We start from the raw sequence: 72,089 nt of genomic DNA on the forward strand, positions 1-72,089 counted from the left end.
ACACACAAACACTTGTCCTTTGTTCTGAAATCAAGTCCTCATGTGTTAAACAAATTGGAACTCACTTTCCTGTTCCAGGAACAATTGTAGGGGCCATGAAGGAACAGCCATGCTATGCCAGGGTTTAGGTACCTCTGTCTACCATCCTAACTTATCTTCTTGGCAGCGGCCCGGAGGTGGCGAGTGGCAGCAAGGGGGAGTGAGAGAAGCAAACTAAGCGTTTGCCCAATTTGCTGCCCCCTGCCTCTTGGCGCCCTAGGGAACTGCCTAGTTTGCCTAGTTGCCGAGCCGGCCCTGCTGGAGGAACATTTCCGCCTTACGGGTCCTGCAAAATTGCGAAAGATTCTGCAGGGCCCTGATGTCAGCTGGTAGAGAGTTCCACCAGGTTAGGGCCAGGACTAAAAAAGCCCTGACTTTTGTCGAGGACAGACGGACCTCTTTAGGGCCAAGGATCACCAATAAGCTATTATCCACAGAATGTAACACTCTTCTGGGGATATAGCAGAGGAGGTGGTCCTGTAGATACACTGCTCCCAGACTGTTCAAGGCCTTGACGGTCATAACCAATACCTTGAACCTGACTTGGTACTCAACCAGAAGCCAGTGTAGCTGTCCATGACATTCCCATCAGGACTTGTGCTGCTGCATTATGGACCGGTTGGAGCTTCAGGGTCAGACTCAGGGGCAGGTGTCGTAATTCAGAAGCTGGGACCAAGTGCGCAGGATCCAGCCCACGCACTGGTGATAAGAGAAAGATTTACACCAAAAGAAAAACACACACATGCACACAAGGAGGCGCCTGGAAAAAGTTATCTAGTGTTGCGCAAATCAGTCAGAAGCTTCTTCATATCTCAAAAACTCTTTATTATCTTCTTGGTACATTCTTAGTTCCTACAAAAAGCCCTACAAAAGACAAAAAACGCTACAAAAGAAGAACCCCTCCCAATACCGAGGGCTGCCTTTTATATCTTTCATAACCTCATAACATGCCACTTGCTCCAGCCAATTAATCATCAGTGTCTATTCTCCCTAACAGCAGCTCACACATGCGTATATGAAAGAAACAATAAGTTTTCTCTAACAGCAAAATCAAGGTTGTATGCAAAACATCCCGTCCAAGTTCTTATCTCTCTCTGTTCCTCAAGCCTGCATTCCAGCACGTCTTCTCTGTACTTAAACTGAATGAATCCCCACATCTCCTCTCTTTTTATTTATTTTGTCAACTATTAAAACTAAAGGAAAACATTAACTACATAATCTAAATACATTGATTAATGAAGGAATACATTGAATATAAAACAAGCTATTAATAATATGAATATCATAATCACTGCCATTACAAAATTTCCCAACTACTCCCAATTTGGAAACCAGGATCATATTTTAACCATGGCTTCCTCTATAACCCTTGAGTCACTTATATAAAAACAACAAGATTGATTTAAAAAGATATAAAATCTCATTCTATAAAAATAAAAAATCTAAACCAAGACAATTCTAAAAAACAGTATTCATTACAAAATGCATTTCAATTAACAAAGCAGCAATAGCTATTTTTAAAGCATTACTAAATAATTCTATATCTTTAAAAATGGTTAACAATATCAAATCATTACTAACAAAAATCATGGTAAGAATAAAAACTTGCAATATCCAATAATACTATCTGTAACTTATTCAGTGCTTATTTATATATGTGTGTGTGAAAGTGAGGATTATATGATACCATAATATCAGAATGTTTAACAGTATACATGTCATAAGGACTAAGAGCAATTAGAGTACATTTGCTTCTCTAATAAGAAAACAAAAACTTATAAGCACTATGTTTACAAACAAAAATATACCATCTTTCAAACCATAACTATAATTTTCAGTTGTTTCCACATTTGTCTTTCATTTCAGATTTACATTTCCATCTCCAACTGTTACTCTTAACATTGAAATTACAAAAACAATCCAAATTCTTTACGCCATGGTTTGACACATCGAGCAGGGATCCATAGAACACCCTGCCACGTTGGGGGAATCCATAGAAGTGCTTTCTTTAATGCTACTGCAATATATTCTCTTCCCCAGGTGATCAGGAGGACAGGACCTTTCCATTCAGGCTAAGGAAACTTCTGATATGTGACAAGTGGTCTAGGCAGTTGTTCTTCTGACCTAAAATGAAGCTCAACAGGAATATGAGACCCTGTTATGGGGAATAAACAAAATTTTAAAGCATAAAGCACTCTAGCCATGACTGTGGGGATAGCTGCTGTTGGAATCCCTTTCCCCTCCGTCTGGCAATACAATAGCGATTTAAAGTCAAATGAGCTCTCTTCACAATAGCTTGACCTGTTGAATTGAAAGGAATACCATGAGTTAATTTTATTCCCCACAATTGACAAAAATCTGCAAATGCTATAGAAACATAGCCAGGTGCATTGTCCATTTTTAAACATCCTGGCCTCCATAACTGCAAAAGCTCAAATACAATGTTGAATAACATGACATGATGTTTCTTCTTTCATGGGTGTAGTCCAGATAAAACCCAAAGATGTGTTTATGGTGAGATGTAACTTGTTGAGAGGAGCTAATGTTGACACATGAATCACTTCCAATTGCCAAACCTGGTTGGCCTGAGCTTCTCGAAAATTCACTGCATCAAAAGAAAGGCTAATAGAAGTCTTATAATAAAAAAGAACACACAGATACAATGTCTTTTGCTTGTAACATCTGTATGGAGAACATTCTATGCAAGGTCTTTGCAGACTGATGGAATGCAGCATGTGACTGAATAGGATTGTCAAATAAGGAAAAAACATTATTCCAAAGAGCTGCATCTGCATGTGCATTTTCTTTCACCAACATCCCTGGTAGGCCAGAGCGGGAACGAATGTGACAAAACAGAAAGCTCTTCTTTCCTGTAATAAAAACTGCAACTGACAAAACATTTCATACAACTCTTTGTCAATAGATGGAACCAAATAAAACAAAAGTAAATGCATCATTAATCAGAACACATATTAAGTATCTATTACAAGAGTAAAATCATTATTTTTAAACAACTGAAATGCTAAAATTACAGCAGCCAATTTTGACCACTGGGCTGATAACTGTGAATTAGTAAATTTCACTTCCCACACCCTGGAGATCCATCTGTAAAAAGAGTTAACACATTTTGCAAAGGGTGTGGAAAAAACAAGTTGTTAGTTTTAAGGCATTTGGAAAAACAACAACAAACATTTATCTTGGGGGGGTGTTACAAAGGATTGTTCCTAGAAAACCCTCAAAAGCTATTTGGAACTTTGAAGTGGTCTGCAACAACCTGTGAAAAGGGAAAATAAACAAGATTAATATCTTTTTCTGTTAACTGGATTGGATTACTTCTGGATTTAAAAAACAAGTCAGAGATTGCTATAATCTTTGAGTACAAGTTCTTTGAAAAAGTATGTGGTAGATGAATCCATTCCACGACAGCAATTTCTTAACTGGTAGACGTCATCTATTGGGTCACTTCAATCTTTTCTGCAGGAGATGAATGTCCAGCAAGTGTTAAAAATAAAGGTGAGATTTCCATGGTTGTAAACGCTAGGAAGGCCTAGCCCAATTAATGTTTCCCAATGTACTTTGTAATTGTATAAATGTCAAATGTCTTTTGGAAGCTGTAATTGTGGAAAAACTGGAATTAATGAAGCTGTGGAAAATTTGTGCTTTAAATACATATAAGGACTTTGACGTTGAATTTTTTCTGGTGCAATCATAAGGCCATATTCTTAAAACACTTGTTACTAAAAAAAATCCATATGATGACTTAATGTCCACTTCCAGCCAGCAGAATGTCATCCATATTTCCAGTGTATAGGCAGGGCATGTAATGACACTGCTGGATTTAATGATCCTTGAGCAGCTTGAACTGCAGCCGCCAGGAGGCGGGCAGCATGTGATTGAGACCCCACATTTTGGCACACTTTGAGCATAGATTGAATATCAGTGGTGGGATTGTTGTAGATAGGTGTCAAGGCTGCCTTGCAATCCTCATTAGCATTTTCAAAAGCCAGCTGTTTTCCAGCCCCAGCACTGTCAATCTGCCTCTGCACTGCCCTCATAAGTCCATTAACAGATTCAGCATAGGGTTCTGTGGCACCTTGGCATGTGTTAGCAAAAGTAACCAAGGAATTGTTACCAGCCTCTGGGATTTCTTTATAGGCCTTTGTGACAAGTGAGGACAATTGAGAGAGTGCTCCATCCGTCAGCGCCACCTGCTGTACGGCTGTGGTATAAGGTACTGATTTTTGCAGCTCATTCAGAGTTTGGAATGTATCAAATCTGCCACAAACAGCTAGCTCTCCTCCCCCACTTGAGCCTTCTGGAAAAACAACTTGAGTTTGGCCTTGATGTTCTGTATCTGGGCCTCCTCGGATATTTGCATCCCCCTCCTCCAGCACAGCAGCTTGGAGATCTGTAGTTAATTGTGCTGGCCTCTGCATTTTTGGAACAAGAGCAATGCTGTTGAGTAGTTCCTTATTTGATTCTGAGCCATCTGGTGATTTAGGGGGTAGATGAATTTCATCATAGCCAGAAGATGTAACAGAAAACCCTGAAGGCAATGGTAGCAGAATCTGAGGTAAGACACCAGAAAGCATTGCTTCAGCCTCTGTCTGCTGATTAAATAGAATGTTGGTGGGCTTAAGTCCTTCTAAACAAGCCTTCACTTTGCCCCAGGTGCACAGAATTTTGGCTGTGATTTTTGGATGATCCTGAAAGGCATTTCCTATTTTATGCCAGTCTTGTATTGTTAAAGTTCTACTCTCAGGAACCCACAGACAAACATCTGTAATAGCTGTAACTAAATCAAAAACATCAGACTTTTTAACAACAAGTCCTTCTTTGCAAAGAAGACAGTGTAAATATTTTCTGAGGCTGGCTGGGCCAGCTGATAAGGAACAACCCATTTTCTTAGGGTCTGTGTGCTCTTTACTTGACAAATCACTCTCACTGTGGGGATCCTTGTCCGGATGAATAAAATGTCTTTGGAGCCCTTCCTCGGGCGGATTGGAGTGATTTTCAAGCAATAAATCAGCCTGAGCAGCACTTAACGTAGACCCCATCTTCACTACAGTGTGTGTGTGGTCTAACTTGACAAGCCAACTCACCCCTGGAACCTTGAGCAGGTAAAATTCGACGTCGTAGCCCTTGCCGGGCGGGGGGGGGGGGTGAATGATGATCAATAAATCAGGTTATCTTGTCTTGCTATCTCTTCTGAGCCTCAGAGAGGGCACCAAATGTCGTAATTCAGAAGCTGGGACCAAGTGCGCAGGATCCAGTCCACGCACTGGTGATAAGAGAAAGATTTACACCAAAAGAAAAACACACACATGCACACAAGGAGGCGCCTGGAAAAAGTTATCTAGTGTTGCGCAAATCAGTCAGAAGCTTCTTCATAACTCAAAAACTCTTTATTATCTTCTTGGTACATTCTTAGTCCCTACAAAAAGCCCTACAAAAGACAAAAAACGCTACAAAAGAAGAACCCCTCCCAATACCGAGGGCTGCCTTTTATATCTTTCATAACCTCATAACATGCCACTTGCTCCAGCCAATTAATCATCAGTGTCTATTCTCCCTAACAGCAGCTCACACATGCGTATATGAAAGAAACAATAAGTTTTCTCTAACAGCAAAATCAAGGTTGTATGCAAAACATCCCGTCCAAGTTCTTATCTCTCTCTGTTCCTCAAGCCTGCATTCCAACACGTCTTCTCTGTACTTAAACTGAATGAATCCCCACAGGCAGGCCCAAGTAGAGTGCTTTAAAAACCTTGGGAAGGCACGGTGGAATAGCGCCTGCAGGTCAGAGCAGTACTGTTCCTCTATATCTTGGTGAGTCTCAATTGGTTTCCCTTGGGTGGAGGAAGAAAGGAGGCTGTACTTTAGCAAGAAGGAGAAGGTTGTAGCTAATGCTTTACAAAAGGCTGCAAAAGACCATGGAGAGAATGGCCTATTGAATTCAGGCCACATAGACCAGTAGTTTGACTGAAGTCCTTCTGGCAGTTGTTGCTTTTCTGTCACAAGGGAATGAACTAGTGTAAAGAGTTTTGGCTGGCCCAGCTGCTTTATTCTCATTCATTTCCTCCCTTGATTGCTTTTATGCAGATCTCCAGTGTTAATTGCCTGAGATATGAAAGATGTTTCCTGAATCGTAAAACTGATACCATGCATAAGCCTTAAGAAATCATAGATTGTCCCAAAGGAGGTGAAAATGGCATTATATCACTTCCATAAAGAGTCAAAACTGTTTTTATGCAAAGTAGAAAAGGAAAAAAGCCTCTTGAAGGCTTTTACTGCCATGTTTTTTCTTAAACACTAATAAAATCTAGAGGTGTTTATTTGCATACTGTATGATTTGGAACCAACATAAACAAAGAACTCCCTTATTAATCCATTCAGCCATACAGTTATCTTCTGAGACCCTGCTTTGGGTGCCCCTGCCTTCTGAGATTAGGCAGGTGGCAACCTGGGAGAGGATCTTCTTGATTGTGGCACCCAAACTCTGGAACGCTCTCATCTGTCCCCTTCCAGTACCATCTAGGGCTGCCAGGTCTCCCTTGGCCCCTAGTGGGATATGGGGTTGGGAAATTCCTGGAGATCTGGGGATGGAGCCTGGGGAGGACAGGGACCTCAGCAGGCTACAGTGCCATACAGTCCAGCCTTCAGAGCATTCATTTTCTCCAGGGGAACTGATCTCTGTACTCTGGAGATGAGCTGTAATTCAGGAGATTCCCAGATAGGCTTCCCTAGACTGCCATCTGTTTTTCCCCCAAATTTGATGTTTCCTTAGTGATCCATCATCCTGACCAATGTTTTAATTGCATTTATGTATTTGTATGTATTTTAGCTGTTTTCTCTGTTTCTGGGCTGTTTATTGGAGGGAGGTTGGTTTTAATTGTTTTACAGTGTGATTCTGTTATGTAAATTTTGGCTTACTAGCTGCCTTGGTGGCCTTTCTGAGTGTGCAGAAAGGAAGTATATATATATCTAAAACTCTAAAAAACCTAACATTAACACAAATATCCTTTTTATGAATACTCAGTTGAAACAGGGGAAATATTTGGTGGTCCATTATGCTGGCAAGTGGTTGATGGGTTTATTGTTTACAAAGGTCAAGGAGAGGACTGGAGAGGGAAAGGAGTGATTCAGCAGATAATGTAACTGAGAGGAATGTTTTCCAATCAGCAGAGCAATCCAGACCCTTCACACCAAAAAAGATTCTGCTGATAGGTTTGCATTTCCACAGTATTTACACCATGGGCTGCCAACATTTTGAGCCTGTGGGCACCTTTGGAATTTTGAGGCAGAGTGGCATGTGCCATTACAAAATGCCTGCCAGAGGACTAGGCTTACCAGGATGCTCACCACAGTAAGTCACCTCTTGCCTCCATGCTCCTGCTGTCACTCAATAGAACAGTAGGAGGAAAAATGGGGGGGGGGGGAGACACCAGCATAAATGTTGTGACATCACTTCTGGTTGATCACCCAAAAGTGATGTTACAGCAATTGCAAAGCTCTCTGCAAGTGAGATTTTTTTTTTTTTTGGGGGGGGGGGGAGGCATAGAAGGAAAAGGCCTTCTTGGTTGTTGTGCCAAACCCTTGGAGCTTCCTCTCCAAGGAGATTTATTTTCCCTTTGTTGTTGTCTCCTGCCAGCTGACAAAGACTTTTAGTTTGTTTGGGATACCCCCAACACTGTTATTTGCCCACTTCCCTGGTTGTGTTATGTGTGTTTCTATGTTTTTACTGGAATAGTTTAATAATTTTATATATATCTTATTTAAAATGCAGTTTTAATGTTAGCCGCTTTGGGGACCCTATGTGAGAGGAAGGGTCACACAGAATTTTAATTAAAAAAAATATTAAGACCAAGCAAACACAAATCAATGCAAAAGCTTTTAAGTTCTGTGGTGTTTTGGAGTATGCTGCAACAGGTTCCTTTATGTTTGATTGAAGACCTAATTCTGTGGCATTAATTCTTATAAGATTCTACAGTCTTTAGATAATATTTGTGACTTGCAAATAAATACATGTGAAAAGCTAATTTTGTTGCCAAATATCTGTTTGAGTCAAGTCATCAAAAAGTATGATTAACATTGTGCTAAGGACATAACACTGCAATAGTAGAGAAGAAAAAATTGAGAATGGATTTTCTGTCTATTTCTGTCTATTTATTGTGTGTGTGAGTTAAGTGTGGTCAGTTCACTTCCATCATATGGTGACCCCATAAATTAATAACCTCCAAAACATCTTATCATTAATATCCTTGCTCAAATCTTGCAAATTGAAGGCTATGGGTTCCTTAATTGAGTTAATCCATCTAATGTTGTGTCTTCCTTTTTCCCTGCTGCCCTCAACCTTCTTCTGGCATTATTGTCTTTTCCAGTGAGTCTTGCCCTCTCATAATAAGTAGTCATTTTAGCTCCTACACAGACTTCAGGCTTGATTTGATATAGAATCCATATATCTGTTTTTTTGGTGGTACAGTTTGGTGTAGTGGTTAGGAGAGCCAGTTTGGTGCAGTGGTTAGGTGCATGGACTCTTATCTGGGAGAACCGGGTTTGATTCCGCACTCCTCCACTTGCACCTGCTGGAATGGCCTTGGGTTAGCCATAGCTCTGGCAGAGGTTGTCCTTGAAAGGGCAGCTGCTGTGAAAGCCCTCTCAGCCCCACCCACCTCACAGGGTGTCTGTTGTGGAGGGAGAAGATATGGGAGACTGTAAGCTGCTCCGAGTCTCTGATTCAGAGAGGGGGGGGGGGGTATAAATCTGCAATTCTTTTTCTTCTACATGGTATACGTAAAACTTTCCTCTAACACCACATTTCAAAGGAATAAACCTTCTTCCTGTCAGTTTTCTTCATAGTCCAACTTTTGCACCCATTTACAGTCAGGGGAAATACTGGGGTATGAATTATCTTGATCACCACCAACATATCCTTACATTTAAGGATCTTTTCTAGCTCCTTTAGGGCTGCCCTTCCCAGTCTCAGTCTCTTGATTTTCGGGGGGCAGTCTCCCCTTTGGCTGATGACTGAGCCAAGGAATGGAAATTTTAAAAACTATTTCAATTTCTTCATCATATTTCTTAAAGTTGTGTAATTCCACAGTAGTCATTACTTTTGTTTTTCTTGATATTGAGCTGTAATCCTGCTCTGGCACTTTCTGCTTCAACCTTCATCAGTACTCTTTTCAAGACTTGATAAGTCTTCACTGTTTTCAACCAGTAATGTGTGTTATCTGCATATCTCAAATAGTTAATGTGCCTTCCACCAATTTTCACTCCATCTTCAACTAAATCTAATTCAGCTTTCAGTGTATCTTCTGCATGCAATTTGAAGAGGCAGGGAGGTAAAATGCATTCTTGTCTGACACATTTGCCAACTGGAAATCATTGTTTTTCCATATTCTGCCCTAATAGTAGCCTCTTGTCCAGAGTATAGGTGTGCAAAAACCCTCCAAGGGTTGGACAATTGACAGTATTCAGGCGGGACGTTTTCTGCTTCAGAATCTCAACGTTGAGGTTCCAATGGATCTCGGGCAGCAATGCAACAAACACAAGTGGGATCTCACCTCGCCACAGACAGGCAACAAGCAGCCTGCTTTGGATTCTCCACAGCCATAACTTTCTTTTTCCTTCTGGAACTCTTTTTCTTGTGCTTTCAGTTTTGCTCATATGGTTGGGCAACAAAATTTGCAGGCAATGACCTTTGTGTTGTTTATATTTTTTCTATTTTATATATGAGGGGGAGGGAGGATTTTTTTTATACATATGAAGTGTTTAAAGACATGGGGCACTGCCTATGTTCTTTACATTTTAAAGTTTCTTAGTACTTGGATGGGTGGGGTACATGAACATATTTCTTTCTTTTTTTCTCACAAGGTTTGCTTCTCGTTTCCTTGGTGAAAGGGAGTAGGTTTTGGTTGTAATGACATTTATTCAGATAGGGTTTAATTTTTATGATTGTTCATTCTTGTTCAAATGTTTTACAACATATGCTTTTGGGGCATGGGGAACACTCTGTTCTTGTCCTGCTGAGGGAGGGATGGTGTGGCATAGATGCCATAGTGGCAGCTGTTCTGTGGGTTTTTTTCATTTTTGGCTTTTCTTATGTTCCTTGTGGGGAGGGGGGTGGGATGGCCACACTGGGACTCAAATGTCTGGGTTTGTTAAGGTACATGTACTTCAGACCTCTGTGTTGTATTCTGAACTGTTGCATGATTCTGGTGGGTGGGTTGCTGAAAGGGGGAGGGAAGAGGATTGCAAATATGGCACTGTATGATTTTTGTAGGAATTGGGAAAGGGAGGAAGATGAGAGTGTTTGAAACTTTAAACTTTCAGGTATTTTGCTATTCTGTTGATATGTTGTTTCATTCTGTACCTGAAGGTGCAGTTTGGATCTTCTACCAGCTATTCATAGTTATTCAACCACTGAGGTGGATGGTATTTTTTCTGGGTGTCTTCTGGAAAATTGGGTGCTATGGGTTTTGTTCTCTTAGTTTTATTGATATTCATTGGTGTTGGGAGTGTTGCTAATCCTTTATTTTTTCTTATTGTTATTTTCTTGAGCTTAGTTCATATTTTTCTTTTTAATTTGGCAAATTTGAGGGGTTTTTTGTTTATTCTCCTTTTCCCCATATCCTTTGCCCAATTTCGCCTTTCCCTTGTTTCCTCACAGGGGGATCAGTGCTGCTAGATCTTCAAGCTACCATAAATCAGCGATGCTTGCTATAGATTGGATGGTGCAGTATTCTTTTTTTTGCTTAGATCCTGAAGTATCATCTCTTGATTTTATATATTTATGGCATTGGTGAAAGCTATGACTTTGAATTGTTGTGGCTTAAATCATGTTATCAAATCTAACGCATTCTTCAGTATTTAAAGCATTCTGGGGCTAATCTAATTTTTTTACAGGAAACACATTTTAGGAATGACTCTAATCCTGTACTGCAATCTAATTATTTTTCGCAATGTTTCTCAGCTTCTGGTTCCTCTCATTCAAGGGATGTAGCTATCCTAATCTCAAGATCTCTTCAACTCTCTGAATTTGAGGTATTAACAGATCCTCATGGGAGGTATGTTTTTGTGAAAGGCATGATGTCTGGAATTAAATTTACCTTAGCATATGTACCTAATTCAGGCCAATTGAGCTATATTAGTGATCTCCTTCTCAAATTACAAGAATTTCAGGAAGATCCTCTTATTTTAGGTGCAGATTTAAATTATTTAATAGACCTTTGCATGGATAAGAAGTCAGGCATAAGCAAAAGAAAACCAGCTGAACTTAATTCAAACCTAACTGGTCTACATAAGATCCTTAAGGACTTTGATCTTGTTGATGCTTGGAGGCATTTGCATCCCAGTGATCGGGATTATACATATTTTTCTAAGCGCATACAAGGATTGACTATATTTTATCATCATCATTTTTTTTTATATCCCGCCCTCCCCACCGAAGCAGGCTCAGGCTTATGTTCTCATTCTCATATTGACTCTTTAACACTGGCTGATATTGATCCTCAGTGCTGGTCAGATCACGCAGCCGTGCTCTGCACATTTAATTTCGGGAAACCTAAGAATAGAGCATTTTCATGGAAGTTTGATAATTTCTTGCTGCAAGATGAAAATGTAGTTAAGCAATTGGAGCACATCACTGCAGATTATTTCAGACTGAATATGACATCTGATGTTTCCCTCCGTTATATGGGATGCTTACAAGGCAGTCTTAAGGGGCCATGTCATATCTGTTGCAGCTGCTTATAACAAATCCCACACTAAACTGCATAATGAACTCTAGAATAATATTAAACTACTTGAGGTACAACATAAAGCAACTTGTTCTAAGAAAATTTATAGACAACTTTTACAAGAAAGGCAGAAGTTAGAAGCTTTAGATGTGACCAAAATTAAGCATTCAATTTTACATCTAAAGCAGGCTTGTTGGTATAAGGGTCCTAGATCTGCATGTATCTTGGCTTGAAGGGTTAAAAAAGTCAGCTTAATTCTACAGTACAAGGTCTTCATGATAAATATGGTTGTTTACAGGTAACTGATAACTCTATCCTTCGTATCTTTAAATCCTTCTACTCTACTCTGTATACTCCTACTGAGCCTTCATTAGATTCGATTAATGAATTTTTAAATTCTTCTACTGTTTTGAAACACCTAACAGATTCTCATCGTTCCATCTTGGAACAATCGATTGGTGAAGAAGAACTATCTTTAACTATTAGATCTATGAAGAATAATAAGTCACCAGGCTTAGATAGTCTCACCTCAGAATTCTATAAGGTAATGCAATCTTCATTAACTCTGCATTTACTTCAAATTTTTAATCACGCCTTTGATACTAGCTCTATTCCCCAATCTTGGCTTACAGCTAAAATTGTTGTTTTACCCAAACCTGACCGAGATCCAACTGACCCCAAATCTCATCGTCCCATCTCCTTGACAAATCATGATTATGAAATATATACAACCATTTTAGCTCAAAGGCTCAATAGAACCAAACAAACTGCATCATGGTACAACTTTAAATCCGGCAATTGGAAGCCTCCCCTTTCTTTTGCATTGGTCAGAATTTTCATTTTCATTTTTGGTTTCTTTCCAGCCCATACAAATTCTGAAAATTTCCTTTGCCATCTATTAAATTGTTTATTGTCCTTCATTATTGAAATTGTTTGAAACAAGAACATAATTCTTGGTAAAACATTCATTTTAAGTGCAGAGATTCTGCCCAGTATAGACAGGTTCAGCTTATTCCATTTTAATAAATCTCCCTCAATTTTTTCCCAAAGTTTCTCATAATTGTTTTTGTACAAGTCAATGTTTTTGTTGTAATTTCTGCCCCTAGATATTTTACTTTGTGAGTCACTTCACTCTGTTAAACTTTGTAGTTCTTTCTGTTTATTCTTTGACATATTTTTGCACAAAATGTTTGATTTCTCTTTATTTATATAGAAGCCTGCCAAATCTCCATATTCTTGTATCTTACGTAGCAACAATGGTGTCACATGAGTGGGATTTTTATTTATAAACATTACATCATCTGCAAATGCTCTGTATTTATAAAAAAAACCTTTCAATTTCAGTCCCTCTATCTCTTTATCTTCTTGGATTTGCAAAAGCAATACCTCTAAAGTCATTATAAATATCAATGGAGATAGAGGGCAACCTTGTCTTGTTCCTTTACTAATTATCATTTTTTCTGTCAAATCTACATTTATACAGAGTCTTGCTTGTTGTTCAGTATATATCGCCTTCACCATTCTTACAACAAAATCTTCTCCCAGTCTCAATTTCTCCATCACTGCAAATGTAAAATCCCAATGCACATTATCAAATGCTTTCTCTGCATCTGCAAAAAACAATGCTACCTCTTTTTCAGGATGTTTTTCATAATATTCAATAATGTCTATAACCGTTCTAATATTATCTCTGCCTCCTGGGAAGAAATCCTGCTTGCTCTTCTTTAATAAAGTTATTCAAATGCTGTTTAAGACGTTCGGCTAATATTCTAGCATATATTTTGTAGTCATTAATAAGTAAAGAAATTGGTATCAACGAAATTACTGCTTCTTTCGGTATCAACGAAATTACTGCTTCTTTCGGTATCAACGAAATTACTGCTTCTTTCCAAGTATTGGGTATTTTCCCATCTGTTCTTATAGTATTCATCAACTTCTGAAGTTTTGGTAGTAGGGCCTCCATGAGGACTTTATAAAATTTTGCTGTAAAACCATCTGCACTGGGTGCCTTCCCTAATTTCATTGAATTAATTGCTACCTCTATTTCTTCTTTTCCAATTGGTTCATTTAATACCTTCTACATATTTTCAGTTAAGGGATTTACCTTAATTTTCCATAAGTATGTGTCAATCTTTTCCTTGTCCACCTCTTGACGTTTAAACAACTTAGCATAGTATTTATAAAATTCTCTTTTGATTCCTTCCTGGTCAACAATTTCCTTGCCTCCCAATATAATTTTATTAATAACTTTGTTCCCCCTTTTTTTTTTTCATTTGCCAAGCCAAATATTTTCCAGACTTATTTGCTTCTTCAAAAGATTTCTGTTGAAGTCTTTTTAAATTCCATTCCACTTCTTTGTTTAACATATGTCTCATTTGACTTTGTAGTATTGTAATCTCACTTATAATTTTCTTTTTCCCAGGCCTCTTTTTAAGCTCCTTCTTCTTCTTTCCAATCTCTTTTTGTATGTCCATCATTTGTTTCAAAGCTCTTTTATCTTTATTATTCAATTTAATTAGGATGCCCCCATTACCGCTTTATATGCATCCCACACTGTTTGAAATTTAATGTCCTCATTTTCATTTATTTGAAAGAAAGATTTGGTCTCCTTTTCCAGAGAATCTACTACTTCCTTTTTCTGCAGCAAATCTTCATTTATCCGCCATCTTAAAATCTTTTTCATGGGTTTGGCAGACCACATTAATGGATTATGGTCTGCCCCTATTTTAGGAAGAATGTCTATTTTTTTCATTATAAATCCCAAATTTTTTGTAATCCATAACGTATCAATTCTTGAGAAAGAATTATGTCTTGCTGAGAAGTGTAGTCACGTTCTTTGGGGTTAAATTCCCTCCATATATCTTCCAGACTTTCTTGTTTCACTAGTTCAAAAAATGACTTTGGTAGTTTACCTTCATTATTTTTTTCCCCAGATCTGTCCAAAATATTTTTAACTGTTCCATTAAAATCCCCCATTACCGTAATTTGCTCATATGTCACTTGATCTAATTGTTGCATAATGTCTTTAAAGAAAGAGTCTTTTGCTCCATTTGGGGCATACAGTACCAATACCAAAGTTCTTTTATAATTCAACATCACTTCCACCACAATAAATCTACCATCATTGTCCTTAATCATTTTTGGGTCTAATTCTTGTTTCACATAAAAAAACCACGCCTTTTTTTCACCTTAGCCAATGAACAAAATTCCACACCAAGTTGTTTATTCCATAAAAATTTGTAAGCCATTTGTTTGTGTACTTCTTGTAGGCAAATTATATTACATGTTTGTTTCCCAATCCAATGAAAAGTTGCCCTTTTTTGTGGGGAATTTAGTCCATTTACATTCCAAGATATTAATTTGTAATCCATCATGATTTTTTATTTTTAATCTGTACCCCCAAATTCCTTATGTTCCTCCAAAAACTTAGACATTCCTTGAGTGCTTGTAATTGTAAATCTCTTTCCTTTGTATTCAAAATTTAGACCCTCTGGAAGTATCCATCTGTATCTCATTTCATTTTCTCTCAGCTTGTCAGTCAGTTTTTTATACAATCTTCTGCCATTTATAACTTTTCTTGGCAGTTCTTTCATGATTCTTACACTACTGCCATCCACCTCCAATGTATTTTTGAATTGTTTACTTAGAATCCTTCCCACCATATCTCTTGCCACCAATCTCACTACCACATCCCTTGGTAGTTTATTTTTCCTGGCACAGTCTGAGTTAACCCTGTAAATATAATCATAAAAATAACTAGTTTCATCAGGGTCATCTCCCAAAAATTCAGCAATGATTTTTATTATATATGTCGTTAAATCAGTCTCAACAGATTCAGGCACCCCTCTCAGACGTATCTGATTTTCCATTAGTTTACAGTCTTGTAGTACTGCTTTCTCCTGTATTTTTATAATAGTGGAGTCCACTGTTTCCATTCTTTCACCTTTTCTTCTACCTCCTGCACTTTCTTTAACACTGCTTGTGAGTCTTTTCTGAGATCTTCAGTGTCTTTTTAAAAAATTTTCTTACACTCAGTTACTGAATCTTTTATCACTTTAGCCAGTCTTGCCTCCATGGCTTCTATTTGTTCCTGCAGTTTAGACATTTTTACTTCCTCAAGTGACCTAGCCTCATATGAATCTGTTTTGCTCCTGATTTATAGATAGACATCACTGCCTACCCATTATAAAAATAGGCTTCAATGTTGACCTCACCAAATCGATTTTTAAATGTACAGTCTTAAAGGTTTAAGCATGCCCTTTCAGATGAGCCCAAAATCACCGTTCCCAGAAGCTCCTAGGTTGAGATGTTATTTTTTTAAAATTTTATTTTCTTCAAAATGGCATCCGCAGCTTTTCTGCCCCTTTTTAAAAAAATTTCCTTTTTCTTCTAGAGTGCTCCAAAATTGATTCAAAGTATATAGTCTAATAAATCCTGCCCTCTAATGATGATATTTGCTGGCTCTGCTAATTTTTAAAGTCCCGTTGTCTTTTAAAAATTTTTTAAACTTTTTACCTTCTTGCAATGGCCGCTAGTGTTACTCTATGATTATAATCCTAGAGAGGGCTAGGAGGCTTGAAGTTTTCCCTTCCCTTAATGGCCACTTCCTTCCTTTCATGCCACGAAGTCTCGTTTTCTATGGTTAAGAAGTCTCAAGTTGTTTCTATGATTCCACTTCCTGTGACGCCCTTCTGGTCAGCAGTTCTGTTTCGGAGGAGGTTGTCTAGCCTGACCACAGGTATGCATAACAATAGTTGTTTTTCCTCTTTTAACCTTGTTTCTCTGATTTCATTAGTCCCAAATTTACCCCCTCTTATCTTCTTTATTTTAAACTAATATAGATGAATCCAGACCTTTATTTTTACTTCAAATAAGTCTTGTTTTAGTCCCGGAGTGATAGATAAAGATCTTTACCTTTAAAATCACAATCCTTTCAAGCACCGTTTTCTTCAAAAGTAGATGTTAAATAGTTCCAAAGAAGCTTTGAATCATGATAAATTTAAGTCGAATTAACGACCCCAAAAGTCCTCTGTAGATGTTGGAATGCAGTCCTTCTCCGGGGACTCTTCAAAGCCAAAAAGGAACCCCACTGGGATCCCTCGTCAGCCAAAGTAAATGCCTCAGAATTTAATAAGCATGTCTTGGCCTTCTCTTTGCCTAGGAGAAGTAGGCAGCAGGCGTTAGGATAATCTTCTCTGCCCAGAACAGAGGCTCTGGTCTGCTCCTCTTGTGAGAAGCAGTTCAATCCTCCATGACTCAACCCCGGAAGTCTAAAAAAAAAAAAATCTCACATCTTTTCAAAATGAAAAAAAAAAATCACATTTTCCCCTAGTGCTAGGAACCAGCAAATAGGAAATGTATGTATTAAGCCAGGGGTGTTAAACTCATTTATTATGAGGGCCAGGCCATGTGTGTCATAAAATGTAATGCCAGGTAGCACAGCTATAAACTTTATAAAGGGCACAGAAAAACACAGTTAAAGATTTTTTACTTAAAATATGACTTGCTTAAAACATTAGCACACTTGCAATATTTTGTTTAACAGTCTCTGATAACTGACATCGCTTGCTCTGAATTATTGCATCAAAAATTGGAGACAATGTCTTAGCTGAAGCAATCTTGAGTATGTTGTTCAGGTGTGCATCTGTAAGTTGCAAACCTACTTTTGATGTATTGACATTCATCACAGAAATATCATGGTCAATGCTTTGAGCCTAAGACCCAGAGGAAAACATGAAATGGCTGGGGATTGTGAGCTTTTGTACATAAGCTGCTTCATGTGCTGGTCAAGAACATGTTAAGGCACCATGGCATATACTGAGGGCCATGTGTTTATCTACAAAGCTGTAGTCTTCCCTAGAAAAATAACTGCAGCTCCTATGAGGCAGTGCAGGAACAGAGAGAAAGCCATGTATAGTGGTCAATACCAGCCACTGGTTCAAGATCCCCAATCAATCAAAGGAAATCAAAGGAAAATGTGAAAAAAATAAAAGAAAATGTGCTGGTTAAATTTGGTCTGGACACACACTCAGTCTAATCCTGGCACTGCATCATGACAGCATGAATAAAGGGGGAGGCAAACTCAGTTGCACCCATAACAAGCCCAACACAACACATGCAGCGTCTGTCTCTCCAAGGCAAAAACTCATACCTTGACTAACATGTTGCTAGTCTTAAAGCTGCTTTCTTTGTATCTCTCCAGTGGGATCAAGGGAACTGGGCAAAGGAAGCTCTCTCTCTCTCTTTCCCTCCTTCCCCAGGAGATGAGGGGGAGGAGCCTCATCTACAAGAAGGAAGCTCTGCAGTGTGATTGATCGAGCCTGGCAAACTTAATCACACAGCAGAGCTACAGAGCCAAGCTCCTCCACTGGCTGAGGCTCCTCCTCCCTCAGAGCGGCTTACAATCTCCTTTACCTTCCTCCCCCACAACAGACACCCTGTGAGGTGGGTGGGGCTGGAGAGGGCTCTCACAGCAGCTGCCCTTTCAAGGACAACCTCTGCCAGAGCTATGGCTGACCCAAGGCCATTCCAGCAGGTGCAAGTGGAGGAGTGGGGAATCAAACCCGGTTCTCCCAGATAAGAGTCCGCACACTTAACCACTACACCAAACTGGAAAGAGCAGGAGGCTGCTTTGCTCGGCTGCTTCATTGCAGGGAAAAATACAAAAGTGGTGACAAGAAGCAGGAGAGAGGGAGAAGGAAGCAGATTATGGCTACTTGCCGGTGAGCCTAATTGGAGCCCTTTGGGGGATAGATTAGGCCCATGGGCCGTATGTTTGACACCCCTATACTAAACAGTGCCAGTTTAACTGTATTCCTGATTTCAGTGATTCTCAGCTCTGAGACTCTTCGGAGTGGAGGGCGGGATATAAATCCAATATCTTCTTACAGCAGGACTGTTGCTCTTGGCATTGTGCTTGAAGCAATCATGGGAGGTGCCACTTTCTTATTTGTACTCTGCATCTCCCTACAAAGCTAATGGTTAACAATAAATAAACTTATTTTTATTAGTATCACTTGCAAATTATGCAGATTATTCCATTTGCCTCCAAACCTTCCAGACCTTTGTGTCTCAGCTCACACTGTTCCTCCTCCTGTTCCCTCCTGGCCTCACAACCCATGTGCTAGTCTTGGTTTGAGAACATCTGTCTTGGCTCTATTGAGTGCATGTGTGTGTGGTGATTCCCACCTGCTTTGGCAACTTAAGGGTATGGGTCCAGGCTATGGTATCCATTCATAATTGAATAAAGTAGCAGGCACAAAGTGCTGGGCGCTGTCCCCTTGTGCCTTCAGCACCTGATAAATAGGAGCGAAAAATCAGCAGGTGAAGTGTTACCGTTTGCTGAACGTTCATGGTTAGGCGTTTCATCTGCTGGTTTCTGCCTGTCATGAATATGAGTATCTGACTGAGGGAAGCTTATGCTGCAATCAATGAAAGTCTTGCAGGGGCCACTGGACTCCTGCTTTATTCTGTATAGTATCTGAAGAAACTTTTTCAGCGAGACATGGGTGGGGCACGCTGGCTGGCAAATGTATGTGAAGCCTGTAGGCTGCTACCTTCTTTCCTGACCAAATCCCTAGTACACCCTTCTACCGGTGGCGCAATTCAACAGGCGTCGTCGCCCCACCCCGGGACATCGACTGCACTTCGCCTTGCTGCGCACCAGCGGCAATTCGGCACCTTCGTCCCCGTCGAGTGTGCTGGGACTCCCTCCCAAGGAAGCGCGCAAAGCCACACGGCAATGAAGCCGCTCCCTCCTTTCTACCCACCAGCCTCGCTGTGCCGCTCGGAGCCGGAAGATCCGGGTTGTCAGGAGAGAGCAGGAAGTCGAGACGTGGCCGCCCAGCTGAGCAGCAGGGGGCGAGGCAGGTGATGGCGGCCGCGACGGCGCTGAGCTCGGAGCGGCTGGAGGTCTCCATTGACGGCCTGACCCTGAGCCCGGACTCGGAGGACGCCAGGCCGGGCCAGCCAGATGTTAGGCCGGTCCCTGCTGGGGTCGGTCGCGTCAGTCGGGCAGGGACTGGGGTTCAGCCTGGGCAGGAGGCCAACGATGACGAGGATGCCGGTGGGGACAGCGGCGACGGAGCGCTGAGCCTGGAGCGTCGTTGGGGTTTCGGCCTGGAGGAGCTGTATGGCCTGGCGCTGCGCTTCTTCAAAGGTGACCAGATAGGAGTTCTCTTTCCCCCTCCCTCTGGCGGGAAGGTTCTTGGGTTTCTCCTCGCAGCCCCCTCCTTCAAGGGATGGGAGAGGAGGCTTGAGGCCCCCTTTTCTCGGTAGCGCTTTCCCGTTGGCTTCCAAAGCCGCTCTCTGTGTCATCTTGCGGCTACTTGACTAATACTAAAACCGTTTCTAGAACCTGCGGATCAGTTATCTGCCTCCCTCAAAGGGCTGTTTTGAAGATATCACGGAGATGGTGAAAGGATGAAGGAGGGGAGGCATTTTACAGCCAATGGCAGCGAATTAGAGAATAAGGCAGGCAGTTGAATTTAAAAATAATAATAATGTAAGGCACAAGTTGTTCAAAAACGTATTGTTATCTTTTCTTGGAAGAGATAGCCTATGTAGATGACTCTACTGATAGCCTATAGAGATGGCATCTGAAATGTAGATTGAATATCACTTCTCTCAAAATAAGACGCCTGTAACCTTATTGAGCGATAGTGTAACTTTAATAGCGTTCTGGTTCCTGCTTTATCATCTCCTAGTCAGTATTGCTATTTATGTGTTTAAAATAGCCTGTTATAAGAGTATCTAGTTTCCCCCCCCCCCCCCTGGCTTGAACAGATCAGTCTCTGCAGGTTGATTTGGCGACTAGATGTGTCCTTAAGTAAAGCTGGAGGAAACCACAGGAAGTTGCAGTGGATAAAATACAGCAAGATGAGCTTGATAATAGATCACTTTCTTATTGATTCTGTGCTTAATTTAGGTTTTTTTGAAATCACTAATAGCATCATTGCAGTTATTTCATGTAAAAGCACTCAAGATTCTTATATAAAATAAACATCTTTATGTTCATGAACAGGAGGAAAGGGGCTGCAGTTCTGTTAATAAAAGCACTTGCTCAGAATCTGTTATTTGTATTAGATAATTACTATTAAGTAACTTCCTCCACATACACACTTTTCATGTTGACTTCTCTGTAGCAAGAATATAAACTAAATTCCTTGTATTCTGTTTTTCATGGAAAAGGGGGCACCTACTGAACCAGTGATTGCACTATCTCTCTACTGTCTCCCATTATACAATTCATTACGGGAGAGGTGCTTTTCTATGCTATTCATGTTCTTTGTGGATCCCTTTTTAGTAAGATTTCTCATGTTACATTTTGCAGGCAGCATCAGTGTTTCCTACATGTGTTCCATTACAGTTATGTACTGCATTGTGGTATTCGGTTGCAGTGGTTGTCATCAGGATGCATGGTTTGCAAAACCCTCAAGTAAATTCAAGAAGTAACCTAGATAATGAACCTTTGGGGTGGGTGGTCCTTGAAATCATGTGTTGTTAGAGAAAGTTACCAGAGTGCAGAGTACACAGAGATCACCCTATTAGATACACAAGTATTAGACCTCTCCCCCCCCCCCCCAAATAACCTTTTTCCATGGCTGCTGTTTATCTTGGTCTGTTATTGAGCTCAGTCCTATGTTTGTATGTTTGGAAGTAAGTCAGGCTTAATTAAGTGAAGGTTAAAGAAGAACATGTCTTCAAGTTGCAACCGATTCATGGCCATTCCCTCCACAGGGCACTCTGGGAAAGATATAGAGGTGGTTTTCTGTTGCCTTTCTCCCTGTAACAACCTCAGGCTTCCTTGATGGTCTCTCATCCACATCCTGGCCATTGCCATGCTTAGCTTCCAAGTTCTGGCAAGCTCAGGCTAGGCAGGGCTATTCATGCTGCTGTCAAGTAAGCATATACTAAAGTCAAGTCTTTGGGATCCTATTTGTGATCTTATCACAGTTGTATAACAATGAAGTTTCATAAATGTTTTGATTTAACCATTTGCAGGCATAGTAATATTTATAGGTACTTAATTAAGCAGCTAATGCTGCTTGGTATCTAGAAGTATTTTGTCCTTATAAATTCAGGTGGTTTTTCATAAATTAGTATTAGTACTATAATAGAATCTTATCATAGTCTTGCATATAGTGTGAGAGGCTGTTGCTTTTGAAGTTTCCTCAATCAGTTTGTATTGGGGTTGTTTGATCACTATAGAAACTAACACATGTACTTTTCTGAGATGCATAAATACTTTATTTGGAAAGAACAAAACTCTTTAAGATCCACTTTTGATGTCTTACGTATTTTCTTTTTTGTTGGAAATGAAAAAAGCCAGTTTTCATTTTTGTTGGCTATCATGGGTTCAGGTCAGAGATTAACTACCATGTGGGTAGATCCAGGTGGGCAGCTATATGTGCGCAAAGTTTACCAGGTTTCTTTCATAGTAATTTGATGCTTCAGAGCTGAGGCTTAGTGAAAGCTGGGAAGTCCATGCAACTGTTGTCCCCAGACCATTTTTAAAAAATATGTTATTGTTGTGAAAACAAAATGCTCCTGGCTGTCAGCCTTCAACATAAAGTGTTAAATTTCTATTAAAATGCCTAAATTGGTTTGATTCATTGCATGCATTTCCATCCTGGTGTTTAATAACTGTTAGACTTTAGAGAACAAAATTATATGTACTTATAACATCACAAATAGTTTATTCTAGTTGATACGTACATTGAAGTTTATGGCAAACACACAAGTAGAGTCCAGGAGACAAAACAGTAATGAATTAGTTATCCAATCTTCCCTCAATTACAGCTATTCGTTTGTCACTGGCAGAGCATGATCCTGCAGGCTATTCTTGTTATTGAAATTTGCTAATTTTGGGCTCCTGTCCTTGAGACTTAATAAACTTCTTCAGAGATTCCTACTGGTATGTTTAATTGAAAATATTTTGTTCTTCATATTATAGATACTACTTCAACTGAACTTGAATCTGAGTAGTGTTTCAGAACCCAGGGCACACCTATGGGCAAACAAATCAGCAAACACATGTTCATATGTAGATCAGCATGTGCAAGGGGGTATGTATAGGATTTGGCATTGGGACAGGAGCTCAATTTTACAGACAGGTAATGGAGAAATCAAAGTTTGCTAGCTTGCCAGGAGGACTGAAAAAGACTGGGAAGGTTAGAATTAACAATTTCTGATTGGTGCAGGAGGGTGGGCAAGGCAGACTGGAGGCCTGCTGCTCCTCCAATCAGAAAAGGAGGGAAGGGATTAGAGCTGATGTGAAGAAATCTTTGATATAAAGAGAATAGAGGCTGCTGTTGCCTAGTTAACAAATCTGAAATCTAAAATTAAAATAAATATGGAGGTTAAACTCCCCCCCTCTTAAAATAAGCAGAGAATGTACCTTTCAAGAATTGAATGCCTTCTGCAGTAGCCATTGTGGGGTATGCTAGGCAACCATAGCGGTATTGCCAATATTCAAACTGTAGTTTATGTCACTAAAAGGAGGGTGTGTGTGTACAGGATACATTTGTGTGTGTGTGTGTTCAGGGCTGTTTTGAACTTTGAGAGTGGACTCATCAAGCCCAGGCAAGCAACCACCAAGCAATTTAGTACCATGTGACTTGCATGACTTGCTAGTACTGCCTGCTTTCTACAGTTCAACAGTAGGTATCTGTTAAAGCGAGTGTGATGGTGTGGTAAGAGTTTCAGAGCGGGATTTGGGACACCCAGGTTCGAATCATCACTCTGCTGTGGAAGCTGACTGAGTGACCTTGGGCCAGTTACACATTCTCAGCTTAACTTACCTCACAGAGTTGTTGTGAAAATAAAATGAAAGAGAGAAGGATGGTGCATGCTTCATTGCATCCCCATTGTGGAGAAAAGCAGGGTATAGATGAAATAGTAAATATAGCCGAAATTGGGAGAGGGGCAGATAAAAGGTGGGAAGGAGAGAAGAAAGCATGGAAAGGTTGTCAGGAGGAGAAAATGAGGCGCCCCCTTTACTTTATATTCTACTTTTCTTACTGAGGCTGAATGTGGATTATGTGTGATTGCAGTCAATAGAGTGAGACATCTAATAAGCAGTGCAATAGGACTAGGATTACATCAGTATGAAACAAAACATAACAGTGATACACAGTGCTTGGGAGCCATAAGTCTTTGACATGTCCCCTGTGGCTCTTCTGAGCACTGTTTCCCAATGTGACACTTGCCTCATGTTTCAGAAAGTGAGCAAGGCTTTTGGCTAGTGGAGCTTGTGGTTAATAGATGGTTCTCAGCTGAAACAATTGCTGGTAGATGAATGGGAAAACTGGATGCAAGCAGGTGGCTATGCTTGGTTGAGTGGGCAAAGGTAAGAGACTTTATTCCCAGGGGTGGGAGGGGGGGACAGAGAAACTGGCCTAGAGAGAAAGTAACAAGTCTTTCAGGCTTAAAGCTGACTTTCAGTGGTACTGGAATCATTTAGAGCACAAACAAGAGAGTACATTGTGAGTATATTCAGGCTTAGTTTACTAATTATTTACACAGGATTATGATCCAGATTTACTTAATCATTGAAATGAGGCTTCTGTTTGAAATCTGTTCACCCATTTACACCCCCGGCCCAAAGACTCCATTCGTGAGCTGAAAAGAGAATAATTCATGGGTGTTTTTCTTCCTTCACTTCTGTTCTAGTTAGTTTTAGCAGTATAGCTGTGTTGGTCTGCAGAAGAAGAGCTAGATTCAAGTTCAGTAGCACTTTAGAGTTGAATAAGATTTCCATTATAGCTAGTTGCCTTGTTGGCCCTTGTGAAGACAGAAAGGCAGGCCACAATTTTTGTTAAATAAATAAAAATAGTTACATACCAATCTAATGGTAGCAATTGGCCTGTTTTACAACACTACCTTAATAATCAAAGGCTTGAGTCTGCAAAAGTTTGTGCTGCAATACATTAATTTATTTCTGAAAACATATCCTGCCTTTCCTCATGGTTTGTGTACAATATATGTACATGTCTTTTAGTTTTGTTCTTGTTTTGTTGAGATAAACTGAACATGGCTATCCCACTGGAACCCATTAGGTTAGGGCTAGCCTGTTTACATATAGCAGAATCAAATGATGGTTTTTATTATACAAAACAGTCAATGTACATGATGCTTTACAGACCACATGAAGGCAAGTCCCTGCCCCAAGAAGCTTTCAGACTCTAGTTTGAGACAAGGAAGATAACACAGATTGTGGGACAGAAGATGGAGGTGGGGAAAAACTGGGGAAGGATGTGAGTTCATTTCAATGACATGCACATGGGCTTAGTTCCTCTAGGGAGGGAATTTAGGAGATGTGCAAAAGTTGTCAAATAGGCTGTGCTTCTTCAGGAAAACATCTTCATGTGCACAAAACATTTTGCACCCTATCTGAAAGAAGATGAGGAAGAAGCAACCCTGCATTTTATTCTGGATTTTGGGCCAACTAGTAAAGGCCCGGCTCTTCACAAGCAACTGATGTTCTTATCTCTTAGAATAGGGTCTAATTTGAATTATTAAGGATATTTATATGTGGCCTCTTCAAAGTCCTGCTGAATGTGACTTACAATTAAAAACTATAGTATAAAACACCTAGCATCAGACCTAAGCAGCGTAAAAAGTACCCATTAAACAGAGCAAATAATTAAAAAGCTGGAAAGAGAAACTCCTAATTAAAAGTCTGTGGAACAGCCTTGCACATAAAAGAAACTAAAATAGGTACCCTGGAAGCCTCAAATAGAGAGCATTCCAAAGGTAAGGTGCTACCACTGAAAATGTCCAGTCTCTAATTGCCATCCATCTCACTTCTGAAGGCAGGAGTACAAAGAGTAGACCTTGAAAGGCCGATCTTAATGCATGGGCTAGATTGTATGGGAAGAGACAGTCCTTCAAGTTGTAAATGTAAGAACCAGCACTTTGAATTGTGTTCAGAAACACATGAGTAGCCAGTGCAGGTCTTTCAGCACAGGCAGGATATGATCCCTTTAACCATCCCCCTGATAGTAGCCTGGCCAACACATTTTGAAGTTTCCAAGCCATTTTCAAACACAGTCCCACATGGAGTACATTAATGTAGTGTGCGTAAATTTATAACCTAGAGGCAACCTTAAACTTAATATGACAGAGAAAAATGACTGACTGGAGAGTGGGAGCCCTCCTGAGCATTCCATAAAGTGGGGGCCACAACCGAGAAGGCACCTTATTGAAGCAGTTATTGATGTAATCCATTTGTAGGGCAATGCCTTCAGAAGGCCCTTTTCAGATGAATGAAGCTATAATAGCAGAAGATAGTAGGAGAGGTGTCCCTGCAGATATGAGGGTCCAAGGCAATGAAGGACTTTGTATGTGTCTGCCAGTACTTTGAATTGAATCTGGTGATTGATGGACAGTATCTTCCTTTTTTGGCAAGATATGGACAGTATAATGTTTTTGCAAGCCTGCTTGGATTATAATTAGGCTGTAATTTATTATGCTTTAGTAACAATACAGTTTGTAAGATTTAATGGGAGGGAATACAGAGGAAGTTCATGTTCATTAGTGAATTCAAACAAGATATAGCATGTTGTAACCTAGAAACCTCTTCTCCTGAGTGGCATAGAAGGATGCCATTTGCTATTTACTTTGGGTGCAAGTCATTGAATGTCTCATTGCCCCTCATCACATTTCCTTCTCTCTCTCTCTCTCTCTCTTTCTCTCTCTCTTTCTCTCTCTCTTTCTCTTTCTCTCTCTCTCTCTCTCTCTTTCTCTCTCTCTCTCGCTCTCTCTCTCCTCCCCCATCCCTCGCTCCCTCAGATAACTTTCTCTTAAAATCAAACCCAAGCCTTGCTTTACTCACAAGCCTTTGCGAAAGCTTGTTCACAGTTTGAGGTTTTAATTTTGTAGTTTCCATTTTGAAAGTGGTATTTTGTGCTGAGTTTGAGAAAGAAAGGTTTCTCAGATTAAAAGGGAATAAAATTATAGTTAAACTATAGTGTCTAGTAGAGAACAGAGTATAATCCAAAAGAGAGAGGGGGGCACTTCTGTCCATTGATTTTGATAGCATTAAATGTTTCTAACTTTTCCCTCATTGCATCTTCAGTACACCGAGAAATTATTCAAAATCTCATATTGCTAAAGTTATTCTGCTGTTCTTACCAGTTAAATTTTAAATGCTTTAAATATTTATTCCTGCATGCTGTTCTTTGATTTGTTTTGTTGAGCCAGTTGACTGTAAATGGCTGAAATCTTTGAGTTTTTCACTTCATATATTAACAAAATTCTGAATCCATGAGCTAGGGCTGCCAAGTCCAATTCAAGAAATATCTGGGGACTTTGGGGGTGGAGCCAGGAGACATTGGGGCGGAGCCAGGAACAAGGGTGTGACAAGCATAATTGAACTCCAAGGGAGTTCTGGCCATCACATTTAAAGGAACCGCACACCTTTTTAAATGTCTTCCTTCCATAGGAAATAATGAAGGATAGGGACACCTTCTTTTGGGGCTCATAGAATGGGACCCCCTGGTCCAATCATTTTGAAACTTGGGTGATACTTTGGGGAGAGTCACTAGATACTATACTGAAAATGTGGTGCCTCTACCTCAAAAAACAGCTCCCCCAGAGCCCCCGAAACCTCCAGATCAATTCCCCATTATACCCTATGAGAATCAATCTCCACATAGAGAATAATGCTCAGCAGATGTGTGTCCCCCCCCCCCCCCATTTCTGGCAACTCTAAAGGGGATGGGCCTTTCTACTCACGAGTTGCTGCCAACTTCTTCAAAGTAACACAGACACACCATCCCAAGAGGAAGCCTTTCAATCAGCGACTGAAGCCTCCGGAAGTAGAAAAGCACATGGTCCTCCGGGGGCGGAGCTCCCCCCCCCTGCCGACCAGACTCCCCGAGGAGACGCCACCCGGCAGCTGGAGAGGATGCAAGGACTACAAGTCCCAGCATGCACCTCGTGAAGGGAGGCCGGACTGGAGCGAATAGCAGGCCGGCGGTGGGCGGGTCTTTGTGACCCAGAGGAAGGGAGAAGCCTGAAGCCAGGCAGGGAAAGAGACACGGTGCCGTTCCACCCCCCCCCCCCCGCTATCAGATTTTTAGAGCGCGGGGGATTAGGCTGCTAATGCAGGGTTCCCCCGGCAGGGGGGGTGGGTTGGGAAGCCTACCATGAGCATGGTTATCTGAAAGTTCCAAAATCTTGTTTTTACAAAGTACTTACTCTGAAGAGGTTCTGTTGGGTAGTTCCAGCAAGTACGAGTGCTTAGTGTCTCAAGGCTTTCACATGGTGTCTCTGTTGTTGTAATGTATAGTAGACAATGAAAGAAATGGGACATTCATATTCACTTGTGTTCTTTCTCCATGTTTCAGCAAGCATCTTTTTGTAAACATCAGCTCGTGATGTTCTGGTACTTTTTGAGAGCCCATTAAACTTACTGTAACTCCTTTAGCCTCAGATGTGTTTGTGGAAACTAAAATTTTGCTTTTCTTGCAATTAGTCCAGACAAGTTACTGTTTAATAGTTAACTTTCTGTTGAGATCACAAATGTCAGTACCTGGGAACGATGCTGAAACTAAATTATAAAGAGGTCTTTTTTCTGGTGGTGTGTAAATATAGTTATGTTTGGTATTATTTGATTTTTCTTGGGTTGTGATTCAGATGAGCAGAGTTAAAAATCATGAATTGGATCATGCTGTGTGGCTTTTGATGAAGCTCCTTTATCTCTGCCCATCCTTGCCTCTCTGATTTTGCACTTATATTTATGAATAATTCACTAAACTACTGCTTAATAATTGAAAGTAAAAACTGCTTATATTATCACTAACATTTTGGCAAATTGCATTCTAGAATATGTAATAAAATAACATAGGAAGAAGTGTATATATATATTTATGCAAGCATCTTGGTTTAATAGCAAGAATTAGGATTTCATGTGCATGAAGTCATAAAGGGGATAGAAAAATGTCTTTGTGAAGAATAAAAAACAACACTGATCCCCAGATATCATTATTTTATATGTAGACTTAGGTGTGGGGCATTAATCTTTTCTCTCCCCAAACAACTCTTCCCCCATAATTGGGGGAATTTAAAAAACAACAACATAAAATGAGGCATAATTATCTGGAGTGGAACATTCTGGAAACTCCCCATGCTGCATATTTTTGAAGCTCAAGCCTGCGCATGTTTGTTCTTATTCAAGTGTCACTGAAATCAATGAGATCTGGCAGCAACCATGTATAAAGTTGCAGTCCTGTCCTCTGCATGCTTATTTGAAATTGGTGTCCCTGAATTCAGTGTCACTTAATCCCTAGAAAGTCTGCATAGGACTACTGTTTTGTGTAGGACAGTAACAGCATTTCTGAGCTTAGGTTCCATGGACATTGGAAGTCCAGATATATGCAAATCATTTTAAGGACAGAACATGAGAAGAGTCCTGCTGGATCAGACCAATGGTCCATCTATTCCAGCATCCTGTCTGATACAGTGGCCAGTCAGTTCCTCTGGAGGACCAACAACAAGGCATAGAGGCCAAGGCCTTCTCCTGATGTCACCTCCTGGCTCTGGATTCAGAGGTTTAGTGCCTCTGAATATGGAGGTTCTCCTCAGTCACCTTGGCTACTGCTGTTGATAGACTTGTCATCCATGAATCTATCTAATCCCCTTTTAAGCTGTTTGTGGCCATGATCTCTGGCAGCAAATTCCACATTGTAATCACTCTCTGTGTAAAGTAGTATTTCCTTTTCTATGTCCTGAACCTACTGCCCGTCATCTTCCTTGGATGCCCTCAAGTTCTAGTATTTTGGGAGAGGGAGAAAAATTTCTCCTTGTCAACTCTCTCTGTTTGCGTCTGGCTACTCCCTCCAGTATGAGAGGTAATATGCCTATCTCTTGGGTCATGAATCAGACGAGCAAAGTTAACAAGCCTTCCATCCTTCCGAGGTCGGTAAAATGAGTACCCAACTTGCTGGGGGGGAAGTGTAGATGACTGGGGAAGGCAATGGCGGAGGGGAGGGACGGTGGCTCAGTGGTAGAGCATCTGCTTGGGAAGCAGAAGGTCCCAGGTTCAATCCCTGGCATCTCCAAAAAAGGGTCCAGGCAAATAGGTGTGAAAAACCTCAGCTTGAGACCCTGGAGAGCCGCTGCCAGTCTGAGAAGACAATACTGACTTTGATGGACTGAGGGTCTGATTCAGTATAAGGCAGCTTCATATCGTCAATGGCAAACCACCCCATAAAAAGTCTGCCGTGAAAACGTTGTGAAAGCAATGCCACCCCAGAGTCGAAAACAACTGGTGCTTGCACCTTTACCTTTTATTGTATTATTATTGTTGTTGTTGTTGTTAAATAGTATGCGTTTACTGATAATAATTATTATATTTGTTTACTAATAATTTAATAATTAATATATTTATTTACTAATAACAAATGCTGTTATTACATTTATTTACTAATAATAGCATTTATTTACTAATAATTATTGTTACGATAACATTTGTTTACTAAATGTTTGGGAAGCTATTTGGTTTTTTCATAGTTTCCTAGGAGTAGCTGGTTGGTCACTGTGTGAACAGAATGCTGGACTGAATGGGCTTTTGTTCTGATCCACCATGGCTCTTCTTTATGTCATTTGGATAATGTGAAAACAGAACCCTCTCAGTTTTATCGGAATGGGGTAAGGATTCTCTACCTCAGGAAAAAGGAATAAAATTTGTTCCCTTTGGACAGGTCATAGAGTTGCCACTATCTGCAGCCATGTAGCTTCCAGACCAGTTTAGAGTGGTAGTCAGAAAACATGTTAATTTGTTTGCTGCGAAGTGAGAACCAAGAGCTCAGCTCTAGGACCTCTCCTTTGTTCAGTGGTACTAAGAAAGGTGCAGTCTTAATGTGGTTGTCAGAGTAGTTTCTGATATAAAGAACTATGTTTTACTCTCTCATGCAAAGAATTTCAATGTGTAAAGAGAGAAATACCACTCTGCTTCCATGGACAATAACAGCCATTAGTGGTTTTCGTTTACCTGCTACAGCTTCAGATTTTATGTGACAATGGTCTTTTTGTATTTCATTGAACATCCATGAAAGTTTTTCTAGATCGCTTTCAGTGCTGGCACCCTGCTGGCACATTTACTCCTTGCCCCACCCCCATTGGGGGGGATCCCTCGCCCCTCACCCTGTAAGGACTAGAAATCTGAATAATAGAACTTTAGATGAGATGCCGCTGGGGTTTATAATTTCTTTTTAATGTAACTAGTTTTATTGATTGAAATGTATGTATTTTATTCTTGTGTTGTACATCCCCCAGAGCTCAACACTAGCTGAAATGGGGCAATCCATTAAGTTGAAATAATAATAATAATAATAATAATAATAATAATAATAATAATAATAATAATAATAATAATAATAATAATAATAATAATAATAATAATAATAATACCACCCGCTCACCTGGAGTTACTAACCAATAAGGAAACTAACTGATGTCTCCAGCACAAAGTTCCTTTCAGTTAAAAGTGAGATTGATTAGGTCTTGGGTCATGGTCAATATTCCTGCTAAGCTGTGGCATCTTGTGAGCAAAAATTCTACTTCGTGAGCTACTGGCATTAAAATTGTGAGCTACTGCATAAATTAGTTTGCTTTGGGGCCATTTTTCCTGAGTTAAGACAAACATGTTAATTAAATAGAGGTTTAAAAAATATGAACCGGGGGCTAAAAAACTGCCGGCTAGCTCACACTAACTCAGCTTAGAGGGAACACTGGCCATGGTGTTTGAGTTGTGGCTGACCTGACTTTGTTAGCCATGTATTGACAAGCAGAAGCTTGAGGTGTATGCAGCTTGCCACATCTTTAAAAAGGAACTCTCTGGCATGTGTTGTGTGCCAAGGATGGAGATGAAAGGGCACAGGTCCACAGAAATTTACAAAATCAAAATGGGCCTCTCCAGATTAGACTCATTATGACTGAGGGTTGCACAGAGAATGGAAGTGGCAGTAGAATGTGAGATTTTTTACTTTCAGAGGGCTTTTTTGGTAGATATGCTAGCTGTGTACCTGTTATGAATACACTTTTGATTATGTTTTTAACTGTATTTTTTAATTGTATTGCACAAATGTTTATGTAAAAAATAAAAAGGGATCTTCAGGTTGCTAAACTTGAGAACCACTAACCTAGTATTCATGCTTGTGACAATTGAGTACTTGTTGCTGTGGACTGTGGTGGTGCTGGATTGCAGGATAGCATGAACAATTGGTGACTTTTAAAATTGTTAGTGCATTAAAAAACTTTCTGCAGCATTGTGGCTCAAAAACAGCATCAAAAATGGGATAAGTGGTTTCTTAGGAGGAGGTACCTGTGTCTATACTGGCTTGCTTACTACCAATGAAAGACAACTATGAGATTTGGTTTGTGGGAAGTGTGGGAACAAGCAAAAACACAGAAAGTGGAGGGACAAGTATAGACATAGGAATACTAAAATAATACATAGCCTTTTGGTTTCCAGTTTTATTTGGCAGGTTTATCATATTGCCCTGGATCTTCCTGTTGAGTGGAGGTTGTCCTTCCAACAGTACAAAAAAAAGTCCAGTTCTGGGTGGGGCCAGAAAAAGGGTGTTCTTGTAGTATGAACGTAGTGCCTATTCAGGAGATGATAAAGTGTCTCCAGGAACTTGTTGTATTGTTGAACAAGTTGTAAGGCTTTGCTACAGTAAATTGTAGTGACTTTAATCATGTCTATCTATCTTTAAATTCATAACATTATTTCTGTTCTTCAGAAAAAGATGGTAAAGCATTTCATCCGACATACGAAGAAAAACTCAGACTTGTAGCATTGCACAAGCAGGTTCTTCTGGGACCTTACAATCCAGATACTTGTCCTGAAGTTGGATTCTTCGATGTGCTGGGGAATGACAGAAGGTATAAAGCTTTCAATTTTAAAGTAGCTATCCATATAATAGTGTTTTTTAATCTTCTTGGCCAGGCCAAACCAAAGTCTGCTTTATGGTTTGCATGGTATCATAAGTGTATTGATAGCTCTTCAGCGGTATTAGAACATCCTCTAAAGCAGAATTTCTGGAGTTCTACAGGAGTCAGATTTTGTTGAAGTGTGGGAGACATTTTCACCTAATCAAATTTGGTATAGAATTCTCTTTTGTCCTCATATAATACAGAGGTAAGAAAAAAATAATTACCACATTGCTATGTTTTAAATTTTTTAAGGTAGATTCTTGTATGTTCTTCAGGAATTATCCAATGAAGGGTCTTTCTCTTGTGGAGTACATGTGTCATTTCTGCAGAACTATTGCTGATCAGATTACCTTGCATGGGGCAGTCTTCCGTAGACTTCTCAATGGCACATTCAGCTAAGTGCACAGGAACTTCTTTTGCATAGGACCTTTCAGCATGTCTGTCTTGAGTTTTCTTCATAATTTAAATAGAGGTTTAAAATATTTATATTCAAGCATTTTTTTTACTTAATAGGCCCTTGAGATGGCTTATAACAATATCAAATCTAGCAACAGTAAACCACATAACAATTAGAGTCTACAAAAATAATACAGTTGTCCAGCCAAAAAACAACTAAACTGGAAATTCTGCTGAAACAAAAGTTTCCAGAGTGACATTAATAAAGATGCCATGCAGGCCCTCTCTCTTGAGAAGGCACTTCTCAGTTTTGCCATCACAGAGAAGGCTGCCACTCACCAAACCTCAGACACTTGGGGGCACATAGAGCAGAGCCTCAGTATAGTTGAGGATGTTCATTTTGGAGGTGGTCCTTAAGGTGCTTTCGTCTTGCTCTGTTGAAGTCTGAACCAGCACCTTGACATAGGGAGTTTATTTACTTCATTTATGCCCTGTGTTCTCCTCAGTGGGAGCCCCTAGAAGCTTATATAATTCACCTCTCTGTTTCATCGTTACAACAACCCTTTAAGGTGTGTTAGGCTGAGAGTCTGTGACTGACCTAAGGTCACCCAGCAAGTTTCCATAACAGAGAAGGATTTGAACCTATATCTCTCAGATCCTAACTTCTATACCTCTCTGGCTAATCAAATCCTGATTGTTTCTGCAGAACTATTGCTGATCAGATTACCATGCATGGGGCAGTCTTCTGTAGACTTCTCAATGGCACATTCAGCTTAGTACTAGAGCTAAGTGCGCAGGAACTTCTTTTGCATAGGACCCTTCAGCATGTCTGTCTTGAGTTTTCTTCATAATTTAAATAGAGGTTTAAAATATTTATATTCAAGCATTTTTTTACTTAATAGGCCCTTTTTTACTTAATAGGTCCAAGTGATGACGATCTGTGGTAATCTACAAACTGCAGCTTCCAGGATCATTCCCACATAGACATCTAATCTGGATGTCACTGTGGCATTTGTAACTATGGCCAAATCCTGGCTGTTGAGGAAAAAGAACAGCCTTAACTTGTGGTAACACTCCTGGCTGCCACTACCTTCTCAGCATCCGGGAGCACACCTAAACTCTGAACCTGAGTATCCAGGAGGTATGGTTGATCTAAGAATAGGGTTCAGCATAGGTGAAGATTCTAGCCAACAGAACTCAGGCGAGGTGATTTGCTTTTGAAATTCCAGCCTCAGTCAGCTGACTGAAAAAGCTTTTGATTTATCTCTTAACTTGCTACAACAACAGCTTCTGTCTGTCTCCCCATGTGCATTTTGTTTGACAAAGTTTTACTCTTTTTCTTCCTTCTGGTAGGAAAGAATGGGCTGCTCTTGGAAACATGACAAAGCAGGATGCCATGACAGAGTTTGTAAAGCTCCTAAACAGGTGCTGTCATCTCTTCTCAACGTATGTTACCTCTCATAAAATTGAAAAAGAAGAGCAGGAAAAGAAAAGGTAATTGCGTGAGCTTCTGGAATTGCATGGGAGTTCTCATGTTACACTCTTTCTTGGTATCTTTACTAAATGTTATATATAACAATGTGGTCATATTGTTTTGCTTTTTATTTTAATTGTCCTAATATTAATTTTATTGGTTTTGTTCCAGCAATAGTTTTGTACTCAGATAGTTGCTTCTCTTGAAATGTTTACTTTCAAGCAGAATATTGATAATGTTTTAGATAGGGACTGAATATATTACTCTCTCAGTGAGCTGGGCAGTTGGCATAAATTTTATTCAGTGCTTCTGCACTGAATCCTCAGCAATTCCATGCAGAAACATATTAACATGGGCTCTGGCAGCTGTAAAAATAGGGCTTTGTATTCTGTATTGCATGTAATTCTTTTCTGGTAGTTGCCAGTCTCATTTCTGTACTTATATGCTAAAGGCACCCTTCCCTTAATATTCCAAATTGTGGAGAGAAAAGCTCCTTTTAAATAGGAGGTTAGAACAGCATACCTATATAGACTAGAATTTTCCTGGAATTTTCTAATTTTTGGTACAACACTGGAAACTTTTTTGAGACAAACTTTGTTTTGATGCAAAGTTTGAAATAGTTATGTATATGTGGCAGTCATTTTGGGCAGCTACCAATGCTGAATCACAGAAGAGCTCTATTTTAAACCTACTTCAGCTTCCCTTTCTACCAGTGTGCAGTCACTTAACTGCCCCATCTCTTGTTTTATGATTATTATTTGGAGATTTTGTGGTAGGTCTAAACAGTCATCATGTATGCTTTGGGCCTTGCATTTGAGTTGCAAAATGGTAGAGATAACCACAGGCTCAGATTGTAGAATTGTCTAATAGTAACTGTGGCATTTGCAGGAGGGAAGAGGAGGAACGTAGGCGACGTGAAGAGGAAGAACGAGAGCGTTTACAAAAGGAGGAAGAGAAACGTAGGCGAGAGGAAGAAGAGAGGCTGAGACGGGAGGAAGAGGAAAGGAGGCGGATGGAAGAAGAGAGATTCCGGATGGAACAGCAGAAGTAAGTAAGCACTGGTACATGGCAGTTTTTTTAAAAATCACATTTGTGTCCCTCCAAAGAAGCTCAAGGTGCTGTATTGTCACTGCATCTCTGTGAAGTGGGTTAGGCTACAGCTGATGAAATGGTGACCTGCTCAAGGTTACACAGTGAGCTTTGGAACAGGCTTTTGAACTGGGATTTTCTCAGGCTTTCTTCTGCTGTCAATTCACAGCAGTGGTGCTGTCCAAAGTTTTTCTCTTAGATTTACTTGGCAATCTGAATGAGCCACTCTGGTCAGAAAGCTGTGAACAAGATTTATGTGTAATACATCCAAAGCTGCTCTCCAATGAAGCATGCAGTTTCCTCCTCCCCTTAAATCACAGGGAAAAAATTGTGTCTCTCTATACACATGCCAGTTTTCATATAGGAGTGTTGTAGCTTTGCTTTTGCTTCACAAGTAAGAATTTCATAAGTGCTCTAATATTAAATGTACAGTTTGTACTTGAAAAATTTCATATGCTGCAAGTATATTCAGCAGGGCTCATTTTGTAGCAGGAGCTCCTTTGCATATTAGGCCACACACCCCTGATGTAGCCAATCCTCCAAGAGCTTAGAGGGCTCTTAGTACAGGGCCTACTGTAAGCTCCAGGAGGATTGGCTACATCATGGGGGTGTGGCCTAATATGCAAAGGAGCTCCTGCTACAAAATGAGCTCTGATATTCAGTACTAATTCTTGGTTTAATCATGGTGTAGAAATAATATCTTCTGCAAAATCCTTCTTTGGGTGGTTTTGACTAAGACCATACCTAGTGGTATGGTGGGGCTTGCTTAATTTGGAATTCTGAATTCTTCTGGATGAGTCAGCTGTGCTCCAGAGATGGGTTCTGCAGACCATGTCAGTACAAGGGATTTCATTTTTAGTTTTAGTCAGGAGTTGGAACTGCCATTGGGCATTATACAACTTCATAAGCAAATGTAAAGAAGTGATGCTTTTAGAGATTTGAATGTACTCTGCAGATCTGCACCATCTTCTTCTGCACTGGCAAACCCAAATCCTAAGGCCAGTGTAGATATTGCTTAGGAGCCCTGTGCAGATAGTAACGTTTCACTTATAATCCTGTGTAAGTGCTCCACTCATGGAGTGGGCGGCATATAAATCTAAAGCAAATAAATAAATATTTATAAAACATTTATACCCTGCCCCATTTTAGCCAAAGGTGAGTTCTTGGCCCTTTGAATTGCTTACTATTCTGTTGTATATTATTACTGAGGCTTTGAGAACTCCCATTCTTCATTGTTCTCATTGTAGATTTGCAGAATTGTAAATCTCTGTAGCCTGGAGATCAGTGGTAATAGCAGGAGATTTCCAGCCACCACCTGGAGGTTGGCAACCCTAACTGGGAACACTTACGAAGTGATGGTCTTTCAGATATGTGAATCTTAAAGAGTGAAGGTCTTTACAGAGCAGATTGGCTGTTAACCAATATAGTTGTTTCAAAATGGGTACCATATTGGAGACCCAGCAGATGGGAGTTTAGGCTGCTATTTCTGTAAGCTTGATCATTGCTTATTAAAATCTCCTTGTAAGCAAACCTGGATCTTTCATATTGTTTCCTTGGGGTTCCTATGAATCCTGGAGCTCCTGGCTAGGGCTCCAAACACCATGTCCTCCAAGCACTGGTTCAGATCCAAGGCAAATGCATTTGGATGATTGGATAGTGAAATACAGACTTGAGTGTCATCTGCATATTGATAGCAGCTGACCTAAAAGCTATGAACAATGTTATTCGGTGGCCTTACATATATATATATTAAAGACTATGGGTGAGAGAACAGAACCCTGTGGCACTCCAGCTGTCCAACTCAGTTCTACCCAGCTGTCCAATCAAGCTCTATGCCAGAAGGGAGGGCAAGACTGTCTAGGTTTTGAGATTTATACCTTGTTCTGTTGTATCTGTTACAGAATAGGGATGCCAAATGTCTAGACAAGCTGTGCCTTGTACATGCATGGGGGGTTAGTACTGAGTTTTGTGTTGCATGTTATTTACTTTGAGCGTTTCCGCACTGACCTTACTCGGGAGCGACGTCCCTCTTCACCGCGCAGCGTCTGCGCGGATTTCACACTAATTGCTCCGCAGAACCCGGAAGAGCCGCAAAGTCCCGCGGCTTTTGCGTCGCAAATGTAAACTGGCTTTGGCTCTTCTGGGTTCTGCGGAGCAATTAGTGCGAAATCCGCGCAGATGCTGCGCGGTGAAGAGGGATGTCGCTCCCAAGTAAGGTCAGTGCGAAAACGCTCTTTGTTTCAGTAGCTAAAGATTTTAGGTTTCCAGAACTTCTGTAATATTCTGTAAGCTTCTGTAGTTGTCATTGATGGTTTTGAAGAACCTAATAGTAATATACAATACAATGTTTATACAGTGCTATAGAGCCTTCAGAACTTCTCACTTGCATTATCTTGTTGTAAACCTTAACATATATTCCTGTAGTTTAGATAAGAGTTATCTCTGTATTGCAGATGGAAGGCTGAGAAAGAGTGTGGCTTGATCAGGGTCTGCTACGAGCTCATGGTGATGGAAACAAATTGTGAAACAGGAACTTCCAGCTTTGTAGCTCAGTTTCTTAGCTATCATGCTGTACCTAGCAAGGAATAAAGTACTCACTTTGATCCCCTTTCTTATGTATTTTCAGCTAATACATTTCAAAAATAAATCATAAATATACTATTCTTTATTGCTAAAAAATAGTTGTGTTAATAAGGACAATCTTCTGTGCTTGAGCCTTTGCACTTTGAATGCTTTCAGAGTTGTTTTTATTGAGTCAATTTGTTTCTAATCCAGACAACAAATAATGGCCGCACTGAATTCCCAGACTGCTGTTCAATTCCAGCAGTATGCAGCCCAGCAGTACCCAGGCAACTATGAACAACAGCAGATCCTAATTCGTCAGCTCCAAGAACAGCATTATCAACAATACATGCAACAGCTCTACCAGGTCCAACTTGCACAGCAACAGGTACAGTAGCCTTTGGGCAAAGCTGTCTTAACAACGCTGCTTTTGAAACAGTAATGTGCTAGGCTCCTTCTGAAACATAGAATCATAGAACCAAAGAGCTGGAAGGGTCCATATAGGCCATCTAGTCCAACCCCCTGCTCAATGCAGGATCATTTGATCAAGTGTTTGTCCAGCTGCTGCTTAAAGTCTGCCAGTGAGGGGGGAGCTCACCACCTCTCTCAGTAGCTCATTCCACTGTTGAACAACTCTTACTGTAAAAAAGTTCTTCCTAATACCCAGCTGGTACCTTTCCACTCATAATTTAAATCAGGGGTGTCAGATATGTGATTGAGGGGCCAAATCAGGCCCTCAGAAGGTTCCTATCAGGCCTCCGAGCAACTGACTGTCATCTGCTTCATTCTCCCTCTCTCTTGCTTCCTTCTACATAACAGCTTTCTTTGCCAGGCTCTCTCAATCGCACAGCAGAGCTACTGAGTCAAGCCTCTCTTCCTTCTATTGGCTGAGGCTCCTCCCCTCCTGGCCTCCTGGGAAGGAAGGAAAAAGCCAGAGCTTCCTTTGTCCAGTTCCCTGGATCCCATGTGGGAGATACAAAGAAAGCACCTTTAAGACCAACGAGTGCTAATGTTTTAAGTATGTTTTATTTTAAGTGTTTTTTTTAAATCTTTAATTGTGTTTGTGTCCTTTATAAAGTTTATATCTCTGCTACCTAATCTTAAATAGGTACAAACACAGCCTGGCCTGACATGGTCCGGCACAACAAGGTCTCATTTATGTCAGATCCGGCCCTCATAACAAATGTACTCGACACCCCTGATTTAAACCAATTACTGTGAGTCCTCTCCTCTGCAGCCAACAGGAACAGCTCTCTGGCCTCCTCTAAGAGGCAGCCCTTCAAATACCTCAAGAGAGCAATCCTGTCCCCCTTAACCTCCTCTTCCCCAGACTGAACATTCCCAAGTCCCTTAGACTTTCCTCGTAGGACTTGGTCTCCAGGCCCCTGATCATCCTCATCACTTTCCTCTTCATCTGCTCCATTCTGTCCACATCCTTTTTGAAGTGAGGCCTCCAAAACTGCACACAATACTCCAGGTGTGGCCTGATCAACATAGTGTACAGTGGGACTATGACATCTTGTGATTTGGATGTTATGCCTCTGTTGATATACCCCAAGATTGCATTTGCCTTGTTTGTTGATGCATCACACTGGTGGCTCATATTTAATTTATGGTCCATAAGTACCCCCAGATCTTGTTCACACACACTGCTATCCAGAAGTGTAGCTGGGGATGTTTAGCCTGGAGAGAAGGCGGCTGAGAGGTGATATGATCACCATCTTCAAGTACTTGAAGGGCTGTCATATAGAGGATGGTGTTTAATTGTTTTCTGTGGCCCCGGAAGGTAGGACCAGAACCAATGGGTTGAAATTAAATCAAAAGAGTTTCCAGCTCAACATTAAGAAGAACTTCCTGACCATTAGAGTGATTCCTCAGTGGAACAGGCTTCTTCGGGAGGTGGTGATCTCTCCTTCCTTGGAGGTTTTTAAACAGAGGCTAGATGGTCATCTGACAGTGATGAAGATCCTGTGAATTTGGGGTAGGTATTTGTGGGTTTCCTGCATTGTGCCGAGGGTTGAACTAGATGACCATGGAGGTCCCTTCCAACTCTATGATTCTAAGTGTAGCCCCCACCCAATATGCATTCTTGTTACTCAGATATAGTATTCTGCACTTACCTTTGTTAAATTGCATCTTGTTCACATCCGCCAGTTTTTCCAGCATTTTCAGATCTTGTTGAATTCTATCTCTATCTTCTGGTGTGTTTGCTGTTCCTCCCAATTTGTTATCATCTGCAGATTTAATGAGTAGCCCCTCCACACCCTCATCCAGATCACTGATAAAAATATAGAAAAGTGCCGGGCCCAGAACCGAGCTGAACCCTGTGGCTTCCCACTAGACACCTCCCTCCATCGGCAGGACAAAGTATCTGCTTTGCAACTAACAATGAAAGTGACATTTGCATTTCTAATATTGTATCAGGCCCACACATTAAAAACCTCTGTTAATGATTAATGTATCCATTGGTTCTTCACTTCCTCTGAAGATACAGAATGTATTTTATGCAAGAATATGATCAATGGTGTATCTGTGTCGACTGTGCTAAACACCCACAGCCCTTTCTAGAACTGGTGGAAACAGGTGCTTGACATTAGAAAACAAGTAGATGCCCTTTCCCTCTTGCAGGGTGTGGCTTAGAGTGCCTTCATTCCTGAACCACTACTGTAGATACCCAGAAAGGGGCCAAACTACCTGACAGGAACTGTCTCCCTTCCACTTGGTGAAATCAATTTATTTTATACTACTTGTCATTAGCCGGTATAAGTTATGATATCTCTAAGTTAAGTGAAAGAAGCTGTGGAGTTTTAAGATGAGGCACCATTATCTTTAATGGGAAATAATAACTTGCCAGAGGAATGGGTTGCCTGTAACTTGACATATCCATCTTTGTAGCAGATTAAGGCCTAGAGAGAAGCATAGTAGAATGGAATTCTGATCATTGGACATATTATGTAAAAGAAAACACTGCAAGGATGGAATTAATAATAGCCATTCAGCTATAACCTTCACAGATGCTCAGTCTCCAAGTGCAAATCAAGCCTCTGCAACTCTGTGTAGGAGCTTCCTTGCCATAGCTTTGGATTGTATTGCTAATATTACTTCATAGGAAGAGTCTTGCTGAATCAGAAGATGGTGTACCCTAGGTTAGATTCAGGGGCCTTTTTCAGCTGGCATTCAGAGGTGTTCTGTTCTTGAAAATGGAGACTTAATTTAACTATTGTGACCAACAGCCATTGTACCCTTAATTTGTGAATACATCTAATCCTCCTAAGATAATAGCCATTGCTGCATTCATCCAGCTCCTCTTAGAGCTGTTCAGTATCCTCTATTTATTTATGTTATTTACATTCTACCTTCCTCATTGAGATTCCAAGTGGATTACACCTTGAATCAGTCAGTGCAGTGAGTAGAATAAGACATTTGATACGCAAAATAACCATAGAACTACAGAAATCTAAACAAAATATTATTATATGCTGGTGTCCTCTGCAGACTAGGCCACTTTACTTCCCAGGGCTTTTTTTGTAGCAGGAACGCCTTTGCATATTAGGCCACGCACCCCTGATGTAGCCTATCCTCCTGGAGTTTACAGTAGGCCCTGTACAAAGAGCCCTGTGAGCTCCTGGAGGATTGGCTACATCAGGGGTGTGTAGCCTAATATACAAAGGAGTTCCTGCTACAAAAAAAGCCCTGCTTCTCACTCTCAGTTCTAAATAATTTATAAACAAGGTAGGAAGTACTTGTCCTAATACAGACACCTAATTTGGTGGCTACTAAGAGTGTGCAAGGCACGTGAGTGGCCTTAGACTGCCTTCATGAACTAGTCATCCTTTGCTTCATGTTTAAAATTCTACTCCCTTAAGTTTGACTGATGATGCACATATAGTTTTGCAACCCCAAGACTCCACAGGTAGAGAAGGAACTGTATCATGACAGTAGATTCCACTTAACTGCTGCTGCATATTCCCTGTCCATAGTCCTGTATAACTCCTCTGAGATATATATTCAGATTGCTTATTGCCATTATGCTTTCCAATTTGTAGGCAGCTTTACAAAAACAACAAGAAGCTGCAGCTGCAGCAGGAACTTTAGCAACTTCAGCTTCAAAAGTGAACTTGGCTGCCACAGGAGAAATACCATCTGTCAATGGACAGGCCAGTACACACACTGACAACTCTGAAAAAGATCTGGAAACAGATGCTTTAGAAGAAGCACTAGAGAATGGACCAAAAGGTATGAGCAAAGATCCATGACCATGGAAGAGAAATGGCAAAACTTTTTCTGTTGAAGCAAAAAAACAAATATGTTATTTTCATCTGGGCTCTCTGATTAGCAGGCTGTCAACTGGTGTCCTTTTGGCCCACAAAGGGCATAGTCTGGCCTGCTGATTAGGGATAGGCATGAACCAGGAAACCCTAGTTCAGTTCATGTGCCAAATGGACCTGTGTCCTGAATGGGTTCATAAAGCAGCCTGGTTTGTGAATCAAAGTGGTTTGTGAACCTCAGTGGTGCCCAGAGTCCTAGAGGCCCCCAAATCACAGGGCAACTCCAGCTGACTCGCCTCTACCTGTCCACCGAGTTTAGTGAAGATTGAACTTGACGTGTCCAGGTCATGAAACCCCAAGCAAGGTGCCCCCAGAAAAGTGATTTTTGGGGAGATGTCAAGCTTGGCTATGGAAGTGTATAGAACAGATCCCGTGCAAGCTAGAGGCATCCAACTTGTGGTACAGCTCCCTGGGATGCCTCCCCAAGTGCCCTGTAAGTTACATGCAGATTGGACTTGGTGCAGGGACAAGTTATAGCCTGCCAAAGAACATGCCCCTAGGAAAGTGCTTTCTGGGGAAATCTCCAGTGCGGATTCTGGGCCACAGAATGGGCCCTATGTGACCAAGTAGAGAGGCGGCATCAAAGTTGCAGTCAGGGTCAGAGGGGAATGGAGAGGAGGAAAGGGAAGACAGGCACCCCAGGCAGGAATTCTGCAGCAAGGCAACATCAGCCCCCAAGGAGAAGCCGGCCAGAGGGTGAAGGAGAGGGCTAAAGGGAAGCTTTACAGGTAGCATGATCAGAAAGCACGAGCACCCCGCCTTCCCCCCACGAGCCACCCACACTGTTGCTAGTGGCTGTTTCTCCACAGGCCCACCATCCGCCTTACTGAAAACATGATCACAAGGCAGGGCCAACACTTCTAAGCCTGCCCGGGAGCCACCTGCTAGGTTGCGGGTGGCTGCATCTTCTGGGCCCACCCTCCATCTGCAGTCAAGGTGCTTGCTGGGCAGGGCCATTACTTCTGGACACACAGATTCCACCCCAAGGAGAAACAGGTCAGTAGTGGGGCTTGGGAAAGCAAGCACTGATGGGAAATATCACCTCAGTAAGTCTGTGACACACAGCTGCCACCCCAAGGGCAATCAGGTGAGGCTTTGGAAAGACAGAGCTGGCAGGGAAGGTGATCCTAGGAAGCCTCTGGACACACAGGTGCCACCCCAGCAGCAAGCCAGTCAGTGTTGGGGCTTTGGGAAGGCAGAGCTGGCGGGGAAGGGGACCCCAGGAAGTCTCTGGACGCACACAGATGCCACTCCAAGGACAAGCAGGTCAGGGAGGGGTTGAAATGGAGAGCTGGCAGTCAAGGGAAATCACCCCAGTACCTCTGGACACACAGATTACCCGGCAAGTAGAACAAGATTGGAGGGGGAGGAGTTGAAATGGAGAGCTGGCAGTCAAGGGAAATCACCCCAGTACCTCTGGACACACAGATTACCCGGCAAGTAGAACAAGATTGGAGGGGGAGGAGTTGAAATGGAGAGCTGGCAGTCAAGGGAAATCACCCCAGTACCTCTGGACACACAGATTACCCGGCAAGTAGAACAAGATTGGAGGGGGAGGGGTTGAAATGGAGAGCTGGCAGTCAAGGGAAATCACCCCAGTACCTCTGGACACACAGATTACCCCGCAAGTAGAACAAGATTGAAGGGGGAGGAGTTGAAATGGAGAGCTGGCAGTCAAGGGAAATCACCCCAGTACCTCTGGACACACAGATTACCCCGCAAGTAGAACAAGATTGGAGGGGGAGGGGTTGAAATGGAGAACTGGCAGTCAAGGGAAATCACCCCAGTACCTCTGGACACACAGATTACCCCGCAAGTAGAACAAGATTGGAGGGGGAGGAGTTGAAATGGAGAGCTGGCAGTCAAGGGAAATCACCCCAGTACCTCTGGACACACAGATTACCCCGCAAGTAGAACAAGATTGGAGGGGGAGGAGTTGAAATGGAGAGCTGGCAGTCAAGGGAAATCACCCCAGTACCTCTGGACACACAGATTACCCCGCAAGTAGAACAAGATTGGAGGGGGAGGAGTTGAAATGGAGAGCTGGCAGTCAAGGGAAATCACCCCAGTACCTCTGGACACACAGATTACCCCGCAAGTAGAACAAGATTGGAGGGGGAGGGGTTGAAATGGAGAACTGGCAGTCAAGGGAAATCACCCCAGTACCTCTGGACACACAGATTACCCCGCAAGTAGAACAAGATTGGAGGGGGAGGGGTTGAAATGGAGAACTGGCAGTCAAGGGAAGGCACCCCAGTACCTCTGGAGCGAATCCCCCAGGCAGGCTGGGTGCAGGGAGGCAGGCTGACAAACACACGTCTGACCTCAAGAAAAAGCAGGTAAGTTGAGGGGGGTTCAAAAGAAGGGCACTAAAGTGAAGACAAACACAGATCACCCCAAAACAAAAAGAACCCTAGTGTGTGGGGAGAAGAGGGGAGGGGATAAAGTGGCAGAGAACTGAGTTGAAGCCCCCCCCCTCAAATCCCAAAGACCAATCCCTGCACTGCAACTCAGAGGGGAGGATATAATGGAAAGGAAAGCCCCCATGAATGCTGACAGTAGCAAACTCCCACTAAACCAAAATGTTTGCTATGTGACAGAGGAATTCAACTTTCCCACCCTTTGCACCAAAGAAAAATTGAATCATGACATAGAAGAAACCAAGGCAATGCTAAGCCCCCTAACCTCTGACTGAGTAGGTTAGCTAAGCAAACACCACCACCCCTCAGCAGCAAAGCTCTTTCATGCACTAGTACACCCTCTTTGTGCCCTCCAACAAAAAGGGAATGTGCTCTTGTCCAACGCTTATATGCATTGTCCCATCCAGTTGCAGGCAATGGGAAGAGAACTCTGTTACTGGCAGGCAGCATTGCCTGTCAAGCTTTGAGAGTCCCTATTCATGTTTCCAAGGCTGGAAAACATCATTCCCCCACCACCACCGTTACCTAGGATTTCTGCACCATACTTTGTGGGCAGGTTTCACTTTCCAAGCTGTTCTGAGCCACATATAAAAGCTTGGAGATTTTTTTGGCAAACATGTGACAAACCTTGGCTCATGAGCCTTGAACTGGGCAAAGTTTGGTTCTTGGCTCATCACCCAGTTTGTGTCCATTGCTACTGCTGATTTTGAGGCTTAAAATTCTATGCACCAATAGCAATCTATTACAGGCAGAGTGAAAGGGAAAGACTGGAGGTAGTGTGTGGGTTCCTATATTAACTCAGTTTATAATTGAGTCCTCTGAACCTCAGCTTGTGTAATGTTCCTGCAGGAGAATATGAGGTGTGGCTGGGATGAGATTAGTTGTTTTGGGTCTGGAGATTATGATGGTGGGTAAGAGCTAGCATGGGTAGCCTTGTGGAAGGCTTTGTAGAATTTCCTCCTGTCTGCAGCAGCACTATCCTATGCCTCCAAGGCAATTATGTTTTCAGGTGTAAATAGTTTATTTTACACTTGCTTTTAATTCCTTATTTTTAGAATCAGTTCCTGTTATAGCAGCACCATCCATGTGGACACGACCTCAGATTGCAGATTTCAAAGAGAAGATTCGTCAGGATGCAGACTCAGTGATCACTGTTGGCAGAGGAGAAGTGGTGACAGTTCGTGTACCTACCCATGAAGAAGGCTCTTATCTCTTCTGGGAGTTTGCTACAGACAATTATGACATTGGTTTTGGCGTGTATTTTGAATGGACAGATTCTCCTAACACAGCAGTCAGCGTACATGTTAGTGAATCCAGTGAGGATGAGGACGAGGATGAAGGTATCATATTTTCAGCAGGGGTTTCAGTGATCAGTTTGTATCCTATACAAGAAAGTTGCAAAGTTTTGTATATTTTAAAAGTTGAGTTTGCGGGGGGGGTGGGATTGGAATGTGATGTGTGGGGAAAGGAAGGGAGCTGGTGAGGAACAGCTCAGGAACTTTGTAGCTCTCTGTGCCATGAGCAAAGAGTTATCGCTGTTGGTCTTCAGGAGCTGATCAGTAGGGCATACTAACCTGTGATTACGACAGTCACTGACCTTATGAAGATCTTGCAATAGCAAAGTTTGCTTATTGGTGGTTTCCTGCTAACATGTCACCTGAATCCTCATCAAATGATGATAATTTCAAAATCAATGCAAATTGAAATTTAACAGGAGAACTATCCTTGTTACCTTGGTAGTTTGACATATCACTGCATTATTGAAAATCAGTCTAACGCAGTATTTGTGTGGCTTTCTATTATGGACGTGGAGCCTAGAACTACTTAACACTTAAACACTAGCTTGCCTTGTGATTCTGGGATATTGTCTCAGAAGCATGTGGTTTTCTGTGCTGGCCCTTTTATCTGTTTTTCAGATTCCACTGTCTGATTTTACTATCTTTTAACTGTTCCTTACTGTTGCTGGTGCTGAGACTTCAAAGATCCTCCCTTTTCTGAGCTCTTGTATTCACAACCTGCTTGGAGACTCTGCCTCAATAACTGGACAAGGCCTCTATTGTGGGACCATTACCCAAACATTTGCACCTTATGTACTGTAATTCACTTTATGCTTTTTGTAGAGTGCCCCTGTTCTATAACCATGATTCAAAATAGCATAATGCTGGGATGAAAGAACACTGGAGCATCTTAGAACTGTATAGGGATGACTTCTTGCTAAATGCAGTTTAGTGCTGAGTTCTTGCCAACTTTCATATAGTTCACACCCATAGCATTAATACTAGGGCTAGCTGATCTGCCTGCTGTTAGGGTCTTCCTTTGCTTCATTCTCCAATATCAATTGAGTAAAATGTTAAAATAAATAGTGACCATTCTTTGAATACTTCCTTGGAGAAGCTTTCAAAAACCTTTGTTAGGGCAATAAGCAGCACCATGTATTTCAGAAGAAGCTGCAGGTGCAGAGCACTGCTACAAATTAGACTAATTAAACCATTTTAAAAAACATTAGTGCATAAAGGCAGAATTTTTATAGAGTGGTGAAGTCATGGAGGGACTGTGATCCCATTGGCATCAACAGAACATAAAAATTGGTCACTGGCTGTGTTCTCAGAAATCACTTTAAGGAGATTTTTAACATTTCGAACTATCAGCTATAAACCCCATGTTACAAGCCACAAACAGTTTGTAGCATGCTTCAGTAATATGGAGCACCATGTCTAGTTGCATGATTTTCTAAATTTAATAGATATGGTACATCTTAGACCAGGGGTGGCCAAACTTGCTGAACATAAGAGCCACATAGAATAAATGTCAAATGTTTGAGAGCCGCAATACATGAATTTCAGATGTTTGAGAGCTGCAAGGAAGGAAGGAGGCAAATGGGGGGAAGGAACAGGTGGAAAGATGAAAAGAAAGCAACTTTAACTTTAAATGCATACTCCAAGCGGTGGGCTGGCTTGGCGAAATTATTTAAAGAGAAATGCCTTCTCCAAGCCAGCTGACAGGGCAGTGGGAGCTTCGAGAGCCACACCATGTTTATGAAAGAGCCACATGTGGCTCCCGAGCTGCAATTTGGCCACCCCTGTCTTAGACCAAAGGTGTCAGCTGTATCTGGCCCACGGGGGGTTCCTATCAGGCCTGCCAGCAACTCACTGTCTCTGCTGCCTTTTCCCTCTCTCTTGTTTTTTTCTGTATCACAGTTTGCTTTGACAGGCTTGCTCAATTGTACAGGAGCTCCAGAGCAAAGCCTTTATTTTCTCCATTGGCTGAGGCTCCTCCCTTGGGGAGGAAGGGGAGGAGGCAGAGCTTGCTTTGCCAGGCTCTCTCAATTGCACAGCAAAGCTACTGAGCCAAGCTTCTCTTACTTCTATTGGCTGAGGCTTCCCCCCCTCCTCGTCTCCTGGGGAAGGAGGGAAAGAGCCAGAGCTTCCTTTGCCCACTTCTCTCACTTCCATGGGAGAGATACAAAGAAAGCACTTTTAAGACCAACTAAGATTTATTCAAGGTATGAGCTTTTTGCCGAGGGAGAGGAGGAGAGAGAGAACACATAGCCCTCAGATTTCTGTAATGAATGCCAATAAATAAATAGTAGGTTTGCAACTTACAGATAACACACTTGAACAACACCTGAACAGAATACTCAAGATTGCTACAGCACAGAGATTGTCTCCAGATTTTGATGTAGTAATTCAGAGCAAGAGGTGTCAGTTATCAGAGACTGTTAAACAGAAGAGTGCTAATCTTTTAAGCATGTTTTAGGGTTTTTTAAAAAAAATAACCTCTTTAATTGTGTTTGTCTTATTTTATAAAGTTTATATCTCTGCTACCTGGCATTACATTTATAGCACACATGGTCTGGCCCAACAAAGTGACATTTTTATTAGGGTTTGTAGAATCTTTCGGGCTCAAGTGCCGTGTTCTACTGGAGAAAGTTTTTCTTCCAGACGTTTCGTTCTCGGCTGCGGAGAACATCCTCAGTGGCGTTGCAGCTGGAGCAGGTGCCCTGACCTTCTTGGCTGCTGTGCATTGAGTGGGGCCAGGGCTGCTGGAGAGCTGCTATTTCTAGGCTGGAGGGGGTGTGGTGAAAGGGCAATAGGTTTGTGGATGTGCCAATTGTTTGGTGGGGCTTCCTGGAAGGGTACTGATAAGGAAACTGGCTGTTGAATGTGACCATTGTTCTGTGTTAATTGCTGGGAGGGTTGGAAGGGGTGTGAAGAAAAGGAAGATGGTTGTTGACTGTGCTGATTGTTCTGTGGAATGTGCTGGTGACATTTATGTCAGATCTGGCTTTCATAATAAATGAGTTCAACACCCCTGTACTAACTTTGTACTCCCTCTGAAGGCTCACAGCTGTGACTTCCAGAGTATCATTTATTGTTCTCCAGTATTGGTAGAAACACAGTGATCAGAGGGGGAGAACAAACTGTTTTCTACAAAGGAAAAATGATAGGGCCAACTGTACATTCATTTATTTATTTAGATTTTTATCCTGCCCCTTTCCCAGCAATCAAGTTGGGGGTACAATTGGAATAGGCATTGTTTTGGTTGAAGTTAAACCAGCTACCCAAGGGCCAGGCACCACCAAAAGTCCACATGCAGCAGAACTCAAGCAAGCACCATGGGAAGTGGGGTCCGTAATGTCCTTTATCTGTGTTGGCTAAGCTTGTGCTACAGGAGTGCTGTTCCCTGCTTTCAGTGCAGAACTTGTCACAAGAACTAACTTTAGTTGCTTTTGTTAAAACCTTGATGTATTAAAGCCCTAACTGATGATCTTGCTCCGTTTGTTGTGAACATTTTATTGATCAGGTTTTTCATGTATTGCTAGTGCCGGTGCAGTATATGTTTTTGGTTTTGTTGTGAGAGAACTTGTGAGTTGTCATGCTGCCTACACTGCCTACAAATAGTTGGTTGTAGGAGCTCTGTGATGTAGGACATCAAAACAACTTGTATGTTGTGACTAATATTCTGTTTCTGACTTTTCTCAGAAAATGCCAGCAGTGAAGAAAAAGCCAAAAGGAGTGCCAACAAGCCTCAACTAGATGAAATAGTGCCTGTGTACAGACGAGACTGTCATGAAGAAGTATACGCTGGCAGCCATCAGTACCCAGGGAAAGGAGTCTATCTTCTTAAATTTGACAACTCCTACTCACTATGGAGGTCAAAAACAGTTTACTACAGAGTCTATTATACTAGATAAAGATCTTGCTGCAGTGTCAGAGTCTGGGGCTATGCAGGAAATGTCATGTTATTTGAAACTTTCCTTCAAGCATACTGGACCTTTTGACTCTATTACCCTGTCTAGTGTATCTTTATGGGGTTTTTTGTGCGCGTGTGTGAACTTTGACACTGGGAGTTGGTCTTTCTTCTGCAGCTCAGTGTTCATGCAGGTTTAGCGGAGTTATGCAGGATCTTCTTGGTCCTTTCTGGTGATGTGGCTGTTCCAGACTTAAAACAGAAGGTCATGCAAGCAGACATGTTGACCTTTTCAAAACCCCTTCAACCTGAACACACACGCATAAGGGGAGATGGTTCATTGATGGTGGTCAATATGGCATTGCCTGACCCATATGCGTTGAACGTTTTAAAAAAATCTGTTAACTGTTCATTTGAGGGTATCAGCCTTATTTGGGGGGGGGGGAAGGGAAATCATACAATCTGCACTGTAGCAAGCAAGTTTCTTAAAGCTGTATTTGAATGTCAGATTTTTACACCATTAAACTTGAAACCTTAGTGGATGCAGTTCAGAAGCCAGTTGTCTCATGTCTGTTCTCATTCAAGAAGTCATTTTGGAGCCTTTCTGCTGCTGGATGAGATGTGGAAGTGTGTCCTTGCTAGAGGCATGCAGCCAGTGCAAAGCAAGAGTGCATATTTTAGAGAATTCTCTTGCTTTGGTTTTCACATTGGAATATTTAATCTGGGTGTCACAGATGACCAAATTGATATTCTTGGTTTCTTCTACATCCAGTGCTAATCCTGATACCAGGTTTTGTGCAGGATTGTGGCTTCATATTAGTACGCAACTGAATTAACATTTGGATTAGCTTCTAGAATTCTCCTGTACCTGCCAGACTAAAATGAACAGGAGCTGCTCTTATGCAACTCCTATTCAATTGGGGACAAGTGAGAGAAGTGCAGGAGACATCCCTGCTGAAGTTCATGTCTTCTGAAACCAAACCCAATTGCCTGCACAGTTTTTTGTAGTCTGTTTTGGGCCTTTTGATACACCTTAGTTTGCACTTTGTGCATTTCTGTAATTTTTAAATGTCTGCAATGTTGTAGGAATTAATGTTGGAGAAATCACTGCCACAAACACACTAACTCTAGTTTATCAAGGTTACATATGTGCACTCATTCTGGACCCTTTGATACTAGGTAATTAAGTGTTGAAAAGAAATGTAAAATGTTTGTTCAGATATACAAGTAGTAGTCTAATTTGTGTGACATTTTAGAGAGAAACTGCAAAATTGTGTATTTGTTCAGTAGTGACAAAGGCAGGTGGTTTTCTGACCTGTATTTGCAGCAGCAGAACAACCTTTTCATGGAACCATGGGTTGCATCCTAATAGCGCAGTGGATACTTCTATAAGAGAGTCTACTGCAGGCAATCTTACATTACTCCCTAGGGTCCACTGACTCCCCCGCCCCCCGGCTACATTGGGTGGAGCAAAGCAAGCTGCAGTGGGAAAAGATAGTGGGAATATTCCATTCTTCACTTGTGGTGCTTAGAATCCAACCCCATGTTTCCAAGAAGCAAGATGGAGTTCTGGTATTTCAGAAATAATTTGTGTTATGCATGAGGAATGCAGCCCCCTTGTCTCCTCTTCTTTACAGTAGAATTTACATGAATTAGTGGCAAACATATTTTCCATTACAAATGAGTCTGCTGGAATTTTGGGGGTGGGGGTCTGTTTGAAAACTTGTACATACATTATACATTTTTCCTATCACATCTTATAGAGATGGTGGTTCTAAAAATCACTCAATTCCTCTATCTTGTTTGATTTAGCATTATGTTACAAGCTTTTGTCTAGTTAGTGCTGTTCCAGCCATTCTAACACTTTGTTTTAAATGTACATAACATTGTATAAACAATGGAATTAGGAACTAGGTTGCTTCTGAAAACTTGTATTTTTAAAAAAATAAGAGGTACTAAATTCCATATCTCAACTTAGTTTTTCCCCCATATAAAATTATGACTTTACAAAGAAATTGTGTTGGAGAGCAGTGTATATTTGTTGTAAACAGCACCTATTTACCATCAAGCTCTGGATATCCAGACTCCTCCTAGACTTTTAAATATTGCCTCAGACTGTGGACTAGGACAGAACAAGTGCAATTTCAAAATACCTTGGAATAATATATTGAATCTGAATTAAAGTCACTTATATGGAACTGCTTGGCTTTTTCTTAAATACTATTGACATTTTTGTGACTTGAGGGGAAATATTGTATTGGGACAGACTTTTTTACATATAGGAAATTTTTTACCTGCTCCTCCCAGTTCCAAGTCAGAAGTGCTAGGGGATCTGTGGTAGATTCATCAGCTGTCCAGGAGTTCTTCCTGTGTAAATTATTCAAGATGGTTTTTAATTTGCATGACTTAACTGTGGTTTTGAATATTTTTCCTGCTTCCATAGTTCACAGTACCTTATGGAACTTGGAGCTTTGTTTGGCAGATTATAGTGACAGACACGGGGGTGGAGGAGGAAAATTGGCGCTGAAGTCTTGAGGGTAGGAGAACAGAAATGTTTCTGTGTGTTTCAGTATTATGTGATGGCAAAAGGAGTCTTGGCAATGGTTTTTGCGAGGTGCATGTTCCTCTGTTTCCTTTAAGCTGCTGCTGGAAAGGACCAGACTACACAATCATCAGAGGCAGGAGTTTGGGAATAATTCTGGGTGCAGAGGCCCTCTGTCTTACTGAAAAGTACAATGTTGGAGTCAATCACAGGTAAGAAAAACGCAAGTTCCTGCCTTCTGTACCAGCTGCGGCCAACAAACTGGATCCTGAAACATACATAAAGGAACTAAACTCAACCTCCTACCTCCAGGCAGGATATCTACCCAGTGGCATCTTCACAGATGAGCCTACATCATCCAGACCATGATATTTATGCAAATCAGTCTGCAAACAAAACCCAAAAGGAAGCGTGTCATTGTCAGGAACCTGCCAAACAAATATTTCCACATGACTCAAGAAACAGAAAACAAAATGTGAGGGGGGGGGACCTCTGACAATTCCTAATGTAGCAATGGGATCTTGAAAAAAAATCACTGCAATTTAACGGGGGAGGGAGAGAATAGGAACACACTCTTACCTCTAGTTTTGGCAGTTCTTGAAGGGGAGGAACTGAAATTAGAGAGTTACCCTGTTATTATTAGTATTATATTAGCCGCCCCGGCGGGGAGGGCGGGATATAAATAAAAGTTTATTATTATTATTAATTATTATTACTTCCTACCCTGTGCTAGGAGAAACAAGCTTATACACCAGCAGTTCACTGTTGTCACTGTCAGTGTGTACCTAGCCAAAAGCTCCATTCCTTGATTGCTTTAACAGGCAATGCTGTAGGTATTATACCTTCTAAAATACATTTTTAACTGCTGAGCTTTCAAACCCTTTTGATCCTGCCATTAGAAAACTTCTATTAAACTTGCAGCTGTTTCTGTGAATGGCTAGTTTCTGAGCAAGTTGTTTATCCAGCTGCTGAAGCCAGGTTTACTTGACTCACTGCTCCTGTTAAAGTCTTCTAACAGTGCTGTCTTTTTCAAATTTATGCAAAGGCGCCAGGCCTTCTGGGAAGCACCAGATCAAATGTGCATTCTTAAAACTACATCTGTTGTTCAGGCTGACTGCAAGAACAACAAAATTGTTGATCAGGTCTTGAATTGCCATTTATTTTCAAAATAAGCTGAAATGACAAAGGAAAAAGCAGCTCACAGGCACAGCTGCGAGTCATATTGCCTTGATCCTGTTTCTGCACCACTTTATGTCTTGAGTGTCTGCTTCACTGACCAGCTTTGTAGGCATGGGGTTGATAAAGAATAACAAAGCTTATTGCTTTTCTAGTCTGTCAGTATTCAGACTGTTTATCTGCAGTTGGGGTGGAATGTCCATGATCACCTTGCTGTCTAGCAGTCTTATGGTTTACTGAAGTCTCATTTTTCTGGCTCTTGGTGACTGAGGAGCAAACAATCCAATAATCCCTCTGTCTTAATCCTTATACCTATTAGTGGGGCCCGTGTGGTATGGTATTATATCTGGCTGCAGGTGATGCATTTCAGGTTCTTTTTTTTTTTACAAGTGATGCTAAGAATAACTAGTCTAAAATTGCTCCCTTCTGAATACTAAGGCAAGTGGGAGATAGCTATTTTTTATTTTTATTTATTTTCGTAGATTTATAGGCCACCCTTTCCCATAGTGAGCTTAGGGCGGCTTCCAACATATTAAAACAATCAAATCAATTTAAAACAGTTTAAAATTAAAACAATTACGTCATAACTCACAATTAGGTAGGGCGGCAAAGATGGTATTAGATCAATTCAGCTTGCTTGTCCCAACCTAGATGTTCAAATCCCAGCTATCGTGGTTTTTAATCTGAATCCATGCTGAAGTTATACTTGCTGGGGGAAACTAAAACACCAATAAGTCATTTTAGAAAATGGTTTAAAATGCAATTGCTGCCAACACAATGCCATATACATTAGGTGCCTAAGCATGTTCTCTTTTGAGTAAGCTGGGTGGGCTAAAATCTAGCTTGGGTGGTTGAAAATTTTATGCAGGAAACATATTTTGTTAGAATCCTAAAAATCTACACTTTTATAGTGGGGGCCAAAAGAAATTGTTCTCATTAGGTGTGGCATTATCTTGCAAGCATGTTCAATATAGGCTTTAACTAACAGTCCCCTTCTTTTTGAGACCAAACATCCAGCTTCTTTCTAGTTGTGGTGAAGGAGATGTGACTGAAATGCAGCAGTAGCTGGATATGTATGGGTCTGGGTCTGCTGCAGTTGAAAAGACTGAGCTGAGGGTGGAGGCAAGATGTGGTGGAGTAGACATGAATGGGTGGCCCTGGATGCAGATATTGAAAATACATCAGGGCACAAGTATTGATATGGATTTTTTTAGCAGATGAGCCACCATGGTCACCTAGTCAAAAGAGAACAAGGTGATTCCTTGAGGAATTGTGGCCCAAGCAGTTAGGAAGGTTCAGCCATGTAGGGTATGGTTTTTCCCAAGACAATATGCATGCAAATAAGGTTCACAGAAGGCTGGAGTGGGGATGGAATCTGGTGTGATATTTCTTTTATAATTGGTGGGTGATGTCAGCCACCAGGTGCAGTCCAAAGTGAGATACAAAACAAGCAGGATCAGTCTAAAACCCTAAAACAGCATATGCTTTAAAAGACCAAAAATGGAAACATCCTCAACCTGAAACCAAATAAAAGCAAAATTCACCAGGTGGCGGGAAGGGCACATAAAACTCAGTCCTGGAGATCTTTGGGATGGATGGAAGAAGGCCTTCCCTAGGATCTGCAGGCGCCTAGCCATCGAAGACTTTGAAGCAGCACTTGAACTTGAGCCACAACAGCTCAGGATTGAAAACATTTTTTACTTTATTCAAATATTTATACCTTCCCCTTGTGGCTCAACATGGCTTACAATCCCAAGATTAAACACTAACCAAATATAATTAAACCCTCTCAGCAAGGAAAAAGCAATGCTGCAACCCCATTAGAAAGCCCTTACAAAAGGAATGGTCTGATAGCAGCTCCAGTGAATTCCCAAAGGCAATGTCCTGTTCACTTCAGAGAGCTCATCCCACAAGGTGGGAGCCACTACAGAAAAAGAGTGGGCCTTCCTTTAACGGGAGCAAGTAGAAATAGGAAGTTCCTTATAGAGCAGTCTGAATGCACAAGTTGCAGCTTCAAAGATCTTTTTTACCTTAATGGAAAGGGTTTGTTTTTTTAAATCAAAATTTCAAACGCACAAAAAGCATACACAGAATAATAGGGCATGAGTGTTTCCAAGATTAAATGGCTGTGAGAGTAATTAACAAATTAGTGGTTAGATGTATGCAATACAGCTGCCATTGGTGAGACTTCATCAGTGGATTCCATACAGGGTTGCTAAGGGCTCTGGCCTGGCTTTGCTTCTTGACATAAATCCTGCATCTTAATTGAGCAGGATCCAATGATGTTCACATGGACTGATTGCCACTCTTTACAGCTTTACATGGTAAAAATAGCCCATGCCAGGATCTCAGCAAATTCATAAAATTTCATATGAGCCACTACTGAAACTGCTAATACAGTAACCTTGTTACCTTGGCAACAGGTATTTTTGATAGTAACCACTAACCACTGTTTGAGACTAGTTAGTTGAGAGTGTGGCCGGAGGAAAAAAATACTATAAAGATTTTAGAAGTATGTTTCACCATTAGATGCCTATACAATAAAGAATGAAAACACAGACCTACCTGCATGGGGGGGGGGGGGCATCATAAGGGTTTTTCTTTTAAAGCCAGTTTTCTTTTAGAGCCAGTTTGGTGTAGTGGTTAAGTGTGCGGACTCTTATCTGGGAGAACCGGGTTTGATTCCCCACTCCTCCACTTGCACCTGCTAGCATGGCCTTGGGTCAGCCATAGCTCTGGCAGAGGTTGTCCTTGAAAGGGCAGCTGCTGTGAGAGCCCTCTCCAGCCCCACCCACCTCACAGGGTGTCTGTTGTGGAGGAGGGAGATAAAGGAGATTGTGAGCCGCTCTGAGACTCTTCGGAGTGGAGGGTGGGATATAAATCCAATATCTTTTTCTTCTTCTTCTTAAACAGACTGTAGACATAGAGGACAATTAAAAATGAGAGAAAAATGCTCTGACCTGTATAGCCCAGGCAAGCCCAATCTCGTCAGATCTTGGAAGCTAAGCAGAGTTGACTCTGGCAAGTACTTGGATGGGAAACCACCTTGGAATACCAGTAGTTGGGAGGAGAGGGGCAAACTTTATCCTCCAGGCCCCCAGTAGAGGTTAGTCACCAGAGGTAGCCATGACTTCCAGGCGCATGTACATACACATTCATACATGTGCATGGGTGCACGCACACACATGTAAAAAGGAAAATGTGCAGTGGCAAAGAAATTATGATGATCCCACTTCACATTCTACCTCAGTTGAAATTGGACAGGCCTTTAGATGTTTTAGAAGAAGAAGAAGATATTGGATTTATATCCCGCCCTCCACTCCGAAGAGTCTCAGAGCGGCTCACAATCTCCTTTCCCTCCCCCCCCCCACAACAGACACCCTGTGAGGTAGATGAAGATACTGGATTTATATCCCACTCTCCACTCAAAAGAGTTTCAGAGCGGCTCACCATTTCCTTTACCTTCCCTCCCCCACAACAGACACCCTGTGAGGTAGATGAAGATATTGGATTTATATCCCGCCCTCCACTCTGAAGAGTCTCAGAGCAGCTCACAATCTCCTTTACCTTCCTCCCCCACAATAGACACCCTGTGAGGTAGATGAAGGTATTTTAGACTGCAATGCAATTATATGCCTGTCTGCAATACCAACTTACCTTATAGGTGGTGGCAAATATCACCAAGATAATGTGTGTGAAACATTGTAGGCATTTCAATATAGACAGAGTAAAGTGTTTTTAACTTGTTTTTTAAATTTATACCTCATCTTTCTCTGCAACACAAACTAAAGCAGTTTATGTACTCCTTTCCTCCACTTTATTCTCACACAAACTCTGTGAGGTAGGTGAGGCTGAGTAGGTTGACCCAAGAGCACCCAACAAGCTTCCATGGTAGGACTGGGGATTGAATCTGAGTCTCCCTAATCTGATACTGTACCCACTATACCATACTGGCTCTGTTATTTGTCATTCACATTGAATGAGGGCTGCTGGTTAATCAAATGTGTTGTATACTCAAACCCTGCTCTGCCGTGCTCTTTATCCATGAAGGCTGTGAGCGCAGGAAGGTTTAAAAGGTTAGAAAGATTCATGGAAAAGAGGTCCATCAAGGGCTACTAGCCATGGTGAGTAAATTGAGCTTCCATATACAGAGCTCACAAACCAATGTCAGGAGAAAGTGTCAAGGGAAGACCTTGCCCTCAGTGCCCTGTTTGTTTGGCCCTTTAGCGCAACTAGTTTGGCTGTCATGTGAAACAGAATGCTGGATTAGATGGGCCACTAGCCTGATCCAGCAAGATTCTTCTTATGTTCTTACCAAGAGAAATGTACACCAACCAAACCCCCCCATACCACTGGGAATGTCATTACTACAGCTAGGGTTGCTAATTCAAGAAATATCTGGGGACTTTGGGGGTGGAGCCAGGAGACACTGGGGTGGAGCCAGGAGCAAGGGTGTGACAAGCATCACTGAACCCCAACGGGAGTTTTGGCCATCGCTTTTCAAGGGACGGCACACCTTTTTAAATATCTTCCTTCCCTCCATCCTCCTCTTCTCTCATTTTACCTCAAAGGCGGAGCGGAGTGGGTGACGCCGCTGTGCTGCTACCGCCTCTTCTCCGCTTCACCATAGCTGCTCCTCCGAGATGGGCTCAGGCTGAGCTTCAGTTGGGGGGGGGGGCTTGTTTTAATAATAAAGAAATACTAGAAGTGTGGATTCTGATCCAGGGAAGTTCAAATTCTAAAAAACAAGCAGAAATACGGGGCAAACCTGCAGCCAGCTAACATTGGAAATACAGTTACTTAACACTTAAATGTGCCAGAACACGTTCTTCAGTGACAGAGCAAGCCAGTCTTCACATGCCCAGAAACCCTTTTTTTCAGGCATCGCTTCACACATTTCTGAGACTTATGATCTTCAAAAAATAATTCCTGGAATTTAAATTAAGCCCTGGGTAAGAGCCTGGTGACGCAGAGTGGTAAAGCTGCAGTACTGCAGTCAGAGCACTCAGCTCACGACCTGAGTTTGATCCCAGCGGAAGCTGGTTCAGGTAGCTGGCTCCAGGTTGACTCAGCCTTCCATCCTTCTGAGGTTGGTAAAATGAGTACCCAGCTTGCTGGGGGGAAAGCGTAGATGACTGGGGAAGGCAATGGCAAACCACCCGTAAAAAGTCTGCCATGAAAACGCTGTGAAAGCAACGTCACCCCAGAGTCGAAAACGACCGGTGCTTGCACAGGGGACTACCTTTACCTTTAGGACCACAGAACTGTGGAATTTCAAATAACCAGTGCTGCCCTTTACACACAGAGAACAGCAACAAATCTCTGTTGGTGTCTGGGATGAAGAGGTTTAGAAACCGAAACCGACAGTGCAATGGGTTTAGAAATGTGCAACTCTTTAGGATTGCCTTGCAAAATGAGAAAGAGCTTACCTAGACTGGAGTCACTCTGTAGATAGCTGGACTGGTGAGTTTTCCCCCACCACTTTCCCCCCTCCCATAAGCAGTGTTCCCTCTAAGCTGAGTTAGCATGAGCTAGCTCAGTTTTTTAGCCTCCAGCTCACATATTTTTGTCTTTGCTCAGAAAAAATGCCCCCAGAGCAAACTAATTTATTTGAAGTATTTAATGTCAGTAGCTCACAAAGTAGAATTTTTGCTCACAAGACTCCTGCAGCTTCGAGGGAACAGCAACTTAGAGGCCGTAAGAGATGTTTACTTGATGCACCTCCATAGAACAATTATTTAATTCCAGTATGTTAAACGACTTGGAAGCACCAAAGCCAATAACTAGATGCAATTTTTTTTAGAGCCAAACCAAGGATGCTGGTGGTGGATGGGAAATCCCAAGGACTTGGGGTGGGGACGAAGGCCTCGGAGGCAGCAAGGAACAAGCCTGGGACATGCAGCGGCGACTGGCCCAGCATCACCCAAGGGGGCGAGGGTTTCCCTTTCTGCAAAGTTTCCCCTTTTGCAAACTCCCGCCCCTGCCCCCCCCAAGACTTTGAAGAAACCTCATCCCCACCCGCCGTGTGCCAAGCAGTTGTCAGCAAAGGGGCGGAATAGGCGGCGGGCAGCAGAGAAGGCATCGCTGTGGGGAAAAGAAGCCCGCCGGGGTCCACACCGTCTGGCAGAGTGCGAGGCAACTCAGCTCTTGGCTGCCCTCACGGCCTTCCTCCACCCCGTCCTGCAGGCCGGGTGTGGTCCCCTCAGAGCTCCTCGTCTGCCACTCTCTGCCTGCCTCTCTCCAGCGGCCAACCCACCAAGGCTGAGGGGGGCAGGCTGCGGAGCTGCTTGTTTCTACCCCCCCCCCCCGCCTCAGCACCCAATCGCTCATTTTACCTCAGAGGCGGAGCGGGCGATGCCGCTGCGCTGCTGCCACCTCTTCTCCGCTTCAATGTGCTGCTCCTCAGCCTGAGCCCATCTCGGAGGAGCAGCTACGGTGAAGCAGAGAAGACGCAGCAGTGCAGCGGCATCGCCCGCTCCGCCGCTGAGGTAAAATCAGAGAAGGGGAGGGTGGAGGCAGGCCAGAAGCATGGCGAGCCACGAGTCCGGGTCCTGCTGAGGCTCAGAAGGACCTGGACTCGCGGCTTGCCATGCTCCTTGGCGCCGTTTCCCCCCCTTCCCCTGCTTCCATTTTTTTGACAGCAGGGGAAGAAGCTGTAAATCCTGGGGTCCCCCGCCAGGGCGGGAGGGTTGGGAAGCCTAACTACAGCCCCATGCGAGGTGAGACTATATAAGAACAGCAAAAGGCAAGGAACAAAATAAATTCTAAATAGCTAACCAAAAATACTTAGACAGCCTTTCTGGTCCCCCAACCCAGAATTTCCTGACCAGTCTGAAACAGAATCCAGGTAAAGATTCACAGTCCAAGAGCCAGTATTCTGGCCATGCAGGGCCCAGCCCAGGCAAAAGGATGACCCAAAGAACAGGTGTCCAGAAGGGCTGCCCAAAAAGGTACAAACTAGTATGATCTGGCTTTCTGCCAGCAGCTGACCTAAATACAAGCTCACACACTCCTGCAGCCAGTATGTGCTCAGTCAAGCAACTCATGCCCCCTTCATTTGCCCAGGGTTCTTTGCACTAATGAGATGGAACTGTCTCTAGGGCAGAAGTCCCTCCTGGTCCATGGCATTAACGCTCCTATGCCCCATGATCTTTGTTTGCACTTGTGTCTGATTCCATCCCATTCCGTATTTCTCTTGAAACTGCAAGTTATTAAGTTCCCAGGGGAAAGCCTTCTATAATTTTACTAGGCCCAAAGCCCTGAACCAAAGTTTTGAAAAGCCAATAAAAGTCTAGAGAAAGGCCAGTTTCTTGACAAGGAGGAACTTGTTCTCTGGACAATGTTAGTTAATTGAGTGTTCTGGATTGTCAAGTGCTAGATAACAAAGCTTTTACTGCATGACTATTGTTAGTGAGATAATTACATTGCAGCAGCCACTCTCAGTTCAAGTCTTTAAAACAGAATACTGTGCGACAGGCTAGCATCAGTGTGAAGTACATTTCAACAGCACAATGACTTGTTAATTGCACCGCCCACCAAATAGTATCTACTTCAGTGCACGAACCAATGTCCTAGCTTGGTTAGGAGGATTATAATCTTTTTTTTTGCCTTAACATATGCACGATATGGAAGGCCAAAAGCCTGCTGGGCAAATAGAGACATTAAGCACACTTTACTCCTATGTGGCACAGAAAGGTTGTGCCCTCTTTCTTACCTCTTGACTTATGGTGCTTATCCATTGTAGAAAGTAGAGCAAACACACAATGCTATCCTGCCATTAATCCATGCACACAATTTCCCTTTCAGTCCATTTCTCTTTTGTGCTCATTTGATGCTGTGAGTGAAAAAGCACTCCTCTTTCCCTTCATTTCACCTAATACAATCTGTTTCTCCTTTTTATCCTGGCCTGCAGCTGAAAGCTAAGAAATGGTTTTGTTCAGAGGGCACACAGGGACTGGCCTATTATTTGGGCTTACTGGGTTTATTGAAGCTGTGAACCTCTCTAGATTGTTACCAGCCACCTTATACTCTTGAACAGAAGAAACAAATTCTGCCTTTTCAGAATCAATACTCAACTGCTTTTTGTGTGTGAGTGTGTGCTGCATAATCCCTGGTTTTAAAGAACTGATATGTCTTAGAATTTGTGGCAAGTCATTACTACTAGAGAAGAATTGCTAATTACCATGTATTAAGGGTATTATGTGGCTTTTTAAGTGACTTTGCTAGAAGTACCTTCTGAGACCTGGGGTATGAAAGAGGCTTTCTGCCCCTAAAATTCAGCTTCTGCTTTCTGTTCTATTGGCTCCCATATTACTTTTGATCCTCTTATATATCTTCAGCACTGTAAACACAACTACAAGGAACCATGGAATGTTAAAAGTCACTGTATAGAAATGGAAGCACAAGCCTTAATGGTCTCAGCTAAAGCTTTAGTTATAGATTAAAATGTGTCTAGTAGTGCCTTTGTCAGCAAAGACCTAATTATCACCAACAGTAAATAAAGCAATAATAATGAATAAGGATATGTCTGCACTGGGGCAGGGGGAGTTTACATAAATGATTGCTGAACAGGGATATCAATTGTTGCCATGCTCAAAAGTCCATTCCTATATGTGACACCTGGTTTGCGGCCACTGTGTGACGGAGTATTGGCCTGATCCAACATGACTTCTCTTATGGTTCTTATGTGAAACTCTAAGGAGAACAGAGAAACACTCCACCTAATATGTGGCAGGAGGAAACGCTGCATGGACACTCCCCCCCCCCACAACTTCCCATCATTTTTTCTAATTGGCTGTTTGTTGCTGGGAGGCCATGTGCACATTTTTACAAGCATACAGGTATATGTTTAAAATATGTGGACCTCTAAAAATGTAATGTCCAAAACTGACTTCAATATGCTCAGTCTGCAGGATTCCTGATGTGATGCTACAAACATCCAGCAGAGGGTGCCCAACCATACTGCAACAGTGTGAAACTGATAAAACAAAACGGTAGACAAGTTGCATCTTTAAGACCAACTAAGTTTTATTCAGAATGTAAGCTTTCGTATGCTCTAAGCAGACTTCATCAGACAAAAATGGAATGGCAAGCAATCTTAAATATAGAGAAAGAGGGTAGTGAGTTGGTATGTAGAATCATGGAAATGTTTTTAGCAGATTAAAATAATCACAAATTGGGGTTTGCGTTTGTTAGATAGTGTTAACTGGGCTGAAAAAACAGTGAAGGGTGATAAAAAGCAGATAGATGTTGTAGGTGTGAAGTGCCATAAATCTGGGTATCATTCTGGCTTTGTTAGTTGTGGGTTTAAATAGAGGGCATTAGTTTCTCAAGAAGTTATAACATCATTATAGTTTGCCATTAGAAAAAAAGAATACATTAAAATTGTAGGGATTCAGTTCTAACAGCAGAGAATTTAACTGTGCCACAGAATGTAATGTATTGAAGCTTTGTTATGTTATGATAAGGAAACGTGCTGTTTGTGTGATCTGCGCAGGCGTTATCTGTGGTTACGTTGACCAGACACATATAATTAATTGGCTAATGTTGGTGGAATGATGTGAGGTCATGGTTTCAATAAAAGCTGGACGGACAAAGGCAGGGGGAGTCTTCTGAGAGGAGTCTTCTAAGACTACAGATGCCCTCTCAACCTTTGTGCGCACCCTTTTCCTATAATCAGACGTCTCCCGGAATTTCTATTGTCTCCTAAATCTTTCTTTCCGCACCTCAATGCTGGAGCAGGTTCTCTTACATAAAATATAGTGAAAGATGGGTTAGTATATGTAATAGGATAAACAGCCAACATATTTGAGTATGTAAATACAACTCCTCCCCCAATATTCTGATACACTGTTCTAAAGGAGAAATACATTCTAGTTTGCCATTAGAAAAAAAGGGTACATTAAAATATAGTAGAAGTTGGATTAGTATATGTAATGAGATAAACAACCCATCCCTTATTATGTCAATACAAAGGAAAGGAAAGGAAAGGTCCCCTGTGCTTTCACCAGTCGTTTTTGACTCTGGGGTGATGCTGCTTTCACAACGTTTTCACAGCAGACCTTTTTACGGGGTGGTTTGCCATTGCCTTCCCCGGTCATTTCACTTTCCCCCCAGCAAGCTGGGTACTCATTTTACCGACCTCAGAAGGATGGAAGGCTGAGTCAACCTCGAGCCAGCTACCTGAACCAGCTGGAATCGAACTCAGGTCGTGAGCAGAGGGCTCCGACTGCAGTACTGCAGCTTTACCACTCTGTGCCACAATACAATACAAAAGAAACCTATTAGTCTGATACACTGTTCTAGAAATACATAGGAATACTGTGGATGTATAGCTATACTCAGTGAGAGTTGGTTTAGCATATGTAATGAGATAAAAAACCAACAGGACTGCCCACTTGGATCAGTTATCTGAGCTCCAGTTCACTAGATCCTAAGAAGGTTAGGAGCAGTTTCTATCCGTAACTGGAACTTACACTGAATAATAGTTGTATGTCTTATTCAATCATTCAATAACCTTCTGTCTTGCTCTTAGATTTGCATGTAAAATTCAAGAGCAGGAAATGGCCACATAATGTGTGATTAGGAATCACTTGCTACCCGTCACTGATTCACACTATTTCCTTGACAGAGACCCTAATTCAGACCCATGTGACAATACTCCATGGTCTTCATTTTGACAGTTTTGACTGTCTATTGATGCTTTCAAATTAAAAGCACCAGGGCTTATACTTGTGAGAATGGTAAGCAATTAAAACATTACTGTTGCCATTTTCCCACAACAAAATATTCAGAAATACAGATGATGCCACTTTTTGTTGTTCAGTAGCATAGTCGAGTCCAACTCTTTGCGACCCCATGGACAAAGTCACGCCAGGCCCTCAAGTCTTCCACCATCCTCCAAAGTCTGCTCGAATTCGTGATTGTTACATCAGTAATGCTGACCAGCCATCTCATCTTTTGCCGTCCCCTTCTTCTTTTGCCTTCTGTCTTTCCCATCATCAGGATCTTCTCCAGTGAGTGCTCCCTTCTAATTTGGCGGCCAAAGTATTTGAGCTTCAGCATCTGACCTTCCAGGGAACAGTCTAGGACTGACTGATTTGATCTTCTTGCAGTCCAAGGGACTCTCAAGATTCTTCTCCAGCACCACATCTCAAAAGCATCTATTCTTCTGCGCTCGGCCTTCCTTATGGTCCAGCTCTCACAGCCGTACATTACTACTGGGAATACCATTGCTTTGACTATACGGACTTTTGTTAGCAGGGTGATGTCTCTACTTTTTATTATACTGCCCAGGTTCGCTATAGCTGTCCTCCCAAGGAGCAAACATCTTTTAATTTCATGGCTACAGTCACCATCTTTAGTAATCTTGGATCCCAGAAATGTGAAGTCTGTCACTACTTCCATGGCTTCCTCTTCTATTTGCCAGGGTGTGATGCGGCTGGATGCCATGATCTTAGTTTTTTTGATGTTGAGTTTCAAGCCTACTTTTGTGCTCTCCTCTTTCACCCTCAACAAGAGGTTCTTTAGGACCTCCTCACTTTCTGCCATTAGCGTGGTATCATCTGCATATCTGAGGTTGTTGATGTTTTTCCCGGCAATCTTAATTCCGGCTTGTGCTTCATCCAGGCCAGCATTCTGCATGATGTACTCTGCATATAAATTAAATAAGCAGGGTGACAATATACATCCTTGTTGAACTCCTTTTCCTATTCTAAACCAATCAGTTGTTCCATATCCCGTTCTGACCGTTGCTTCTTGACCCTTATACAAGTTTCTCAGGAGACATGTGAGGTGGTCTGGTACTCCCATCTTTTAAGGGCTTGCCACAGTTTGTTGTGATCCACACAATCAAAGGCTTTAGCATAGTCAATGAAACAGAAATACACGTTTTTCTGATACTCCCATGCTTTCTCCATAATCCAGCGTTGGCAATTTGATCTCTAGTTCCTCTACCTCTCCGAAACCCAGCTTGAACTTCTGGTAGTTCCCGATCTACATACTGCTGAAGCCTAGCTTGTAGGATCTTTAACATGACCTTGCTGGCATGTGAAATGAGTGCAATGGTGTGATAGTTTGAACATTCTTTGGCATTACCCTTCTTTGGGATTGGAATATAAACTGACCTTTTTCAATCCTGTGGCCACTGTTGCGTTTTCCAAATTTGCTGACATAATGTGTGCTTCACTTTAACAGCATCATCTTTGAAAAGCTCAACTGGGATATCGTCATCTCCACTCACTTTGTTGTTAGTAATGCTTTCTAAGGCCCATTTGACTTCACACTCTCTCTTGGTCAGTCTCTGCCAGTTCACACCCCATCAACTTGTATTTGTAGCTGGGATTCTTGGCCCCAATGTGCATTACTTTGCACTTGGCCACATTGAACCTCATCTGCCACGTTGACACCCACTCACCAAGCCTCAATAGATCCCTTTGGAGTTCCTCACAATCCTCTCTGGTTCTCACCACCCTGAACAATTTAGTGTCATCCGCAAACTTGGCCACTTCACTGCTCACTCCCAAATCTAAATCATTTATGAACAAGTTAAAGAGCATGGGACCCAGTACTGAGCCCTGCAGCTAGGGTGGCCAGACCGTCCCGGTCACCCGGGAAAGTCCCGGTTCTGGCCCCCAATTCCCGGCTCCCGGGCTGGCTATACCGGGACCATTAGAGGTCCCGGTTTAGCCAGCCAGAGAGCTGGTGGGCCGCGCGCGCGGGCGGGGAAGGCGGCGAGTGAGGGAGGGAGCGTCCCTGTGTGTGCGCAGGGCGATTGGCGGCGGTGTGGCGGGCTCTGCGCATGCGTGGGGACGCTCCCTCCCTCACTCGCCGCCTTCCCCGCCCGCGCGCGGGGCCTGGCGGCGGTGGCGGAGGCCGGGGAGGCGGCGGAGAGACCGGTGCTGGTCGCTGGAGGCCGACCAGCGCCGGCCTCTCCGCCGCCTCCCCGGCCTCCGCCACTGCCGCCGGGCCTCGTGCGCGGGCCTCCACTGCAGGCGGAGGCCGGGGAGGCGGCGGAGAGGCCGGTGCTGGTCGTTGGAGGCCCTCCAGCGACCAGCGCCGGCCTCTCCGCCGCCTCCGCCACTGCTGCCGGGCCCCGCGCGCGGGCCTGCACTGCAGGCGGAGGCCGGGGAGGCGGCGGAGAGGCCGGCGCTGGTCGCTGGAGGCCCTCCAGCGACCAGCGCCGGCCTCTCCGCCGCCTCCCCGGCCTCCGCCACTGGGCCCCGCGCGTGGGCCTCCACTGCAGGCGGAGGCCGGGGAGGCGGCAGAGAGGCCGGCGCTGGTCGCTGGAGGCCCGCGGGGGGAGGCGGCGGCGGCCGGAGCGGGAGGCCTCGGGTCGGTGGGCTCGGCCGCCTCCTCCTCCTCAGCCGCCGCCAGCCTCGCCAGCAGCACCAGCTGCCGCTGCGCCTCCTGGCCAGCCAGCCCACCCGCCCGGAGGGGAGGCCGCCACCCGCCCTGGAAGAAGGTAAGCAAGGCAGGGAGGGAGGGGGCCGAAAGCGGGTGGGGCGGCTGGTGGGAGGGGGCGGCCTTCCTTCCCTCCCTCCCTCCCTCTCTCCTTCCTTCCTTCCTTTCTTCCTTCCCTCCCTCCTCCCTTCCTTCCTTCCTTCCTTCCCTCCTTCCTTCCTTCCTCCCTCCCTCCTTCCTTTCTTCCTTCCTCCCTCCCTCCTTCCCTCCTTCTTTCCCTCCCTCCTTCCTTCCCTCCCTCCCTCCTTCCTCCCTCCCTCCCTCCTTCCTTCCCTCCCTCCCTCCCTCCTTCCTCCCTCCCTCCTTCCTTCCTTCCTTTCTTCCTTCCTTCCTTCCCTCCCTCCTCCCTTCCTTCCTTCCCTCCTTCCTCCCTCCCTCCTTCCTTCCCTCCCTCCTCCCTCCTTCCCTCCCTCCTTCCTTCTTCCTTCCTTTCTTCCTTCCCTCCCTCCTCCCTTCCTTCCCTCCCTCCCTCCCTCTCTCCTTCCTTCCTTCCTTTCTTCCTTCCCTCCCTCCTCCCTTCCTTCCTTCCCTCCCTCCTTCCTTCCTTCCTCCCTCCCTCCTTCCTTTCTTCCTTCCTCCCTCCCTCCTTCCCTCCTTCTTTCCCTCCCTCCTTCCTTCCCTCCCTCCCTCCTTCCTCCCTCCCTCCTTCCTTCCCTCCCTCCTTCCTCCCTCCCTCCCTCCTTCCTCCCTCCCTCCTTCCTTTCTTCCTTCCTTCCTTTCTTCCTTCCTTCCTTCCCTCCCTCCTCCCTTCCTTCCTTCCCTCCTTCCTCCCTCCCTCCTTCCTTCCTTCCCTCCTTCCCTCCCTCCTCCCTCCTTCCCTCCCTCCTTCCTTCCTTTCTTCCTTCCTTCCCTCCTTCCCTCCCTCCTCCCTTCCTTCCCCCCTCCCTCCTCCCTTCCTTCCTCCCTCCCTCCCTCCCTCCCTCCCTCCCTCCCTCCCTTCCTCCCTCCCTCCCTCCCTCCCTCCCTTCCTTCCTTCCTTCCTTCCTTCCTTCCTTCCTTCCGTGGTTCTCAAATATCCGATGTTCATGTCTTGCGGCTCTCAAACATCTGACCTTTATTCTGTGTTGCTCTTTTGTTAAGCAACTCTGGCCACCCCTGGAGTAGACAATACTGACTTTGGTGGACCCAAGCACTGATTCAGTGTAAGGGAGCTTTGTGTTTGTGTCTTCTGGTGCAATTTTGTTCTCAAATCCTGTATTTACTTCATCAGTATATGGGATAAGGCACTTTCTCAACTGTGCTGCATAATGCAGCCTATTTATTTTGTCCTGTTTGCTCTGTTGGCTCTATCTGCGCCACCTTCATCACTTTCGGGGTGTGGATCCCCCAGTGGGGTGGTCTCCCGACTCCCTCCGCCGGCTGTTTTTGATAGCCCTGCGCCCCCTCTTTCATTTGATATGTGTCCCGTGCGGGTGCCACCCTCCTGCCGGGAGATGCCGCAAAATGAGCCCCCTTGAGGCTTATGGCAGCAGGGCTCTGGGGAAGTGAGCTAAACTGCTGTTCTTTTGAGAGGTTATAGAGTGTTTGGAGCCCGTCCCTGTGGCATCGGTCCCATCATTGTGGGGCCCAGGGGGCCAGCGCAGCGGCCCGCTGAAGCAGCCTGTCGGTCACTTCCGGGTTCCTGTCCTGCATCTCGACCTGTGTTATTAGTGACAGGCTGCTTCGGCGGGCCGCTGAGCCGGCCCCCTGGGTCCCACAACGATGGGACCAATGCCACAGGGACGGGCTCGAAACACTCTATAACCCCTCAAAAGAACAGCAGTCTAGCTCGCTTCCCCCGAGCCCTGCCTCCATAAGCCTCAAGGGGGCTCATTTTGCGGCATCTCCCGGCGGGAGGGTGGCACCCGCACGGGACACATATCAAATGAAAGAGGGGGCGCAGGGCTATCAGAAACAGCCGGCGGAGGGAGTCGGGAGACCACCCCACTGGGGGATCCATACCCCGAAAGTGATGAAGGTGGCACAGATAGAGCCAACAGAGCAAACAGGACAAAATAAATAGGCTGCATTATGCAGCACAGTCTCACTGGAATCTCACTGGAATCTGACTGGCTTCTCAGCGTGGAACCCGTTCTCTCTAGTCTTCTCACTTGGAAAAAAGTAAAAAAAGAGTTTTATTTAACTTTATTTCCCCCTTTCCCTCTCTATAAATAATCTTGGTGTTTCCGGCGGTAATATTTGGGGGATTTTTGGGGACATCACAGGAAGTGCTGTGAAGTCACTTCCTGTTTCCGGCAGTGGCATTTGGGGGAAATGATGTCATTTGGGGGAAATGATGTCATTTGGGGGAAATGATGTCATTTGGGGGAAATGATGTCACAGGAAGTGATGTCACTTCCTGCTTCCAGCAGGTGGCGTGGGGGAAATGATGTCACAGGAAGTGATGTCACTTCCTGTTTCCGGCAGGTGGCGCGGGGGGAATGATGTCACAGGAAGTGATGTCACTTCCTGCTTCCGGTGGTGGCATGACATCACCGGAAGTGACATCACTTCCTGTTTCCGGCAGCGCACGCACTCTGCGCACGCACACACACATTCCTTCCCCCTTCAAGGTGTCCCTGGCTGGCCTGCAGAAATTATGGCCACCCTACCTGCGGCACCCCACTGCTTACCGTTTTCCACTGCGAAGACTGCCCATTTATACTCACTCTCTGCTTCCTATTACTCAGCCAGTTTTTGATCCACAAGAGGACCTGTCCTTTTACTCCATGACTCTCAAGCTTTCTAAGGAGCCTTTGATGAGGAACTTTATCAAAAGCTTTCTGGAAGTCAAGGTAAACAACATCTATTGGGTCCCTTTTTTTCCACATGTTTGTTCGCCCCCTCAAAGAAATGTAACAGGTTAGTGAGGCAAGAATTGGATTATTATTATAAAAGGAAACTAAATGAATGTGGGATTAAAAATCAGTTGATAAACAGAACTAACTAAGATCAGACCAAACAAGGGGAGGGATGGTGGCTCAGTGGTAGAGCATCTGCTTGGGAAGCAGAAGGTCCCAGGTTCAATCCCTGGCATCTCCAAAAAAGGGTCCAGAGTAGGGGTGTGCATTTGGTTCAGCTGAACCAAATAGACCTCCAAATACCCCCTGATTCAGAAGTATACAGCGTCGTATACTTCTGAATCCAATTTACAGGCATTATATGGGAGTCATATATGGCTCCCGTATACTTCCTAATCAATATTCGGAAGTCCATAGAAAAGGCAGGAAAGGAGCTTCTGCAGCCTCAGGGAAGCTGCTTGCCTCCTTTCCCGCCTTTGGAAGCCTTTTCCCGCCTTTCCCATAGCCTCCCTGGGATCAGGGAGGGAGGGGGAGGGGAAGAGGAGCACCAGCAGCCAGTCCAAAGCATGCATTTGCAAAATGCATTGCAAATGCATGCTTTGCAGGGCTGTTGTGTAGCTGATGGCTGGGCTAATCCCCCAGCCATCAGCAACATTGTTGTTCTTTTGCTTACCAATTTGCCTATATCTTAGTTTAGTGGGAGGAGTTTTAAAAGTGCAGGGTCCTTTTACTTTTCCTGATTTGGGTGACTTGGATTTATTGGGGTTAGGTTTTTTTGGGGGGAGGGGTTGGTAAAGTTCTTGTATTGTTAAAAGTCAAGTTTTTTACTGTTTTAAAAGGATTCTGTGTTTGATTTGTTGCTGCTGTGTTGTGCTGCTGTTGTTCCTTTTCTCTTCTGGTTCTGGTTCTTGGGGGGAGGGGGCTGTTTGGCCTAATTTTTATTGTTAAAAAAGTAACTTTTTAACAGTTGAGTTTGTTGGCCTTTTCTCAGTGATTTGTTTGGATCAGTTGTTGTTGGTTTTGCATCCTGTCCTGTTGTCCCTTTTCCTGGTTCTGGTTTTGGGGAGTGGGGTGTTGACTGATTTGGCCTGAGGTTTTTTATTGTTAAAAAGATCAGTTTTTTAACAGTTGAGTTTGTTGGCTTTTTCTCAGTTGGATTTGTTTGGATCTGTTGCTGTTGGTTTTGCATCCTTCCTGTCCTGTTGTCCCTTTTCCTGGTTCTGGGGGGGGGGGGGGGGGGGGGGTTGGGGGGGGTGAAAAATTAAGTTTCTTTCTGTCATGTTTTGGGGTTTTTTAATTACCTCTGGTTGGTGTGAGGGGGTTGGTGTGTGGGCTGTGTGGGGTGGGTCACTTTCATGTTTTTATAGAGTTATTTTTGGAGTTTGAGGGTGCTTTCGGTTTGGCTAGAGCCACAAAATAGGCTGCCCCACTAATAAGGGTGTTTTTAGGGATTGTGTTTTTTGAAATTAAAAAAAAAATTAATCCAGTTTAGGGATTTATCTTCTTTCAAAATTCAACTAGGCCAGATAGGGGCAATTTAAAAAGATTTTAGGTTTCTCATAAAAGGCAGCGTGACTACTAGGCCACATCAGGCTGCCTTTTAAAGAGACTAGGGTTGCAGTGCATCTTGCTTTTAGCCACTGACAGCCGGTGCATCCTTAGATTTCCATAGGGTAAACCACAGCTTCTCTCTAGTTATAGGGGACACCTGATTTCTAGTTTGCAAGGAAATCCAGTTTTTCCCAGGATCTAGTTATGAGGGGGGTTGCATGCGGGGGAGTCCATTGAAGCTGCCCTGCAGTTTTGGGGCCTCTCTCTCAAACCCCACTTTGGCCAGAGCCACTTTCCCTACAGCAATTATAGTGCAGGAAGTGGCTAATTGGGCTTTCCCCAGCATTGGTGGCAATGGGCCTTTTGGGGAGTCCAAAGACAGGGATCCTGGCCCTAT

General features: G+C 42.8%; 1 protein-coding gene across 1 annotated transcript; it reads left to right on the forward strand.

Moving 5' to 3' along the window:
* The first annotated feature begins 19,488 nt into the window (after positions 1 to 19,488).
* ACBD3 (acyl-CoA binding domain containing 3) lies at positions 19,489 to 50,740 on the forward strand. Its single transcript, XM_060245569.1, has 8 exons — positions 19,489 to 19,938; positions 32,531 to 32,672; positions 34,473 to 34,613; positions 35,482 to 35,640; positions 38,458 to 38,632; positions 42,291 to 42,480; positions 46,048 to 46,332; positions 49,975 to 50,740. The coding sequence occupies exons 1-8, from the start codon at positions 19,653 to 19,655 to the stop codon at positions 50,184 to 50,186; spliced, it is 1,590 nt and encodes a 529-aa protein (XP_060101552.1). The 5' UTR covers positions 19,489 to 19,652; the 3' UTR covers positions 50,187 to 50,740.
* The last annotated feature ends 21,349 nt before the right edge of the window (positions 50,741 to 72,089 follow it).

This window comes from Heteronotia binoei, chromosome 1 (assembly GCF_032191835.1).
Source record: "Heteronotia binoei isolate CCM8104 ecotype False Entrance Well chromosome 1, APGP_CSIRO_Hbin_v1, whole genome shotgun sequence".
Taxonomy (NCBI): domain Eukaryota; kingdom Metazoa; phylum Chordata; class Lepidosauria; order Squamata; family Gekkonidae; genus Heteronotia; species Heteronotia binoei.

Coding starts and splice junctions, on each gene's coding strand:
- ACBD3 (XM_060245569.1), top strand. CDS start 19,653: ATGGCGGCCGCGACGGCGCTGAGCTCGGAGCGGCTGGAGGTCTCCATT. Junction 32,673..34,472: donor GTGCTGGGGAATGACAGAAG/GTATAAAGCTTT, acceptor TCCTTCTGGTAG/GAAAGAATGGGCTGCTCTTG. Junction 42,481..46,047: donor ACTAGAGAATGGACCAAAAG/GTATGAGCAAAG, acceptor CCTTATTTTTAG/AATCAGTTCCTGTTATAGCA.